Raw genomic sequence first — 72,089 nt, forward strand, 5'->3', positions numbered from 1 at the left:
TAGAGCCTCTAAAATATACAAATCTGACTGTCTGATACAAAACAAGTCTAAAATGCGGAAAACAAGGATAGAGGAAGAAAGCAGGGTTGCGGACGCCATGCAGCTACCTTGCAATCTCTGACAATTGTTGAGGACCTCACCCTGCCGCTCGGGCACCTGGATCTGCACACACAGTACAGGGAATAACGTGAGTACGCCAACTCAGTAAGTAACTAAAGTAAATAAGGTCTGAAAGCAGTGACGAGCAGTTAAAAATCATATAAAGGAGTAAACAACGGAATAACAGATCAAACTCCACAGTTTAAAACCAGTTTTATCATAAATCTTTAGTTTCAATGGGAGTACTTGAAATCATATACTTAGCAATTTTTTCAACAGAGGCATATTTTACAAGAAGAGCGAAATCAGTGAAAATATCATAAAAGGGCCCTTCAGGCTAGGTATCACTCAGAATATGGCCTCTTGGGTAGCCTCTCAGTCACTCGTGACTCAGCTCTCGTCACTCAGTACTCACTCTCAGCACTCAGACTCATTAGTATCTCATAATAGTAATAATCACAGTAATCGTTGCAGCGTGCAGCCTGATCCATAGTTTATAGTCGACTATGCTTACTGGGGTTGTACAGACTCCGGAAGGGATCCTACAGCCCAAACGTCATATCACTGCGGCATGCAGCCCGATCCGTTTAAGTATCGCTGCGGCGTGCAGCCCGATCCATAATAATATACGTATATAATCCTCACCATTAGGTCCTCAACCTCTCTTAGTCATTAACCTCATAGCCACTCAGGCATAACAGTAGAATTCAAGGAAACTCAGTCCGAATAGTTCTCACATTTAAGAATTAGAGTGATAAAACTAGTTTTAAACAATGGACAGGTAAAACATGACTGAGGATATGCTTTCAAACAAATAGAGTGAGGAAAACAGTAAAAATGTCGCTAAGGGTCTCAACAGGCCGGCACAAGGCCCCAAACATGGCATACAACCCATAATACAGTGTAAATGTATAAAATACAGACTATTATAAGATTTCAAATCAAATACGCGGTTTAATAATCGCTACAGGACGGACCAAGTCACGATCCCTACCGGTGCACTCCCACACGCTCGTCACCTAGCATGTGTGTCACCGCATTATCAAAACAATTCGAATACCAGGGTTTTGTACCCTCAGTTCCATATTTACAATGGTTACTTACCTCAAACCGGATAAAAATACTACTCTGCGACTTGTTTGCCTCTCGCCTCGGCCTCAACTTGCGCCAAATCTACCCAAAATCAAAATCATAACATTAGAATAGGCTAAAGGGACGAAGCCTATGTGAAATAAATCAAATTATACAAAGAATCCTGAAATTGGCCAAACCCGACCCCCGGGCCCACGTCTCAAAACTCGATAAAAATCACATCAATAGAATCCTTATCCTTCCACGAGTTCATACATACCAAGAACACTGAAATCGGAGTCCAAATGACCCCTAAAATTCCCATTTTAAGGTCACTTAATCTCAAGCCCTAATCCCCAATTTTCTTCCTTAATCTCCACTAATACCATGATTAAACAATGGAAAAATGATCATAAACCCAAATAATGAAGCTTAGGGAACTTACCCAACTGATTCCCTTCGATTTTCCCTTAAAATCACTGCCCTAGCTCGCTTCCCGTCTTTAAAAATGGAGAACTTAGCAAAATTTCGCGAAGGAAACAATATATACCTTCTAGCCCAGGGATTCCACACCTGCGGCCCAGATGCCGCTTCTGCGGTACCGCATTTGCGGTCAATGAGCCGTTTCTGCGGCTTTCACTTAAAAGTCCAAAATCGCACTTGCGACCAAGTAGCCGCACCTGCGCCATCGCAGGTGCGCTCAGCCGACCGCATCTGCGGCTCCTGCCCTTCCCCTCCTTGACCGCTTATGTGGTCATTTCCTCACATATGCGGCATCGCACCTGCGGTCCCCAATCCGCAGGTGCGGAAACAACAGAAGAAAAAAATTCTGCAGCTTCACCAAAAATTCCAACTCTCCGTCAACCATCCGAAAACACCCCGAGGCCCTCGGGACCTCAATCAAAAGCACAAATATATCCCATAACCTTATTCAAACTTATACCAATCTTCAAAACACCTCAAACACTATCGAATCAACCAAACACATCGGATTCAAGCCTAAGTTTCCAAAATCTTCTAGATTACGCTTTCGATCAAAAACCCAACCAAAACACGTCCTAATGACCTAAAATTTTGCACACATATCCCAAATGACACAACGGAACTACTGCAACTCTCAGGATTCCATTTCGACCCCTATATCAAAATCTCACCTATCAACCGAAAAACGCCAAAAATCCATTTTTGCCAATTCAAGCCTAAATCTACTCCGGACCTCCAAAACACATTCTGATCACGTTCCTAAGTCCCAAAGCACCTCCCAAAGCTATCTGAACCATCAAAACTCACATCCGAGCCCTCTAACTCATAAGTCAACATCTGGTTGACTTTTCCAACTTAAGCTTCCTCAAAAGAGACTAAGTGTCTCAAACCTTACCAAAACCTCTCCGAACCCGAGCCAACCAACCCGATCACATAAACTACAACTAAACAAACAAATGAGGAGCAAAAATGGGGGAAATAGAGTGGTAACTCATGAGACAACTGGTCGGGTCGTCACATGTTCGAACGGAAAAGCCATGGTTGATTATGATTTTATTGCGGAAAGAGGTAAGTGTCTTGGTTCACCTTGATTTGAGGGAAATAAGGTAGAATTGAGTCTATTTGCTATGTGAATTATGTGTTGGGAGCGACGAGTGTATATATGCGTGGGCCATGTGATAAGCATGCATGTAGAATTTGCCTTACTTGTACCATGTTAAATTGCGAGTTGTGTCTTTCATGCCTTAAATAGATTATAAATACTTAATTTCTCACTTTCAAGTTTCTTCTATATTGAGATTGTTGAGATATTGGGTGTTGAGAACATGAAAAATTGTTGATAAGCTATTGTCCCTAATTGCGAAAAGATTCTCATATTGGCGAGCAGATTTCGATAGTATTATTAAAGTTGAATTTTCTTCCCACCTTGCTTGGTATTGTATTGTTGTGGATGCTTGGTGAGGATGAGCGAAAAGAACGAAGGATGTTGTCGTACCTTGTTTTCTTATTGATATCTTTGCTAAAGTGAAAGTGAGGCAAAAGCATGAAGGGTAATGGGGTGCACTTTCTTGCTCTATTATCATTATCATGTGAGGATGAGAGTAAAAGCACGAAGGGTGATGTAATGCACATGCTTTATTTATAATACATGGTGAGGATGAGAGTAAAAGCATGAAGGATGATGTCGCGCACTTGCATTTAGAATATATGGTGAGGATGAGAGTAAAAGCATGAGGGGTGATGCCACGATTTGTTGACTTTGTTGCTTGACTTGATATTTGAGTTGTTAACTTGAGTTGATGGTTTCGGTGTTTATTTTGAAAGAGGTTTACTTAGTCATTCTTACCCGTTGTTTCCACTTGTTGCCCTTTTCTACATGTCCCTACCGTGTTGTTACTTTTGATGCTTTAATTATTACTCTATTGCTTTATATATAACTTCATAGGTTTTTAGTAGGTATATTGTCTTAGCCTTGTTGCTACCTCGTCGGGGTTAGGCTCGAAACATAGTGAGTACATTGGATCGGTCATACTCATACTACACTTCTGTACTTCTTGCACAGATTTTGATATTGGTACCATCGGAGTCCCCCAGGGTACAGAGGCTACCAGATAATGATTTGAGGTACAATTGCGTTCCGTTCAAAGGACCTAGAGTCACTTTCCTACGTTTACTATACTGATTCTATCTTATTTCGGACAGTGTTGCATTTCTTTCAGAACCTTGTATTTAGCTGGACTTAGACGCTTATGTACTTGTGACACCAAATCTTGGGGTGGTTTTACATTAGTTAATGGTATTGGAACTTGTTGTGTTCTTACAGAATTTTTTCACGTTGTGTTATTTGTTCAACTGTTGGTTATTTATTTCTTTTCTTTGCGTATTATCTGTTGTGTTGGCTTGCTTAGAAAGCAGTATTAGGCGCTATCACGACCCCTTATTGGATGGGATTATTGGTCGTGACAAGTTAGTATCATAACACTAGGTTGTCTAGGTCTCACGAGTCATGAGCAAGCTTAGTAGAGTCTGGAGGATCGACACAGAGACGTCTGTACTTAACTTCTAGAGGCTATAAGGCTTTAGGAAATTTCACTTCTTTATTTCTCTATCATGCGACTTTGCTTTATCGCTGAAGTTTGAATCATTCTACTTTTATTCTCTCACAGATGGAGAAAACACGAGCTTTATTTTCAAGTCGCAGCCACTACCAGGGGTAGTGGCGGGGGCCAAGGTTGAGGTAGAGCTCAGCCTAGAACACGTGCAGCAGCACCTATTACCGAGTCTCAGATCGAACACGTTGAGGAGATCCCTATTCAGACCATGCCATTTGGACCAGCTCAGGTCCTAGAGGAGTTCATTGCTACCCCAGTACTTCAGGACGCCCTAGTCCGCCTGATAGTTCTTATGGAGAGTGTGGCCCAGGCCGGCGTGTTTCCTATGGCACCAACCATCTCTTAGGCTGGAAGAGGAGCCCAGACTCCCGCTACTCACACTCCAAAGCAGATGGCTCCCATATATTAGACTCCGACAATTCCACCAGTTGGAGTAGTTCAGTCAGTTATTGCTATAGAGTTTGGGGAGGGACCCGCGATGTTGTCCGAGGGGCTGAATGTCACGACCCAAATCGATGGGCCGTGACGGGCACCCCGTGCCTTACTCAATCGAGTACCAACATAACGTATCTTTCTTATTACATCATCATGGGTAAGTGGGCCAAAAGGGCCGTATGATGCAACAAGAATAAAATATACCCAACCTGATATAGAAACCTAAACACGTGACATACGGGCCTATAAGGCCAACATGATCATTTGTAAACTCAAAACATAGGCTGAAAAGGCCACACCAGTATCCGTATACATGGCATCTGTCTACAAGACTCTAAGAGTAATACTTATCATAAAGGTTGAGATAGGGCCCCGCCATACCAAACAATAAATGTTTAAATCATACTAATCAAACAAGCAACTCTGGAGCAAATAGAGCGCACCAAAATCTTCCGCTGAGCTAATAGCCTACTTGGAGTACCTCAACCTGTCTGTCAGGACCTGCGGACATGAAACACAGCGTCGCCAGGCAAAAGGAACGTCAGTACAACTAATGTACCGAGTATGTAAGGAATGAAAATCAATAAATAATAGACATGAGAGAAACATGGAGTAAAAGACTCGGCATGTAAGTCTGAATAACTTTGTAAATATTGAAATACTCATAGTCATGCATATGCGTATGAATGTCATACGTATACCAACTGATCAAGTGGTGGTGCGTATATAAAGCCATAACCTTTTCCCATATCCCATATACATATAATATATATGCGTATATAACGCCATTTGGTCATGGGTTAATGTAAATATATAAATGAATGCAATGCATGAGAAGTACGTCAATAAAATCTCTCGGAATGTCATAAGACCATTATGCCTTTAAATAATATCATGAAGTAGACTTTATCAACTTACATATTTTCTGAGACTCATGAACATAAGATAATAGGACACATGAGGGATTAAGAACATAAGCATCTCTAGCATATCTATGAATAGAGTCATTTATGAAAGTTGTGCATTTACTCGTTTCGTTTGTATCGTACGGATCATGCCAAAAGGAAAGAAGGGATAACCTTAACATACTTGAGCCGATTCTCTTGACAATCCCTCTAACACACGTTGATTGCGACAAAACATGTAACGACAGATCGAAGTAGGGAAAAATCCATATGATATTCTTTGAGAAAGATTGCACCGTACTCCCTTAGAATCGCAAAATCCCGTTACTATAACATTACGTAGTCCCGCATGATTTTTGTAGCAAAATCACGTTGCTTAACATATAATTTTCCATGAATGAGTTGCTGAAGCATTCTTTAAACTTTTGTAGAGATTTCATAATGAATTAAAGAGTTCATTTTTAATATTTGGGTGTGGCCCCACTTGAATAATGACTAAGCCACAAAATCTTGTAATTGTGACACAAAGTTATATGACTTAAGAGTCATATTTAACTAAGGCTTCTTGGCTGCCATGTTTTGGGGTTCAAGCTTATCCAAACTATCCACTTAATTCCTTAATTAATTTGTTAATCCTTCATTAGCCAATAATTACCCAATTATCTACATAATTAGGAATTATCTTAAATTACTTAAAATATTACTCACTTTTAACATATTTTGTACACCTTACTATTATGGTCATGTAGTATCTTATATGACACTAGTCCATAAATACCGGGTATTATAGCTTGGACCGTATTTTATCTCAAATTGACAAACTTCGATGAAACTTATTTTTTTCGATTTGCTCGCCCTCTCACCTTCACGAATTTACTTATCCCTTATTTGAAATAGCATAATACTTATAATTCCAACATAATCTCATTCCCGAGCTTACATCGATTAGCTTACGACGAAATTTTAACGTACAAAATGCGGGATTTAACATCTTATTTCCGAGCTTTCATCAATTTATTTATGGTGTACTTTCACGTACGAAAATATAGGGTGCAACATTATCCCCCCCCCTTGGAATATTAGTCCTCGAATGTTGACTGATGCACTTATCATTCAACCCATAGCTCTTGCGAATAATTTAGTACTCCTCTTGCCATCTAGGCAACTGTTCTGTGAATGAATCCCAAAGGCCAGGGCATTCCCCCCCTTTAGGCCTTTTTCTCACACCACGACTCATGGTCGGAATCCTTCCAATCTTGTAACTGTTTCTACCTTTTATAATGCATCTTGTACGACTCTGACTTTGTAAGTGCACCTATGCGACTCTTCTCTTATTTTTCCTCTAGCTTTTAGCTAATCTCTAGGACTCACTTTGTAAACTTATACAGAGCTTAATAAGATGCCCCTGTGGGCATATATACTAAAGTTCTTCGCTCAGTACTTTGTCGAACTTACGAATATTGTTATATCTTATTTCATAGACCTAGTTATTCATCCGTATGACTTTACTGCATCTAGGTAGGTACTCTTACCTTGGTTTTATTATTATCGAGGTCTGCTACCCAATTCTAGGTTACTCTCTCGCTTCTTATCATAGATGTATAAATCCAAGTCCTTCAATGCTTCCTTATTATTGTTCATCTAAAGGATGGAATCCTTATCTCCTCTCATTCGTTGGAACTTTATCCATCTATTATCGATTCACCTTAACGTTGATCCATGATCTACCACTGATAACTTGATCTCTTATGTAACACTACCACTAGGGCCCACGTCTCATCGAGGACATCTGGAGTAATTAGACTGATCCACCTAGGGGCGATACTATACTTCCATAACCGTATTTCATAGCATCCCAATGCGATTCACTTACGTGGGTATTTTAATCCTGTACAATTCTTGAAATCCCTTTATTTTCTTCTTCTTCAAATCCTTACTCAATCAAAAGCCCAAACATCATCCTTTATACACCCTCATTCTATTACCAGAGCAGCATTTCATCTCTTCTAAATGCTACTAGTCTTAGACTCCTTTGAGTTCATTCGGCTATACTGAGCTTTCTATAGCTTAGAGAAATCATCAGTTCTCTTGTTTTCATGAGCTTAATCCTAAGGGCTTATCCATTCTCATCGCCTTCTCACTCGCCCTTTCTTATCCTTACCCCTGCCTTCCTAAAACCTTGTCGCTTTACCATACTTTAGCTTGCGATCTATACATATTTATTTATACTACTCACAACCTTCCTTCAACTTGATTGCACCACAGATTTCCTTGTGTTATTTTAGAACATCAAGCCAGACATCACATCGTCTCTAACTTTTCTTTACTCTCATAACTAGATCTCTCGGTACCTAGAAACCATAGGCTGGAAGACATGCCGCTATCATTCCTGGATACTGAATCCCAACGCTTTTAGCCTTCTATCAGAAGTATGGACTATCCACAACCTTTTGCATTTGAGTATCTCGTACATTGTTCACATTTACCTTACTTGCCTTAAAATCTCGCATCACATCTTCTATCTCTTTCATAACTTCCGTTCCACATAAGTATTATTCAGTCACGACCCAAATCTACCCGGCCGTGATGGCACCTAACGTGGAACTAGGAAAGCCGACTCTTCTATCAAACAACCCGACATTTCAAAAATAAAGATTTCTTAGATCTGTTAATTAATAAAACCTTATAGCATAAGTCTAAATAACACAGTGCGGAAAGGGACAAAAGCCCGACATCGGGGTGTCACAAGTCATGAGCATCTACTAAAAATTGTCTGAAAATGCTAAGACTAATACAGTCTGGGAGAAACTACTGATAAAAACTAAAGGAAGATAGGAGGGAGACGATTGCCATGAAACTACCTTGCCGACTCTAAAATATCCGCGACGGATGAAAGATCAGTGCTTGCTATCACGTCCAGCAACCCCTGGATATGCACACAAGGTGCATGGAGTAATGTGAGTACACCAACTCAGTAAGTAATAAAGGTAAATAAAGACTGAGCAGTAAGAAACACATAAAATCCACATTATGAAATCTCAGTAAGTACATCATGCTTCCAAATCAGTATATGAGTCAAGTCATCTCGTTTAAAAATCAAATTTCGGTAAAAACATTTAAAGATATTTTTCAATAGTTTCAACAGAGATTCAATACAATTTTGAGTAAAATTGATGAAAATCATAAACAGCCGCTCGGGCAAACATAAATCATAAACCGCCCTCGGGCATAACATCACTCAGAATCAGCCCCTCGGGCAAACCTTATAGTCACTCGTAAGGCATAACATGAATCAAGAACAGCCCCTCGGGCATAACATGAATCAAGAACAGCCCATCGGGCAAAATATCATATCACTCTCTCAGGGTACCCACGCTCACTGGGGATGTACAGACTCCAGAGGGGCTCCTACAGCCCAAGCTCTATATCAAGCCACCTCGTGGCATAGCACAATTAGGCCCTCGGCCTCTCATAATCATGAATTAATAACATTATGCTGCAGCCCCATCCCATAATATCCTCACAACACAAACCCTCGGCCTCAATCAGTTAGAAAACTTTCAAGCCACTTGGGCTATCAGTAAAATAGGGTGCTCAGCCTAAAACATCATTTTATGCATCAAAACGGAGTAATAAAGATTGAGTTATGAAATCAGTAAATACAACATGACTGAGCGCAAATCTTAAATCAAAAAAGGTGAGAGGATAATAAGAAAAAGACCTCTAAGGTCCAAAGAGCTTTGGCACAAGGCCCAAATATGGCATTCAACCCAATTTATAGTAGTTCTTTCTAAAACACATAAGTATCAAATCATTTTCAGTCAAATACAGAACTTTATAGTTGTAACGTGACGGACCAAGTCATAATCCCAATGGTGCACGCCCACATGCCCGTCACTCGACATGTGCGTCACCTTAAAGTAGTAAAACAATGTGAAATCCGGGGTTTCATACCCTGAGGACTAGATTTACAATCATTACTTACCTCAAACCGGACAAAACACTAACCCGCGATGCTCTTGCCGCTCGACTCGGCCTCTAAATGCTCCGAATCTAACCAAAATTAGTATATTATCATCAATATATGCTAAAGGAATGAATTCCACATGAAAATTATTAAAATTAGACTAAAAATTCCGAATTTGGCTCAAACCCGGCCCCCCGGGCCCATGTCTCGAAATCCGACAAAAAATACAAAACTAGAAAGCCCATTCACTCACGAGTCTACCCATATCAAATTCATCAAATTCCGACATCAAATGGCCATTAAAATTCCCAAAATTATCTCTCCAATTCTCTTCCACCCCCCCCCCCCAATTTTCACCCCAAATTTCCAATTTAGATGATAAAAATCAAGACACAATCATGGAATTTAACCAAAATCAAGTGAAGAACACTTAACCCAATCACTTCTCTGAAAATCTCCTCTAAAATCGCCTTCTCCCGAGCTCTCTATTGAATTTTGGAATTATGAACTCAACCCTCGTTTTGAACTTTAAACATTCTGCCCAGTTATTTCCTTCATCGCGATCGTGAAGCACAAAATGTACTGCCCCTCGACTTACCTTATGCAATAGCAGAAAAACACATGTGATTGCGGATAACAAACTCACAAAACAATGTGAACACGACCCTCTATGTGATCACGTAGAGTGATTCCTTCACCTCATGACCACTCCAACTCTTCCTACGCGAATGCGACCTCAGCAACGCGTTCGCGATAGCCAAACTCAACAAACCTTCACGATCGTAGGCCCCAATTGGTGATCGCATAGAACAATTTCCCAGCTGCCCTCAATAGACCTACGCGATCGCGGCCCCACTCTTGCGATCGCGTATAAGGAAACCAGCAGAAGAAAATACAGCAGCAACATCAGTCTCTTTAAAGCCAAACATACTCAGATAACCACCCGAAACTCACCCGAGGCCCTCGGGACCTCAACCAAATATACCAACACATCCCATAACATCATTCAAACTTAGTCGAGCCTTCCAGTCACTCAAAACAGCACCAAAGCACTGATTTACCCTCGGATTCAAGCCTAACAACTTCTAAACTCTCAAATTTCACAAACGATGCCAAAACCTATCAAATCACCTCCGAATGACCTGAAATTTTGCACACACGTCACAAATGACACTACTAACCTACTCCAACTTTTGGAATTCCATTCCGACCCTGATATCAAGATTTTCACTGCCGACCGGAAAATGCCAAATTTCCAAGTTAGCCAATTCAAGCTTAATTCTACTACGGATCTCCAAATTACATTTCGAACATGCTCCTAAGTCCAAAATCACCTAATGTCACGCCCCGAACCTGGGCCTGGACGTAACACAACACTCGGTGCCTGACTACATGTGACCGAGTGAACCAATTGGCTGGCTGAATCAACATGTGGTGTAACTATGAGCTAGAGGTAAATATAAAACCTGATAATCTACTTAAGAGTCTGACTGAAATATCATAGATGCGGAAAATACTGAAAGGTCTGCAAGTATAAACAAGTAGCCGACAAGGCTAACACATGAAATCCTGCTAAGATCTGACTGACTGGGTTATAGTCTACGAAGTCTCTAAAGAATACTGCAAATGCTAACTTTTTACTGGGACAAGGTCCCCGGTATACCTTATTAACTGAAATACTATAATGACTAAAGCAAAAGAGAGACAAGGCCCCGGAAGACTGGGGCTCACCAATAGCTGATACGAGATGTCCTGGCAAGTAGAATCGTCAACCTGAAAATTGTTACCTGCATCGCGAGATGCAGGCCCCGGGCAAAAGAGACGTCAGTACATTTGAATTGTACTAGTATGTAAAATAGCTGAACAAAAGAACTGTCAACACTGAAACTGAAATTGAACAGCTAGCTGATAAACTGATAACTGAACAAGGAAGTAAGGATGTGAATACTCCCTCTTCTGAATGATGAACAACCTGTTTATCTGAACATTAAACTGCGGTCTCAGGCCCAATAAGTATATATATATATATATATATATATATATATATATATATATATATATATATATATGTGCACAACTGCAGCCTCGGGCCCAAGTATACGTATACATAACTACGACCTCAGGTCCAAAATGCATAAAGCATAAACTGCGGCCTCAGGCCCAAATGCAGGTGTTCAACATTTAGGAATTTAAATCAGGAACTGAGAATCATACTGTAATATGTGATACTGAAATAATGAGCCATACCGACTTACATGATACTGGTATAGTGAATAGGATTAAACTGAGATGAGTATTCATAATAAGTTGATTTGTCATAACTGAAACTCATAGAATATCGAATGATTATGAAACTATGTCATCTAGAGAATATAAGTTCTACTTCTATTCATGGAACCAAGGCATAATTACTTTCTGAGGAAACTAGTAATGTTCATGATGAATGGGACGTAGGGAGAATCATAGATATTCCCAAACGTAAAGAGTTAGCCTTACATACCTCAATTTGCCCCTTAGTGATACTACAATGATCCACACTACTAAGAACCTTCAATCTACAACAACAACATCCAATGGAACCCAATATTAGTAATAAATTCCATAACTTATGCCATTTAGGCATATTATCAAACACCTTGTAGGCATAGATATTTACACCTCATAACTATAGTGTTGGTTCATCCAACTATCACCATTAACCAACAATTCATTCCACCATCATTCCTAACAAATTTATAACTTCCAACAACATATGTATGACCATCCATTCACACCCAACCAACAAATCCTATCAAATAATCACCTTTAAATCCCTACCATGGTCATGCATTTAAATTGGGAATTTATGACTTCCAATCACCATACCATAAGTTGTAATACTTGATTCATACTCATAATTCCATAATAACACCATATATGTAAGTCTAAGGGTATAGGATTACCTCTTGTAGACCAAATCTTGAAAGACAACTTTTAGGGTGTTCTTGAGATTTTGAAGAAATCCTATGAAACCCAATCAAAATCATGTTGTAACTAGTGATTGAGAAGTGAAATCACCATGATAACACACTTAAAAACTCACCTTAGGTGTGCAATTGGATGCCTTGGTCGAGTTGGGGATGTAGAGGAAGCCCTAAGCTTGAGAAATGACTCAATTTCTCTTATTTCCGGTCATTAAAATATTTAAAACCTTCCAGACGCGCGAGCTCGCGCGCTTGTTCGCACGCGGGAGGCAGAATACTCAGCAAAAACGCGCGACTTCGCGCTCCTGTTCGCGCTAGTGACACCTTCCTAGTAAAATGGTCATAACTTTATGTATACACCTCCAAATGATGAACCGTTTGTTGCGTTGGAAACTAGACGCAAAGGGATTTAATTTGATAGGTTGTGCATCACACAAAGCATTATATCCAGGTAGATATGCTCGCCCAAAGTGAGGTCTTGTGCATACTCATTTGCAAATTTTCAGCTATAATGAAAATTTTCAACTTGGCTTGGACTTAAGCCTCTCCTTAGACCCCAAATCACCTATAATATGCCTCGTACACTTATTATCATAACCACTCAATTACCATCATGCTAATACTCGTTTAATGCATCCACAACCGATTCAAATTACGGGGTGTTACATTATCTCCCCCTTGGGATCATTCGTCCTCGAATGATGGTCCTGGGTGCAACTACGGCTATCTATGGTCGTTAAATGGGTGTTATAGAGATATGAGAATACTAAAATATTAGGAATACATGTATATCGAACTGAACGAGCACGTGATCACTAAATACTAAGCTAAGTAAATATTGTAGGACATAGAGATTATAATATAAGACCTGAATGGAAAGGTTAATTACCTTCCACATTTTCCTTTTGCTCTTCAAAAATATGGGGATATCTGGACTTCATGTCTTCCTCGGCTTCCCATGTAGCCTCTTCAACCTTTTGATTTCTCCAAAGCACTTTTACTGAAACAATTTCCTTAGTTCTGAGCTTGCGGATTTGTCGATCAAGAATAGCCACTGGAATTTCCTCATAAGACAGGTTGTCCTTAACCCCTATAATCTCCGTAGGAACCACAAGTGACGGGTCTCCCATGACTTTCTTCAACATAGACACATGAAACACTGGGTGTACAACAACTAGTTCTTGTGGCAATTCTCACTCATAAGTCACCTGTCCGATCCTTCGCAGGATTCTATATGGACCAATATAGCGGGGGCTAAGTTTCCCCTTCTTCCCAAATCTCATAACGCCTTTCATGGGCGATACCTTTAGAAATACCCAATCATCAACTTGGAACTCTAAGTCTCTATGCCGTACGTCCGAATAGGACTTTTGGTGACTTTGAGCCGTCTTCAAATGCCTTTGTATCAAATTGACTTTCTCCATGGCCTGATAGACCAAATCGGGTCCTCACAACTCCGTTTCTCCGACTTCAAACCAACCAATTGGTGATCTACACCTTCGCCCATATAGAGTTTCGTACGTGCCATCTTGATACTAGAGTGATAACTGTTATTATAAGCAAATTCAATAAGAGGTAGATGATCGTCCCAATTACCTTTAAAATCAATAACACATGCCCTCAACATATCCTCAAGAGTCTGAATGGTGTGTTCCGCCTGGCCATCTGTCTGAGGATGAAAAACGGTGCTGAGGTTCACCCTTGTGCCCAATCCCTTCTGAAAGGATTTCCAAAAGTTTGCTGTGAACTGAGCACCACGATCTGAGATAATGGACAAAGGAGTCCCATGCAATCAGACAATTTCTTTGATATACAACTTGGCATAATCCTCGGCCGAATCTGTAGTCTTCACTGGGAAGAAGTGAGCTGACTTGGTAAGTCGGTCTACAATTACCCAAATCGAATCATGCTTCTGGAACGAGCGAGGTAGACCTGTTATGAAGTCCATGTTTATCATCTCCTATTTCCAAATGGGAATTTCTATATTCTGAGTTAAACCGCCAGGCCTCTGGTGTTCGACTTTCACCTGCTGGCAATTTGGACACTTAGCCACGAAATCTGCTATATTCTTTTTCATATCATTCCACCAATAAACCTCCTTAAGATCATGATACATCTTTGTGGAACCTGGGTGAATAGAATACCTGGAATTGTGGGCCTCTGACATAATCCGCTCTCTGAGCCCATTTACATCTAGAACGCATAGTCTGCCTCTGTATCTCAAAGTGCCATCATCTCCCCCTTGTTCAAAAGCCATAGTCTTGTGTTTGTGAATTCCTTCCTTCAACTGCAATAAGTAAGGATCACTGAACTATTTTTCTTTTACTTCGGCTACTAAGGAGGATTCAGCCCTGTTCTGGAGAACAACGCCACCATCTTCGGAGTCCAAAAGTCGAACTCCTAGATTTGCTAAGCGGTGGACTTCCTTCATCATAGTTCGCTTGTCTGCCTCAACATGAGCTAAGCTCCTCATAGAACACCGACTGAGAGCACCGGCTACAACATTTGCTTTCCCCGGATGATAGAGGATATCAACATCATAATCCTTAAGTAATTCGAGCCACCTTCTCTGACGTAGATTTAATTCTCTTTGCTTGAAGATGTACTGGAGACTCTTGTGATCTATAAAAATGTCAACATGTACCCCATACAAATAATGGTGCCAAATCTTAAGCGCGAACACCACAACTGCTAATTCAAGGTCATGAGTCGGATAATTCTTCTCGTGAGCCTTGAGCTGTCTCGACGCATAGGCTATGACTTTACCGTGCTGCATTAATACACACCCAAGACCAACCCCTGAAGCATCACAATAAACAACGAACCCTTCGATTCCTTCTGGTGGTGTCAGGACTGGAGCTGAAATCAATCTCTTCTTTAACTCAACAAAACTTTTCTCGCATGCGTCCGACCATTGAAACATGACTTTCTTCTGAGTTAATCTAGTCAGAGGGGACGAGATAGAAGAAAATCCCTCTATGAAATGCCTATAATAGCCTGCTAGACCCAAGAAAATTCTTATATCGGATACTGAGGTGGGTCTAGGCCAATTCTTCACTGCCTCTATTTTCTTAGAGTTCACCTTCACGCCTTCCCCTAAGATGACATGGCCCAAAAACGCTACTGATTTCAACCAGAATTCACACTTAAAATTTTTTGCATATAACTTGTGATCTTGCAGTGTGTGCAACACAATTCTGAGATGTTCGGCATGGTCAGTCTAGCTACGGGAATAAATCAAGATATCATCAATAAACACGATAACAAACAAATCAAGATAAGGCTTGAAGACCCTATTCATAAGGTCCATGAAAGCTGCTGGTGCATTCGTTAAACCGAATGACATTACCAAAAATTCAAAATGCCTATATCGAGTCCTAAAAGCTGTTTTTGGAATATCGACTTCCTTAACCTTCAACTAATGGTATCCCGATCTGAGGTCGATCTTGGAATAACACTGGGCACCCAAAAATTGATCAAATAAATCATCTATCCTGGGAAGATGGTACTTGTTCTTGAAGGTGACTTTATTCAACTGACGATAGTCAATGCACATACGCAATGACCCATCCTTCTTTCGGACAAACAAGACCGGTGTGCCCCAAGGTGAGACACTTGGCCTTATAAATCCCTTATCTAGAAGGTCTTTCAACTGGACTTTTAACTCTTTCAACTGTGCCGGAGCCATTCTATAAGGCGGAATAGATATTGGCTTAGTTCCTGGAAGTAGATCAATTCCAAAGTCAATCTCTCTATCAGGAGGAATTCCAGGGAGATCTTCGGGAAACACTCCTGGAAACTCATTTACAATTGGTACCGACTGGAGAGTGGGGATCTGAGCATCTGCATCCTTAACTCGAACTAGGTGATAGATATATCCCTTGGAGATCATCTTTCTGGCTTTAATATAGGAAATAAACCTACCCCTAGGCGCTACTACATCACCCTTCCATTCTAAGACTGGTTCATCGGGAAATTCAAAACTTACTATTTTGGTTCTACAACCCACTTTGGCATAACATGACTCTAACCAATCCATTCCCATGATCACATCAAAGTCTAACATCTCCAATTCTACTAAGTCTGCTACAGTAAGACGATGATGCACTTTAACTGGACATCCCTTATAGATACACCTTGCTATAACTGATTTTCCAACTAGAGTGGACACTTCAAAGGGTTCACACAACTTTTCTGGTTCTATCCCAAAGTTCTTCGCAATATATGGGGTTACATACGATAGGGTGGATCCCGGATCTATAAGAGCATAGACATCAAAAGTGAATATTGTTAGCATACCTATGACAACATCTCCACGAGCCTCTGTATCCTGACGGTCTGCCAGTGCATACAAGCGATTTCGACCACCGCCTGCATTATTAGACTTTGTTGCACTGCGCCCTTGTTGGGCCTGAGAGTTATGATGGGCTGCTGAATTAGTGGACTGAGCTGCATTGCCTCCATTGTTCTGTTTTGCCGATGGACAATCCCTCAAGAAGTGGCCCTGCTGACCGCACCCAAAGCAACCATTTGTGCCCAAACGACACAACCCTGAGTGCCTCTTACCACACGTGTTGCAAATAGGGTAACCAGGGACTCTGTAGCCCACACTAGCCTGTGACTGCGAGTCTGCTGTTCTGAAATTTTGTTTTTTCTTGTTAAACTTTGACCTCAGAACCGGTGCACTAGCTGAAGATGGAGTAGGTCCTAATTTTGATTTCTTGAAAAACTGGCGATTGCCTCCTGCTTGAGATCCCCCATGGTTGAAATTTCCTGTAGACTTAGCTCTCTTGATGAATTCCCTCTCCTTCTCTCTCCATAGTCGCTCTTCTTCCTTCAACCTGTCTTCGTTCCCTTGAACAAAGGCAACCATCTTAGTGATGGTCATGTCATTATTCTGAGCAGCTATATTAGCATCATCAAACAAATCATCTGAAAGCCCCAACACAAACCGCCTAACTCTGGCCCTCATTTCACGTACCATTTCCGGAGCATACTTGGCCAGAGTGACGAACTTGAGGTAGTACTCATTCACACTCATATCATTATGTCTGAGTCTCTCAAACTCCAAAGCCTTAGCTTCCAAGACCTCAATGGGTAGAAAGTGCTCAAGGAATGCATCTGCAAAATCTTTCCAAGTCGCAGGATCTGCATCCTCCCATCGGGACTCTTCCCATGTTTCATACCACATGTTGGCAACATCCTTCAGCTGGTACGCAACAAGCTCTGCTGCCTCAGTGTCTGTAGCATGCATCACTCGAAATATCTTCTGAACCTCATCAATGAAGTTTTGCGGATCCTTTTCCTTTTTAGACCCTATAAAGATGGGAGGTTTCATGTTGAGGAATTCCCTAGACCTGGAACTACCCGTCTTATGAACATCACTTGTTCCCTGCCTTTGAGCCTGATTAGCAACAATCTGGGTGAGCAACTGGATAGCTCCCCTGACATCCATGTCTGAAGCACTGGGCACTGAGCCCGATGCAACTCCCTGGGCTGGAGTGTCCTCATCCTAAGTAGCATTAGTTGTGGCCCCCTGGCTAGTAGCTGAGGCCCTCCTGGTGTACTTTCTTTTTGCAGGCATTTTTATGAAATACACAATTCGCACGGGTTAAAAAAATTCCTGAAATCATAGCTCTAATTGCCCGATCTAGAGTATGAAAGAAACGGAACAATCCTAGATGTCTTGGTGGTAAACTATTTACATGCGTGGCGCGCACACACACATAAAAGAGACCTCACTGGACACGGCTTCATAGACTACCTAGGACTCTTGAACCTAGGGCTCTGATACCAAGCTTTGTCACGCCCCGAACCTGGGTCTGGACGTAACACGACACTCGGTGTCTGACTACATGTGACCGAGCGAACCAACTGGCTGGCTGAATCAACATGTGGTGTAACTATGAGCTAGAGGTAAATATAAAACCTGATAATCTACTAAAGAGTCTGACTGAAATATCATAAATGCGGAAAATACTGAAAGGTCTGCAATAAACAAGTAGCCGACAAGGCTAACATATGAAATCCTGCTAAGATCTGACTGACTGGGTTATAGTCTACGAAGCCACTAAAGAATACTCCAAATGCTAACTGTTTACCGGGACAAGGTCCCCGGTATACTTTATTAACTGAAATACTATAATGACTAAAACAAAAGAGAGACAAGGCCCCGGAAGACTAGGGCTCACCAATAGCTGATACGAGATGTCCTAGCAAGCAGAATCGTCAACCTAAAAATCGTTACCTGCATCGCGAGATGCAAGCCCCGAGCAAAAGGGACGTCAGTACATTTGAATTGTACTGGTATGTAAAATAGCTGAACAAAAGAACTGTCAACACTGAAACTGAAATTGAACTGCTAGCTGATAAACTGATAACTGAACAAGGAAGTAAGGATGTGAATACTCCCTCTTCTGAATGATGAACAACCTGTTTATCTGAACATTAAACTGCGGCCTCAGACCCAATATATATATATATATATATATATATATATATATATATATATATGTGCACAACTGCGGCCTCGGGCCCAAGTATACGTATACATAACTGCGACCTCAGGTCCAAAATGCATAAAGCATAAACTGCGGCCTCAGGCCCAAATGCAGGTGTTCAACATTCAGGAATTTAAATCAGGAACTGAGAATCATACTGTAATATGTGATACTGAAATAATGAGCCATACCGACTTACATGATACTGGTATAGTGAATAGGATTAAACTGAGATGAGTATTCATAATAAGTTGATTTGTCATAACTGAAACTCATAGAATATCGAATAATTATGAAACTATGTCATCTAGAGAATATAAGTTCTACTTCTATTCATGGAACCAAGGCATAATTACTTTCTGAGGAAACTAGTAATGTTCATGATGAATGGGACGTAGGGAGAATCATAGATATTCCCAAACGTAAAGAGTTAGCCTTACATACCTCAATTTGCCCCTTAGTGATACTACAATGATCCACACTACTAAGAACCTTCAATCTACAACAACAACATCCAATGGAACCCAATATTAGTAATAAATTCCATAACTTATGCCATTTAGGCATATTATCAAACACCTTGTAGGCATAGATATTTACACCTCATAACTATAGTGTTGGTTCATCCAACTATCACCATTAACCAACAATTCATTCCACCATCATTCCTAACAAATTTATAACTTCCAACAACATATGTATGACCATCCATTCACACCCAACCAACAAATCCTATCAAATAATCACCTTTAAATCCCTACCATGGTCATGCATTTAAATTGGGAATTTATGACTTCCAATCACCATACCATAAGTTGTAATACTTGATTCATACTCATAATTCCATAATAACACCATATATGTAAGTCTAAGGGTGTAGGATTACCTCTTGTAGACCAAATCTTGAAAGACAACTTTTGGGGTGTTCTTGAGATTTTGAAGAAATCCTATGAAACCCAATCAAAATCATGTTGTAACTAGTGATTGAGAAGTGAAATCACCATGATAACACACTTAAAAACTCACCTTAGGTGTGCAATTGGATGCCTTGGTCGAGTTGGGGGTGTAGAGGAAGCTCTAAGCTTGAGAAATGACTCGATTTCTCTTATTTATGGTCTTTAAGATATTTTAAACCTTCCAGACGCACGAGCTCGCGCGCCTGTATGCACGCGGGAGGCAGAATACTCAGCAAAAACACGCGACTTCGCGCTCCTGTTCGCGCTAGTGACACCTGCCTAGTAAAATGGTCAGAACATTCTGTATACACCTCCAAATGACGAACGGTTTGTTGAGTTAGAAACTAGACTCAAAGGGATTTAATTTGATAGGTTGTACATCACACAACCCATTATATCCAGGTAGATATGCTCGCCCAAAGTGAGGTCTTGTGCATACTCATTTGCAAATTTTCAGCTATAATGAAAATTTTCAACTTGGCTTGGACTTAAGCCTCTCCTTAGACCCCAAATCACCTATAATATGCCTCGTACACTTATTATCATAACCACTCAATTACCATCACACTAATACTCATTTAATGCATCCACAACCGATTCAAATTACGGGGTGTTACACCTAACGGAGCTAACCGGACCATTAAAATTTCCATCCGAGATTGTTTGCACATATGTCAAGATCCGGTTGACTTTTCCAACTTAAAATTCTAAATCAGAGACTAAGTGTCTCATTCCACATCAAAGCCACTCTGAACCCAAACCAACCAACACGATACGATGTAATATAGCTGGAGAACACTTAAAGAGGCAAGAATGGGGGTAAATGGGGCTATAATTAACGAAACAACCGGCCGGGTCGTTATAAATGCACATCCACAACTTGGAAATCAAGGCAAAACCATTCATGTGCCCCGCAAGTCCTAACATGTATGTCTTCAAGTAGTTTAGAAGCTTCTTTTGCGTCGACACATCTTAGTTATCCCAAATCAGGGGTTCTTCTGTAGCTGTGGAAGAAGTGATTGGACAATCTCCGGAGTGTGCTTTTCTGAGTGTGATTTGCATGCTCCGAATGTTCTCCTTTCACCAAATACTCCTTGATGTCATGAAACCAAGGTCTTCCATCTGTTTCTTCTTCAACATGGGCACAATACGCCAGCTGATTATGAATTCTCACTGGGATAGGATCAATGAAATTCTTATCTGGATGTTGTATCATGGATGACAAAGTGGTCAATGCATCGACAAACTCATTCTGAATTCTGGAAACATGCCGAAACTCTATCTTCGTGAACCTCTTTCTCAATTCCTGTACATGGTACAGATATGGAAATATCTTTGAATTCTTGGTGGACCACTCTCCTTGTACCTGGTGCACAAGCAAATCTGAATCACTGATTACCAGCAACTCCTGAATATTCATGTCGATTGCCATGTTGAGTCCTAGTATGCAGGCTTCATATTCTTCCATGTTGTTGGTGTAGGGAAATCTAAGTTTAGCAGATATCGGATAATGTTGACCTGTTTTTGATACCAAAACTGCTCTAATGCCCACTCCTTTGAAATTTGCAGCTCCGTCATAGAACATCCTCCAACCGTCGTATGCTTCGGTAATGTCCTCTCCTACGAATGACACCTCTTCATCAGGAAAATACGTTTTCAAGGGTTCGTATTCTCCTCCCACCGGATTTTCAGCAAGATGATCTACCGATGCTTGCCTTTTGATCGCCTTTTGAGTTACGTAGACGATATCGAACTCACTCAACAGTATTTGCCACTTGGCTAGCTTCCCAGTTGGCATGGGTTTCTGAAATATGTACTTCAAAGGGTCCATTCTGGATATGAGGTATGTGGTATAGGCACAAAAGTAATGCCTCAACTTCTGGGCCGTCCAGGTCAAAGCACAGCAAGTGCATTCTAGCAGAGAGTACCGTGCTTCATAAGGCGTGAACTTCTTACTCAAGTAGTATATGGCTTGCTCCTTCCTCCCTGTATCATCATGTTGTCCTAGAACACATCCGAAGGCTCCATCCAATATAGATAGATAGAGTAGCAAAGGTCGTCCTGGTTCTGGCGGGACCAGAACTGGTGGTGTGGACATGTATTGCTTGATTTTGTCGAAAGCTTTCTGACAATCCTCTGTCCATCTTGTCTCGGCATCTTTCCTCAGCATCTTGAAGATAGGTTCACATATAATTGTGGACTGTGCTATGAAGCGACTGATATAGTTGAGACGTCCTAAGAAGCTCATCATGTCCTTTTTGCTCCTCGGTGGTGGTAATTCCTAAATAGCTTTGATGTTAGACGGATCCAGCTCGATCCCTCGATGACTGACAATGAACCCAATAACTTTCCTGCAAGAACCCCGAATGCACACTTTGCGGGGTTCAGTTTCAACTTGTACCTCCTTAACCTGTTAAAGAACTTTCTCAAGTCCGTTATGTGATTCGTGGCCTTCCTGGATTTGATAATGACATCGTCCACATACACCTCTATTTCTTTGTGTATCATATCATGGAAGATGGTTATCATGGCTATCATGTAGGTAGCCCCAACATTCTTTAGACAGAATAGCATCATCTTGTAGAAGTATACCCCCCATGGTGTAATAAAAGCGATTTTCTCTGCGTCTTCTTCATTCATCAAGATCTGGTGATAAACTGCGAAGCAATCTACAAAGGATTGGAGTTCATGCTTGGCGCAATTGTCGATCAGGATGTATATGTTTGGTAGTGGAAAGTCATCCTTGGGACTTGCTCTGTTTAAATCCCGATAGTCAACACATACTCTGACTTTCCCATCTTTCTTCGGAACTAGCACAATGTTGGCTAACCAGGTTGTGTACTCAACACCCCTGAAAACTTTGGCTTTGATCTGCTTAGTAACTTCTTCCTTAATCTTCAGGCTCATATCTGGTTTAAACTTTTTGAGTTTCTGCTTCACCGGAGGACACATGGGATTAGTAGGCAACTTGTGAGCCACTATGGACGTGCTCAAACTGGTCATGTCATCGTACGACCATGAAAAAATGTCCTCATACTCCTTTAAGAAATGAATGTACTCCTCTTTCTTTGTCAGTGATAAGTGAATGCTGATGCGAGTTTCCTTGACGGTCTCGGCGTTCCCCAAATTTACTGCTTCGGTTTCGTCCAGGTTGGACTTAGGCTTATTCTCAAAGTTTTCAACCTCCCTAACAACTTCCTCAGGTATCTCATCTTCTTCATTCGAATCACTATTCTCATGTTGCGTTGCCTCATTACATGTCACAGTCACCGGTTCATCAGGAAAAGTAACAATAATGCTGTAGAGAGAAAAATATGAAAGATTACTATAAATAATAAAGAGCGATGCATTTGATTAAGACTCAAAACATCCAAATAAGTATGATTAATGAATCGAGCATTTATTTTGAAATAAGCGAGTCTTTAAAAAAATAAAATTACTGAAAATCTTAAATGCCTAGAATGGCTATAGGAATAAAATCTGCCAAGCTACCTAGAGACTCGACGGGCCTGGGATGGTGTGGCGGTCCAGTTCCTGAGGACAACTCCCTTCTCTATAGTCTAAATAGTGAGGCCTTCTTCCTCCTCCTCCTCCTCAATTATTGCACTGTAGTCCATGTCTTCATCCTCCAAGAATAGAATCCTCAGCCCATCTAATGCTTCTTCTTCCGCAGTTCCCCATATTGTATCAGCTTGGTGAAAAGTCTGATCCAGATGTAGCACCAGTTGGTCGAGAGGTAATAAGGTCCTCGCCATGGAGGCGACCAATCATCATACTCATGCCATGTATACTAATATCCAAGCCTGAAGGTGGTACCATGATGCTTCAGCTGTATCAGTTTAGTAATACCCTAGAGATTCTTTCCAAGCCCTTTGCTGGGTTCATACCCAGACCATGCCAGTATGCTTTCTATTTTGCTACTCCACCATTTGTCTTTATCGATGGCATTGACACGTTCTATATGATGGTAGGTTTCCCCTCCTAGCCTTCTTCTGTTTCCAATAATCGGGATGGTTTGACTAGTGTAAATGGGGTTACTCCCATCTCCATGAATGATCACTTCCTGATGGTTCCATTCGAATTTCATGGCTTGATGTAGTATGGAAGCCATAGCTCCAGCGACATGTATCCATGGTCGGCCTAACAAAAGATTGTATGAGCTGATATGTCGAGCACTTGAAATTCAACGTCAAACCAAGTTGTCCCCATCTGCAGACAAAGATTAATTTCCCTAATCGTGGCCCTTTGAGACCCATCGAAGGCTTTCACGTTCATGCTCCCTTCCCGTATTTCATGGAAACCTTTGCCCAATCTTTTCAGAGTATCCAATGGACAAATGTTGAGGCTTGAATCCCCATCAATCAAGACCCTGGCAATGAATTTGTTTTCAAATTTTATTGTGATATGCAACACTCGGTTGTGATTCAACCCTTCAGGCGATAGCTCATCTTCATGGAAGATTATCTTATGACTTTCCAGCACCTGCCCTACCATATTGGCCATCTCTCTGCAAGATATTGTTGGGCACATAAGCTTCACTCAACACATTCATCAAAGCATTCTTGTGTACCTCTGAAATTTTGCAACAGTGATAGTATGGATATCTGAGCTGGGGTTTTGTTCAAATGATCAATGATGAAATATTCCTTTGCTTGTACTTTCCTCCAAAGGTCATCTTGTCTTGTCTCAATGATAGGCTGCTTGGTAGTGTTATCTATACTTGGTCCTCCAAGTGTTCAGGTGTATAGATTCTCCCAGTCCTAGTCATTCCTTGCGCAGCATCAGATTCCTCCATCTTTGCCTTTCCTTTTTGCCTAGCCTCGGTAGCATAATCCTAGGGTATTGCTTTTGAGTTGAAAGGAGGTGTGGTTGATACTGTCACTGTGAAAGGTGTGGCCAACTTCCACTTCAAATGGAACAGGGGTGGCCGCAAGTGGAGCTACCTTAACCTCAAAAGGAACTGATGCTGCTACCTCAACTTCGATCGATGACTGAGTCTGCACTATGATATGAGTAAGTGTGACTGTAGGCTTAAAGTTATCGCCTTCTCGAATGAGCCCGATTGACCCTTCAGGATCCCATTCTTCATCCATCTCTATTACATGTATCCTGCCACCCCTATGATCCAGGAGAGGGTTGTTGCGGACATTGGGTGCAGCTTCTTCTGCCTGTATGACCTTGCTGTCAGTTAGTGTCTGGATTTTGTCTTTCAATGTTCGACACTCGTCAATGGTGTGCCCTTTCATACCAGAATGATATGCATAGGTTTTGTTTGGGATGGATTCTCTAATTCCACAACAGGAATAGAGGTGACGTAACCAACGGCTTTCAACCTTCCATATAGCTGGTCGATGGGTTCAGCAATAGCAGTGTACTGTCTGGGTGGATTGCGGCCAAAGTTTGGTTGTGGTCTTGGATAGCTTTGACGAGTTGGAGGTGACTGGAAATGAGATGGTTAAGAATTATAGGTATGACAGATAGTGGCTGTTTGGGAATATTTGGGAGATGAAGGTTGATATGTGCGTGGTGGTGCTTGGTATGTGAGTGGAGGTGTTTGATATGCAAGTGGAGATTTCAGGCCTTGAGCCACCATTACTACCCCAACGTCTCTTTTCTTCGATATGCCGCATGATTGTAATGCCTTATTTGTGGCCTGTAATGTCTCAAAGTTTGTCACCATTCCGCTCTTGATTCCTTCTTCGATTCTTTCTCCGAGTTTGATGATATCAGAGAATTTATGATTTTCAATAACCATCAACCTTTCATAATATTGTGGATACTGTGCTTTGACGAAGAACTTGTTTATCTATTCCTTGTCCAAAGATGGCCTAACTTTGGCTACTTCCGACCTCCAACGAGTAGCGTACTCGCAGAAAGTTTCGGTGGGCTTCTTCTTAAGGTTCTGAATGTAGAAAACATTTGGTGCATTTTTTGTGTTGAACCTGAATCGGTCCATGAAATCAGACCCCATACTCACCAAGTTGGACCATTTCTTAGGATCCTGGTTGATGTACCCTACAAAGCATCTCCCGTAAGACTTCTCATAAAGAGCTTCATCCGGATCCTTTCATCCTTTCCGACCCGACAAGCTTGTCGCAATAAGTCCTCAAATGAACCTTGGGATCACCTGTACCATCAAACATCTCTAACTTGGGAGGTTTGTAACCCTCTAGTAGTTCTACATATGGCTGTATGCACAAGTTTTCATAGTTCAAACCTTTTATTCCTTTACCGCCTTCGACACCTTGAACCCGACTTGTCAACTTCTTGAGTTCTTCGGCCATGTTTTTAATGAGCAGGTCCTTCTTGGAGGATTCTGGTGTATAGGAGATTGGTTGGATAGAGTGAGGTACGATTTTCACGTATATGGGTTGTTTTAGTGAGTGCCAGGTGCCTGGGTATAATGGTGGTCATTGGTTGAGTTTTGAGGATCAGGAGTGGGTTGTGCTATGTTCTGGGGAGTGTGATAAGTGGAGTTGGTGGGTACTGAATTGGTTGATGGTGATGTTATGGCAGAGTAGGTGATAAGGGATTGAGATTTTGAGGTGGGGTTGCGTATTGATGCAGTGTAGGAGGGTTTTGTGGATGTTGGTTGGTGTGTTTTGGAGTGGTTATAGGTTCTTTGTGTTTTGTTGGTTGATGTCGGGGACATTCAGGGTGAGTGATAAGTTTTCCAAGTTGCGGACCTGCTCAAGCTCTCCCTGTAGCTCCAATATCTTTTGTTCCAACCTTAAGACTAGATCATTTGGTGACGGAGTACTCCCACCGTCTGAAGCTTCTAAGTTCTCAGCATTCTCCTTTTGAATACCACTTAAGTCGTCCATTTTTGCTTTTCATTTGCCTTTTGTATTACTTGGAGGAGGAGAAGGTGGATGGCCTAGATCTGGTGTGATATGCTGATAATGCCAGTAATAGTGAACCAACCTTAGGGGATGTGAATAAAGAATAAAGAAAATAAAAAGTAAACAAGTCAGTAAGGATTCTGAAATGTTTGCAATATGTAAACACATATTGCGGGAATGTAAATTCGTGTCCTAATTTTGGAACCTCGTTGTGCCCGAGGTAGGCCTAGCGACAAATAAATTTGGAGAAATTTAGTGCCAATAATTGCCTCATTTCATTAATGTAAAAGTAAATAAACCAAAACGAAACTAAATAAGATAATGTTGTTAATGGAACTTGGCCTTATTACATTTGAAAGGAAAGCAAGTAAATCTAATCTACTTGGTCCCAGAAGGACCCTTTCCAGATCGGATGCTGCTGTCGATCAAATCTCCCAACTCGCGCAGGTTCAGCAGTAGGAATGCCCTTGCCAGATGCCCTCCTTCATTTCCTTCAACGTTCTGGCAGTCGGTGACTCTTTTTCTCATCTCCCCCTCCAATTCCATCAAGTTATACTCTAGATATTTTAGCCTATCGCTGGATTTGACAACACTTTCTTTCTACTCGTTAATCATCTCCATGTCAGCCTTATGCTGCACCATATGCCCAGCTTCAGACTCTCAAACTCTTTTCCGTAGCTTGTTGTACTTCACCTCTACTTCAGCAACCTCGTCTATGACCCTTTTACCTGACCCAACCCTTGGATCAAAGTCCCCAGCTATGTTTCCATGAAGGGTAAAGGTATGAGTGTCCCACATGATATCGGTCTGGCTCGATAGTATCCTTCTCCACAATAATCTTCAAGGTCCACATATGTTGTGCTTCGTTCTTATACGGGATGACGTCAACTTGGAAATTGGTTCTAAAGTGACGCATCTTAGCGACCTGTGGTATGATTTGTCTCTTGCCCGCTTGTCTCATAACCCTAAGAGGAGCGTAAGGGTATATGCCCTTCAACCCAATCAACACCAAGTGTGGAAAATCTCTGGATCTGATGATGAAATCATGGGTAGGGAACCACTCGAACATCCACTGGACTTGATCCTCGGCCAAATTTTTGAAAAGCTGTACCCATCCCACAACATCCTCCAGTTGAGCAAATATGTCTGGAATGTAGTTCATGGAAGGATATGTGATCATTCCACGACTTTCACGGAAATTCTTGACGGTATTGTCCCTTTTGGAGATGTTCCAACAACCAGACCTGTAATAGCAAGTTGCAACCCTCGAAGAACCTAAACCCCTTCTGACATCGCTCCAAAGCCCGGTACATGTCTGCAACGATCATAGGGACGATAGTGTATGTCTCCCCCTCGATCACGTCCATTAGAGTTTTGGTCACCATGGCCAGCCTAGTATGGATTCTATCCCCTTGGATTGAGAATACCAGCATGCCCAAGAAACACATAATAAACACGAAGACCCTACGATGAATCCAACCTAAAGAAGTGATTGAGAACTCATCATCAAAAATACGGTAAGAGCTGCTGTGGCCGTATCTTTCATAAAGGAAATCAAAGGGTATGTAGGAGTCCTTCAGGCATTTCAAGTTATCATTTTTCTTCAGCCCTATCATCTTCAAAAATCCCCTAGTAGTGCGATTTTCAGGTGCTAACAGATTAGGGCTATCCCAAGGTAACCCAAAACATAGTTGCAGCCTCGATCAACATTTTGTTGGGCTGAGGATCCAACAGAGAATGCAAATTTCCTAAGACTCGTTTCATATGGTTTTGGTTACATGAAGGAAGATCCCTCCACCAATCTAGCAAGAGTGAGGATATGCTACCAACCATACCAAATCTGGGGACTTCGTGCTTCATTTTCTTCAAAACAAAAGAGAGTTAGGCCCTTTCCCCCTCCAGGTTCATCTATTTATACATTAATGATTAGCATATTGGCACTTTATTTCCCCAAATTAATGCACATAATCGTGATTGCGTCCATTGGGATTATGAAAAACCCGATGGACTTTTGGACAAGGCTTGTCTTAAAGGGTTATTATGCGGACAACATATTAACCCAACTAGGTTTGACCATGATGCATGTACAATTTAATCAGAGTAAGGCGGCTATAGAGGTCTAGACTAGGAGCCTCAAGCGGACAGCTTGAGGGGGAAGGCACGGAACCATCAAACGCACCGCTGATCGACTAGTTTTACCACAAATACGCCTTTCCGAATTTAAAGGGAGATATATAGGAAGAGCGCAAACACTCATCAAGCATTGCTATAGGATTAATTACGCATGAGTGGAATATGATGTTGATCATGATTTATGCAGCAAAAAATAGCATGTTGTCAAGTATTTGCACGTAAGAAAAATAACAAAGGCAGTATTTAAATAATTGAAAGATAGTTACAGAAAAGAAAGCAAAGAGACAAGTCAGTTTCAGGAAAATAAAGAAATCATAAATGCTTGAAAATAGAAAGTTGAATTCAAGTAAAGGAAAGGGTACGCGTGATAGAGCATGCTTGGACTAATTAACAAAATAAGTTCATTATTGTAAGAGCCTAAAATATCCCCAGCAGAGTTGCCATGCTGTCACGCCCCCTTTTTTCCCTTTTGACGGGGAAGTCCAGGTTTCGACATTCCTAGGGGAACAACTCGTTTCCTTTTGGGAATTGGGTATTTGGAGAGTCGCCACCTAACGGATTATGGTACGTTAGGTCACCTAGAGCAATTAACTCATGTAACTAGTTTACATCACCAGAGATTAGGGTAAGGGCTCGAAATAACCTTGAGGGAAAGGTGTTAGGCACCCCTCACGGTCCACAACGGTGGGTCCCGACTGAAATTAAACTATGTGAATTAGTCATTTTACAATTTCAACACATATTTGCAAATAAAGGCATGTTTTCACATTCTAAACACATGTATGATTCAGGTAATGGAAGCAAGGGAGAAGTTTGAACAATCTTGCATATATATATATGTAAAGAAAAGGAAGTTCATAAAATTTAAACACATAGATATATATATATATATCCTCAATCCTCAGGATCAACCCATGCAATGCCTGGTAATCAATCCTCAATGAGGGGCTACACGTGATATTAGCGTGCAGCCATCATATCCTTACTACCCAATTCCCTCCCCTTGGTCATAGCCTAAAGCGTTCTAGCAACCTTATAAGATATCCTATGCGTGCACTACCCGTCCCTTCCTTGTGGTCCTGAGGTGTTTAGGACCTCTAGTTTGGGTAGTTCTAGACTATTCTAAGGTACTTAAAGGAGAAAAATCTAGGCGACAACCAAAACAATTAGGACTAGACCAAAGATGGAATAATTAAAGGCTCAAGTTTTACCTCTACAAATAGAGCAAGCAAGTGCACTTCTTAAACACAATTTCAGGTATTTAAGAGAAGCCCTAGAATAGGATATCTAGGTGAGCAGAGAATATACAGTATTGAGTTAGGACCAAAGTGTCAGAGACCTATTCAGTTTTCCTACTGATTTTAGACCTGTTGAATATGAGCAGTCACAAATCACAAAGCTTAGCTTTGTAGGATTTTTAATTGCCCTATAGGCTTGCCTAGGTGTGTAATACTGATGTCCTATGAGCATGGTATCTAATCATTAATCGAGAATGCGGTAAACCAGTAAACAATTCCAAAGCGGGCAATTCGGATCCTATAGGCATGCTTTCTAGTGATATCAATTAACATAGCATTAAAGACAGTTAAAGAAATGAGGTTAGTCAATTAAACTAATTCAGAACCTACAAGCGTGAGTTCTAATTAAACTAATTTTAGATCCAACTAAAACTGATTTTAGATCCTATAGGCATAATTTGTATAATTAAGCTGATTTTAGACCTTATAGGCATGACTTCTAATTAAGTAAAGTAAAGCAAGCAGAATTTATTTGAACCAAAGAAAATCCTATAGGCACATTATCTAACAAACACATTTGAACCAAATGAACCCTATAGGCATGTCATCTAACAAAACACATTTGAATCGAAATGAATCCTATAGGCATGTTATCTACCCAACTTTACCCACAATATACAACTACCCTCCCTTTTCACTAGTCACCCCAATATTTGTTTACAATAATTATTACAGACCAAGGATTGAATAAATTACGTAAATATAAATATACATTAAGCTATAGGGAGCCTGAAATAGGCCCAAAGTAATTTCCAAGCCTTCGGTAGTCTCAAATACCCAAAGTTCCATAGCCAATTTCATGTCTAGGTGTGTCAGAGTTCCCTAAAGATCTCAATGATCCCGGGCAGTGCTCACACCCAGACCTTTCTTAAATAAGGACTGATTTATGTGCAGTGTAGAAGAGCCAGCCCTGATATGCCAGAGTTCAGAGAGATCTTAGGGACCTCTAAGTAGTACACATACCAGAGGGGAAGAACTTAATAACCTAAGAATAAGTGAAAGTGCTTGACATGATTTGAAAGAGTTTTGGTAAACAGTAGAAAGAGGGAAAAAGATTTTCTGAAACCAGTACTAGTTAGGGAGGTAAATGGTTTGAGAGAAGTATGAAAAACATTTTATTTTGAAATCAGAATGCAAGTCACAGAACAAACAGTTTCAGAAACATTTTGGGGCAAACTTATTCCACACATGGAGAGAGAGGGGTTTGGGGGACACATAGAATACACCCTAGTGTATAAGCAAATAGATACACAAATTTCTCAAGAAGTTGTAGAATTGACAAGTTAGTTACAAAGATTACAACAAAGACATGTTGAGAACACATAGGTCTTGGACATGACCAATACACATAACTAGAGTACTTTGAAGGGCTAGATGTCTTACATAATCTCATTAGTAATGTAGAGTAGGTAAGACTCAGATGAACAAACTAGACAGGCTCTTCATGAAGCATTCCAAGTTTAGAAATACTAATCACATATAGAACAAGCAGAATTTAAACATACTGGGTGAGATAGTAAACAAACAATGTAGCTTGGACATGCTAGTGAACAAACATGATTCATGCAATTATTTCAAAGCAGGATTGGGCATGCTAAACAGTAAACAGATTCTTGTGGGTAAATAGATTAGTCATAGCCTCTAACAGAACAGACTTCAATATGCTAAGTGAGAGAGTAGTTAGGCAGTGTGATCTAGGCATGCTGGTCACACATTGAATAACATCGTAAAATAATAAACAGGATTGGAAGTCACAACTGGAACAACAAAGAAACACATAGTTTTGGAATTTGAATCAGAATGTACCAGTTAAGGATAGAATATATTGTATAGAGCAGAGATGGTGCCAATAGCCAGCCTTGGCTTACAATCGGCTAGGTTAGTGAGAATTGCAAGTAACAGAAGAGAATAGAGAGCTTTTGATAGTGTGAGAGTGTTGATGAACTAAAAATGTTCGTCTAGAAGTGAGGAGTAAAAGAGAGTATATATAGCAGTTAAGAGCAAGGAGAATAAGGTAAAGGGAATCAATCATTCAGCAAATTAAGGAAGCCACATAATCAATTATATACAAATTAGCGTAATTTCCCTTAATTAAGGGTAATTACCCATCGGTAAAGGCTGAATATATTTAAGGAAAGAAGAATTGGGTGAAACTTAAGCATATAATGGGTAATTGGGGTAAATAACAGGGGGTTTAATTAAGGAAACAATTAGTAAGAATCAGCAAGTATCGCAGATAATTCAAATAAGGCAAGTAACTAAATAAGGTTGCAAATAAAGGAATAGTCAAGACTCAACATATAGGTTTTAACGAAACAAATTGGTAAATCAAGAATTCAAAACAACACTGATTTAAAGAGAAAATATGTGTTTACCATGAATAGACAGAATGAATATAAACACATAGAATCAGTAGAGGAGTCGAACCAAGAACCTTAATAGAGGCATATTAGGATAAAAAAATCACAAGACATCGAATTAAGCTAAAGAAAAATCACAGGAACCAAAGCATAGAAGGAAGTCAATGCACAAGTAACCCGGACAAACTCAGAATCCAAACAAAATTTCAAAAAAATGGGGGATTTAGCATAAGCTAGCTAGGGTTAAAACAAACTTTATGAAATCGATTGAAAACACATAAGAATAGAAGATTAAATACTCGAAATTAGCAAAACGTTTTGGAGAAAGAAATTTTCGGGAAACCCTAGTTTTAAAAAATAGAAAACCATTCGAAAATCAGAAGGTTCTTATAAATCTCATGTGAAATAGGTTCGATCCATCTCAGATTTTGCACAGATCTGGGAAGTTCAAAGGATGAAATTAGGGTTTCGAGAAAGACAACACATAGATGAAGAAGTAGGCTTGAAATCCATAGGTTTAAGGCGAAATAGGAAGATATTGTTCGAAATCGAACCGGAACAGCCTGAAACAGGCACGAAAGGGCCATAGGTGTAACCGGACTGACCCTGGTCCCTCGAGGACCTTAGAGATGGCGATACTAGCATAGGAGAGGCCATTAGAGGCCTGATGGTGGTTAGAAACCACCATGAACGGTAGCAGATGAGTGGCGATGAGGGTGAGTTAGGGTTAGGTTTTGAGAGCATTTGAGAGAGGGGAGGAACAAATGACAGTAGGGGAGGGCGGTAAAATGATTAGGGTTTGGGGGGTATAGGTTAGTTTAATTTAGGTAAGGGGAGATCTGGACCGTTGATCATTTTGATCAACGGCCAGGATTTAGCAAGAAATGGGTCGGGTTGATAAAGGGGTTTGGGCTGGGTAGATTTTGGGCCTGGTTTAATTTGAATTGGGTTGGGGGGTCCGAATTTAAACATAATTAAAGGGGGTATTTGTTAAATACCCAATTTATTAATAAAATAATTTGTAAAAATAGCTAATTAAATGGCAAAAAGTTATTTTTACTCATGAAGATGATTTAAAATAATTACTTAGCATTATAAAAATATAAAAAGTTATTTTCTATATAGATAATGTAATTATGCATATGTATGGGCTATTATTGCAAAATGTGCAATTGCAGTCTAAAAATGCAAATGCAATTAAAAAAATACAATTAAAATATTTGAACACTTATATGAGCATAAATGATGAATTTAGATGATTAAATCATCATAAAGTAATATGAGGGATAATTATTGAGTATTTATATAATTAAAAATGCATAAATGAATTGATTTAAGGCTTTTAAAAGTTATAGAAAAATTGTAAAAATACTTGTGCATGTATGTAAATGCATGTACAATATTTTGAATGTATGTGTGCATATTTAAAGCATATGAGGTAAAAATTGGGTATCAACACTGGTACTCTTTTAACTGGCTTTATCGTAGAGCCATTATAGAATATGACTATTGTACTATCTTTCTTGTACCTCTGATATTAAGAGTGATTCTGCAATGTTCTCAATCACAATTTCTTTAATTTTTCTGGGTACCATTTCTTCAAATTCATAGCTTACCTTAGTTCCCACACACATTGGAATTCCATACAATTCAGATAATCTTGAATATCACTTCTGATTTTACTTCCCGTTCATTAGCCACGATAGGTGCCACTTTCTTATGGAGTGCATGCAATGTTGTTGTGAGACTGTTATTATAAGACCATTCCCTCTTTGGGTCACTGAGCTTAGGTTGAAGCCTTCTTCCTTACTTCCTCAGCTAGTCTTTCATTGTAGTACTTAGGGAGGACCCTCTGACTCTTGTAAAGTTGTGAGCTTATTACGGACCTTTGATGTCCTTCCTTGCCTATAGTTATCCATAGTTACTTACCTCTATGCCCTTGTGCTTGTAGGGCTGCTTCTGAACTGATATTTTTGACTGTCTTCCCAGTGGCACTCTCTTTTATTCCTGTAATACTCATACGATACCTTTAACTACCCCAACTCCTATCTGAATATTTCTCAAGTATTACAATGTGATAACTGTAGGGCTAAATTCACTATATTGGGTTTTACTATATTTATCTTGCACGACCTACTGATTTGTTTGTATCCTCTTGACTAGTCATAACTAGGCTCTTCCTGAATCAACTACTAGCTACTCATTGGCCCATTCTCATATCTATATACCGCGTAATCTTTCTTGGGTTATTTCCTTTGTCTAACTTAACTCTCGCACTGGCTCCTTATTTATCAATAACATTCCGGGCAGGAACCTGATAACAACTAGGTCGGAAATCCAAATTAGAGTAAGAATTTGAGAAGTAAATGCGGAAGCAATAACAACAAGGAATTGAACAACTAGAATTAAATAGATGAAAATAAAAGATATGGGAATAATTCAAGGAAAGAATTCCAAGAACTTCCAAGAACGCAAGTTCTATAGCCTTGACAAGATCAAAGTAACAACGTCTTGATTTATGGAAGAAATCAAACGCCTTTACTTAAAAAGCAAATCAAAACAATAGATTCGGATCTTGACCACTTTACGAGTAACTTGAGACAACAATTAATAACTAGTATTAATCGCCTTCTAAGAATACCACAAAGGAATCAAAGATATCATAAAAGAGAAGTAATCTTACTACCTTGAACTAAGAACTAGTAAAGGTTGAAAGATAAATCTCAAAGCACAAGTAACAAAGGTTCAAAAGAACTCTCAAAGTATGATATACTTAATCAATAAATGTTGTGTCTTATGAATGAGAAGAACTCCTTATTTATAGGAGTTAAAAGCACTTAAAATAATGTAGGGGGTTGCTAAAAAGTCATCTAAATTAGGTAGGGGGCTGCTAGGGGTCACAATAGCCATCAAACTTAGGTAGGTGGCTCCTAAGGGGTAACAAAAGCCATCAAAATTAAGTGGGGGGCATCCAAATCCTTTTGGGGCAGATTTGGGCCTTAAAACTATTAGTTTGGGCCATTGGTTTGGACTCCAATTGGGCTCCTTTTGAAACACCCCCTTTTGAACCTCTTTTAAGGTCATTTTGAGCCCTATTGGTGGACTTCAAGGGATGATTTGGTAACCCAATCTTCCTCCTCTTGGACTTCAATTTGGACTACCAAATAATTGTAAAACTTGGACAATTCATCTCCTTTGGGCTTGAGCTCTTCCTCTACAATTAAAAGCTTCTTTATTTGCCATTGAAGTCTAGCAACCTTAGCTTGCAACTCTTTAGCTTGAGATCTTGTAAATGGCCTTGGAGCTTCCAAAACTCTATCATCTCTATCATTGTCCTTAACTATATCCTTGTTCTTGATGCTATCATTCCCCCCTTCTTGAAAAGAATTCGTCCTCGAATTCGATCCTACATCAAACAAAGATAAGTCAGCAACATTAAATGTGGCACTTACTTGGAACTCACCAGGAAGGTCCAACTTGTAAGCATTGTCTCCAATCCTTTCAAGGACTTGAAATGGGCCATCTCCTCTAGGATGCAACTTTGACTTCCTTTTGGAAGGAAATCTCTCCTTTCTAAAGTGAACCCAAACTAAATCTCCAGGTTTAAAAATAACTTGCTTTCGTCCCTTATTCTTTCTCAAGGCAGTTTGCTCATTTTTCTTCTCAATTGCAAGCCTTGTTTGTTCATGAATTTTTTTCATCATCTCAGCCTTTGTCCTACCATCAAGATTAGCAATATCATTAGTTTGTAATGGTAATAAATCAAGGGGAGTGAAGGGATTAAAACCATAAACAACCTCAAAAGGAGACATACCTGTAGAAGAATGGATTGTTCTATTGTAAGCAAATTCAATCATAGGTAAGTGATCTTCCCATGAAGTTAATTTACCTTTCAAAACAGCCCTCAACATGTTTCCTAAGGTTCTATTAACTACTTCAGTTTGTCCATCAGTTTGTGGGTGACAAGAAGTAGAAAACAACAATTTAGTACCTAACTTCCCCCAAAACACACGCCAAAAGTGGCTCAAAAACTTAGCATCCCTATCACTAACAATAGTTCTAGGTATACCATGAAATTTGACAACCTCTTTTACAAAAAGATCAGCAACACATGCTGACATACTGAAAGTCCGGATTTTTTAAATCAAAATGCGGAGATACTAATAACATTCTGAAACATATATGCAGCCAACATGGCTTAACATGAAAAGTCTGAGACTCTGTCTAACTGTTACTCTAGTCTATGAAGCCTCTAAAAAGTACTGAAAACACTGACTGTAACAAAAAAATACTAAAGATTGTAAGGTAATGATAATGCCCCGAAAGAAATGGGATCACCAAATAGCTGGTACGAGAATCCTAGCGCTCGGAATCATCAACCTATAAATCATTACCTGCATTGCGAAATGCAGGCCCCGGGCAAAAGGGACGTCAGTACATTTGAATTGTACTGGTATGTAAAGCAACTGAAAGAAAGAATTATAAATGCTGAAACTGAAATTAAGCTGATAACTGAGATTTGATAATTGATAACTGAAATGATAACTATTGAAACTGAAACTGAAATGATAACTGATAACTGAACTGATATCTGATAGCTGAACTGGTAACTGATAACTGATAGCTGAACTGATAACTGATAACTAAACTGATAACTGGCAACTAAAATGGTAACTGATAATCGAACTGAACAAAAGAAGTAAGGATATGAATACTCCCTCTCCTGAATGATGAACAACCTGTTTATCTGAATAATAAATTGCGGCTTCAGGCCCAATATATATATATGTGCACAAACTGTGACCTCGGGCCCAAGTATACGTATACATAACTGCGACCTCAGGTCCAAAATGCATAAAGCATAACCTGCGGCCTAAGGCCCAAAGATGCATAAATCATAAACTGCGGCCTCAGGCCCAAAGATGCATAAATCATAAACTACGGCCTCAGGCCCAAAGATGCATAAATCATAAACTACGGCCTCAGGACCAAAGATGCATAAAGCATTGACTGCGGCCTCAGGCCCAAATACAGGTGTTCTACATTCAGAGATTTAAAATCAGGAACTGGGAATCATACTGTAATACATGATAGTGAAATACTGAATCACGGTGAGTTACATGATACTGGAATACTAGACCATACTAAGTACATAATACTGGAATACTGGATCATACTGAGTTACATGATACTGGAATACTAGACCATACTGAGTACATAATACTAGAATACTGAATCATACTAAGTTACATGATACTGGAATGGGACATATATTCTTGAACATTGAAACTTCAACTGTCTATGACATACTGGGTAAGCTGTACTGAGACTTAGGGATATCAAACCCAAGTCTATATTGAGTATGAACTGAGCTCACGACGTTCAGAATGAAAGTCATGAACGAGTTATGAAGCTAGAGAATAGAAGTTCTACAACTATTCAAGGAACTAGACTTAACTATATTTCTGAGGCAATTGATACGTCGTAAAAGGAACGTAGTGTAGGGAGGATCATTAACATTCCCAAACATAGAGAGTTAGCCTCACATACCTCAATGTCGCCCCTTAGTGATACTACAATGATCCACAACACTAAGAACCTTCAATCTACAATAGCAATATCCAATGGAACCCAATATTAGTAATAAATTCCATAACTTATGCCATTTAGGCATATTATCAAACATCTTGTAGGCATAGATATTTACACCTCATAACTATAGTGTTGGTTCATCCAACTATCACCATTAACCAACAATTCATTCCACCATCATTCCTAACAAATTTATAACTTCCAACAACATATGTATGACCATCCATTCACGCCCAACCAACAAATCCTATCAAATAATCACCTTTAAATCCCTACCATGGTCATGCATTTAAATTGGGAATTTATGACTTCCAATCACCATACCATAAGTTGTAATACTTGATTCACACTCATAATTCCATAATAACATCATATATGTAAGTCTAAGGGTGTAGGATTACCTCTTGTAGACCAAATCTTGAAAGACAACTTTTGGGGTGTTCTTGAGATTTTGAAGAAATCCTATGAAACCCAATCAAAATCATGTTGTAACTAGTGATTGAGAAGTGAAATCACCATGAAAACACACTAAAAAACTCACCTTAGGTGTGCAATTGGATGCCTTGGTCGAGTTGGGGTGTAGAGGAAACCCTAAGCTTGAGAAGTGACTCAATTTCTATTATTTCCGGCCTTTAGAGTACTTAAAAACCTTCAGTCGCGTAGTTCGCGAGTTGTTCGTGCGTTTTGTTGAGCATTCTGCCTCAGACGCGCGAAATGCGAGACTTCGCGCGATACTTCGCGCGCTCTGACACCTGACCAGTGAAATGTTCATAACTTTCTGTATACACCTCCAAATGACGAACGGTTTGTTGCGTTGGAAACTAAACTCAAAGGGATTTAATTTGATAGGTTATGCATCACACAAATCGTTATAGAACCGGAGATATGATCGTTCAAAGTGAGGTCATGTGCGTATTCATTCACAACTTTAGTCCATTTTGAAATTTTCCAACTTGGCTTAGACTTAGGCCTCTCCTTAGACCCCAATTCACCTCTAACATAACTTATACACTTATTAACATAACCACTCAATTACCATCATGCTAATACTCATTTAATGCATCCACAACCGATTCAAATTACGGGGTATTACATAAATAGTCCTTGTCCGTACACAGCTGATTCATATTTACGGAGTATTACATTACCCATACTCATCTTGATAGGGATTCACATGTCTAAAAGATCACATTAATAGTCATCTAACACATCCACAACTAATCCAGATTTATGGGGTGTTACATTATCTCCCCCTTGGGATCATTCGTCCTCGAATGATTATTCTGGTTGTATCTTAGGATAACTCTGGACCATAAATGGGTCTAGTGGGAACATGAACTTTCCTTAACACGTGCATACTAAACTGAATGAATACACGATCACTGAACTGATGAGGTACTGAATTGAATAGGTACTAGACTGAATGGCTACTAAACTTACTAAACACTGAAAGACATGGAGATTTTAATATAAGGCCTGAATGACAAGGTTAGATAACTTCGACATTTCTCCAAAATACCTACCAGCTAACCAAGCATAACACTAGCTCCATAGGGCATAATAATATGCATAACATGAAACATATACATGAATACTGAACTGGCACGAATAATCGAGTGATGAACTAATGTGAATATCTACTCACTGAACTCACATCAATACCTGAGTATTAAGCTGTCATGAATATCTGAGTACTAGACTGACATGAGTATCTGAGTACTGAACTGACTTGAATGTTCTAACATGAGATCTGAATACTGAAAACATAAATGTCATGACATGAGATTTGAATACTTCAAAACTTGAATATTATAACATGACACGTGAAATACTGGTGTACAACCGCTAATTATGGTAGAAATTCTAACTCATAATCTACTTACCCGATCCTTCATAGGATCCTATATGGGTTGATGTATCTGGGATTGAGCTTTCCTTTCTTTCCAAATCTTATAACACCTTTCATAGGCGAAACTTTTAGAAACACCCCAATCATCAACTTGAAACTCTAGGTCTCTATGTTGCATATTCAAATAGGACCTTTGGCAACTCTGAACTGTCTACAAATGCTATTGAATCAACTTGACTTTCTTCATAGACAGATACACTGAATCTGGTCCCCGCAACTCTGCTTCGCCAACTTCGAACCAACTAATTGGCAATCTACACTTTCACCCATAAAAATCATACTCTCAAAATGAGCAAGATAATCCTATTATAAGGTCCATATTTACCATCTCCACTAACGGATGTGTGTGTACTAAACTTGGTTTTCTGTTGCTCGACTTTCACTTGTTGACAATTCAACCACTTGGCCACAAGGTCTGCACCCTCCTTTTTCATGTCGCTCCACCAATAAGTCTCTTTAAGATCATGATACATCTTTGGGAAACCTAGGTGGATAGAATATTTGAAATTATGGGCTTATAGCGTCTTCCTCCCTCGCTAAGTTCATCTATGGTTGGAACACACAATTTATCCTGGTACCTCAAAGTACCATCATCTCCCCTTGTTCAAAAGCCATCATTTTATGCATGTGAATCCTCTATTTCAGCTACAACAAGTAGGGATCATCAAACCGTTTCTACTTCACTTCGGCTACTAAGGAGGAACAGGTCCTGTTCTAGCAATAACTCCACTATCTTTGGTGTCCGAAAGTCGAACTCCTACCTTGGATAAGTAGTGAACTTCTTTCAACATAGTTATCTTGTCTACCTCATTCATGAGCTTTACTTCCCACACTTGATTATCATTCTAAGCACTTCCTGAAAACACTTATAGCATTGTTGTGAGCTAAGTCACTAACCATCACTCGGAATATGAGAGTCTCCTGCAATGGCACTACCCTCGTAATACATAACTGGGCATGATTTTATAACTTTGCTGTGATCACTTTATCATCAATAACTAAGCTCGGTGGTCATTCTACTCACTTTGTGTTTCTTATACATGCTATACATATTCCTTGTGGTAATTACAAAATTTTCCCTCAATACCGAAATGATTTTCTTTTTCATATCCCTGCTAACTATTCAGGTTTCAAATCTCTAACTGGACTTACTGAAAATTTTCGCCTCACCCCTTAGACCAAAGGTCTTATACTTGCGGACCATTCTATTTTTGTTGGGATCCAAATAACCTTCCTTATTTTCTGCAATTCTTTGCACTCTACATCAATGACGACTTATCTCCCAACTTACTTCTGAGCTAGGGAAACTAAATTATTCACACCTATCATACACAATCTTAATAATTTAACTCTGCTCACATTGTCAATCTTGGGAAGCCACATTTTGATAATTCCTAACGGCTATTCTTCTATAGCTTGCTCTCTCACTGCTAGCTGATTTTTTTTCACTATGCATATGGATCACACTTAGGGAGATTTCATATGTCTTTAACAAAATTGGAATATCTAACCCCAACTTTCTATACACTTCAAAATTACTTCAGACTATAAACCTCCGGCCTAAACACATAGTCACATCTTGTGAATGGGAACTGCCATATCGTTTATCTCACAATAATAGCCACTTCGTATACCAATTCACTAACATGGTACTTTCTAGTTCTGATTTGAATAAATCTAAACAACTTAAAATCATTCCCTAAAATTCAATGTCGCCTGCTCTTGGTTCTCATTTCGTACCACATATTATTCTTAGCTATATTTCCCTTAGGCTCCTTTAAGTCCAAAACTATAGTGATCAATTCCATGCCCGCTGCAGTTGAATTCTTAACCTGATACACCTTAGGGTCTGACATACGGATACACTATCATACACATCTAATAAATCACTTCATGTACCATCTAGTGAGCCTTGGGTCTTAATCCCTAAAACATGCGAAGATTTCGCTATAATCACTGTTACTTACATTATCTTTGAGAACCCATATGCATCACTGTATACTCACAAGTCACCAGAAATTTTGATACACTGAAAATTGGATATTTGGTAACATATAACTGAATACTGAATAACCATAAATTTGCTACCTGAAAGACTGTATAACTGGTAACTGAGGTAAACTAATAGCCATGAGACATGATAACTGCTTTGGTACTTTCTGATAAGGTTATGCTATAATCTGTACTTCTATCCATTGCATCCCACTTTCAACATCTCCTCAAATCTCATTTGTTACCTACATGTATTCCATAGTAATACCACAATAGGCAAATCATCCTTTCTAGAACCTTATACCTTTCTTGCGCATCGCTTGGGTATAATACATTTGGAATTCGATAGGAAAAGAAGGTTAACTATTGCTCTAAGCTTCATGGCATGATCTAGAGTAGAAAGAGATGAGACAATCCTGAATGTCTTGGTAGTTAACCGTTTATATGAGTGGCCGACACACACATATAAAGGAAACTCCACTGGACACGGCTTCATAGACTCCCTAGGACACTTGAACCTAGTGCTCTGATACCAAGCTTTGTCACGCCCCGAACCTGGGCCTGGACGTAACACGACACTCGGTGCCTAACTACATGTGACCGAGCGAACCAAATGGCTGGCTGAATCAACATGTGATATCATAACATACTAAATGCGGAAGATAAGCTAACACATGCTAACATACTGGAAGTCCGGATTTTTTAAATCAAAGTGCGGAGATACTAATACCATTCTGAAACATATATGCAGCCAACATGGCTTAACGTGAAAAGTCTGAGACTCTGTCTAACTATTACTCTAGTCTATGAAGCCTCTAAAAAGTACTGAAAACACTGACTGTAACAAAAAAATACTGAAGACTGTAAGGTAATGATAATGCCCCGAAAGAACTGGGATCACCAAATAGCTGGTACGAGAATCCTAGCGCTCGGAATCATCAACCTGTAAATCATTACCTGCATTGTGAAATGCAGGCCCCGGGCAAAAGGGACGTCAGTACATTTGAATTGTACTGGTATGTAAAGCAACTGAAAGAAAGAATTATAAATGCTGAAACTGAAATTAAGCTGATAACTGAGATTTGATAATTGATAACTGAAATGATAACTATTGAAACTGAAACTGAAATGATAACTGATAACTGAACTGATATCTGATAGCTGAACTGGTAACTGATAACTGATAGCTGAACTGATAACTGATAACTAAACTGATAACTGGCAACTAAAATGGTAACTAATAATCGAACTGAACAAAGGAAGTAAGGATATGAATACTCCCTCTCCTGAATGATGAACAACCTGTTTATCTGAATAATAAACTGCGGCCTCAGGCCCAATATATATATATATATATACTGCGGCCTCGGGCCCAAGTATACGTATACATAACTGCGACCTCAGGTCCAAAATGCATAAAGCATAAACTGCGGCCTCAGGCCCAAAGATGCATAAATCATAAACTGCGGCCTCAGGCCCAAAGATGCATAAATCATAAACTGCGGCCTCAAGCCCAAAGATGCATAAATCATAAACTGCGGCCTCAGGCCCAAAGACGCATAAAACATTGACTGCGGCCTCAGGCCCAAATACAGGTGTTCTACATTCAGGGATTTAAAATCAGGAACTGGGAATCATACTGTAATACATGATAGTGAAATACTGAATCATGGTGAGTTACATGATACTGGAATACTAGACCATACTAAGTACATAATACTGGAATACTGGATCATACTGAGTTACATGATACTGGAATACTAGACCATACTGAGTACATAATACTAGAATACTAAATCATACTGAGTTACATGATACTGGAATGGGTCATGTATTCTTGAACATTGAAACTTCAACTGTCTATGACATACTGGGTAAGCTGTACCGAGACTTAGGGATATCAAACCCAAGTCTATATTGAGTATGAATTGAGCTCAAGACGTTCAGAATGAAAGTCATGAACGAGTTGTGAAGCTAGAGAATAGAAGTTCTACAACTATTCAAGGAACTAGACTTAACTATATTTCTGAGGCAATTGATACGTCGTAAAAGGAACGTAGTGTAGGGAGGATCATTAACATTCCCAAACATAGAGAGTTAGCCTCACATACCTCAATGTCGCCCCTTAGTGATACTACAATGATCCACAACACTAAGAACCTTCAAATCTACAATAGCAATATCCAATGGAACCCAATATTAGTAATAAATTCCATAACTTATGCCATTTAGGCATATTATCAAACATCTTGTAGGCATAGATATTTACACCTCATAACTATAGTGTTGGTTCATCCAACTATCACCATTAACCAACAATTCATTCCACCATCATTCCTAACAAATTTATAACTTCCAACAACATATGTATGACCATCCATTCACGCCCAACCAACAAATCCTATCAAATAATCACCTTTAAATCCCTACCATGGTCATGCATTTAAATTGGGAATTTATGACTTCCAATCACCATACCATAAGTTGTAATACTTGATTCACACTCATAATTCCATAATAACATCATATATGTAAGTCTAAGGGTGTAGGATTACCTCTTGTAGACCAAATCTTGAAAGACAACTTTTGGGGTGTTCTTGAGATTTTGAAGAAATCCTATGAAACCCAATCAAAATCATGTTGTAACTAGTGATTGAGAAGTGAAATCACCATGAAAACACACTTAAAAACTCACCTTAGGTGTGCAATTGTATGCCTTGGTCGAGTTGGGCTGTAGAGGAAACCCTAAGCTTGAGAAGTGACTCAATTTCTATTATTTCCGGCCTTTAGAGTACTTAAAAACCTTCAGTCGCGTAGTTCGCACGTTGTTCGCGCGTTTGTTCGCGCGTTTTGCTGAGCATTCTGCCTCAGACGCGCGAAATGCGAGACTTCGCGTGATACTTCGCGCGCTCTGACACCTGACCAGTGAAATGGTTATAACTTTCTGTATACACCTCCAAATGACGAACGATTTGTTGCGTTGGAAACTAGACTCAAAGGGATTTAATTTTATAGGTTATGTATCACACAACCCTTATAGAACCGGAGATATGATCGTTCAAAGTGAGGTCATGTGCGTATTCATTCACAGCTTTAGTCCATTTTGAAATTTTCCAACTTGGCTTAGACTTAGGCCTCTCCTTAGACCCCAATTCACCTCTAACATAACTTATACACTTATTAACATAACCACTCAATTACCATCACGCTAATACTCATTTAATGCATCCACAACCGATTCAAATTACGGGGTATTACATAAATAGTCCTTGTCCGTACACATCTGATTCATATTTACGGAGTATTACATTACCCATACTCCTCTTGATAGGGCTTCACATGTCTAAAAGATCACATTAATAGTCATCTAACACATCCACAACTAATCCAAATTTATGGGGTGTTACACTAACTTTCCCCAAAACACACGCCAAAAGTGGCTCAAAAACTTAGCATCCCTATCACTAACAATAGTTCTAGGTATACCATGAAATTTGACAACCTCTTTTACAAAACACTGTGCGCACATTCTTTCAACATCTTTTCTCATTCCAGGCCAAAAGAAATTTTCGGCCAGTATGTCTAGTGTCTTTGGGACTCCAAAGTGTCCCATAAGCCCTCCACAATGTGCTTCCCTTACAAATACTTCACGTAAAGAGCAATTAGGAATACACAACTTATTTTCCTTAAAGAGAAAGCCATCTTGGAGGTTAAACCTCTCAAAAGGACTCAACTTACAATCTGCAAAAATTTTGCCAAAATCAACATCATTAGCATAAAGTCCCTTGATTTGATCAAAACCCATTAATTTAGAAGTCAGGGTAGAAACTAAGACATACCTCCTTGAAAGTGCATCAGCAACAACATTTTCTTTCCCTTGTTTGTAAGAAATTACATAAGGAAACGTTTCAATGAATTCAACCCACTTAGCATGCCTTCTACTAAGCTTACCTTGACTCTTCAAGTATTTCAAGGATTCATGATCAGTTTTAATGACAAACTCTCTTGGCCACAAGTAATGTTGCCATGTGGCTAAAGCCCTTACCAAAGCATATAGCTCTTTGTCATAAGTGGAATAGTTCAATGTGGCTCCACTTAACTTTTCACTAAAGTAGGCAATAGGTTTAGAATCTTGCATCAAAACAGCAACTATTCCTTTGCCCGAAGCATCACATTCAATTTCAAAAGATTTAGAAAAATCAGGCAATTGTAACAATGGAGCAGAACATAACTTTTCTTTCAACAAGTTAAAAGCATCATCTTGTTCTTTTCCCCATTTAAAAATCTTATCCTTTTTAATAACTTCAGTTAAAGGAGAAGCAATGGTACTAAAGTCTCTCACAAACCTCCTATAAAAACTAGCAAGTCCATGAAAACTCCTAACTTCAGTTACACTCTTAGGTTTAGGCCATTCTTTTATTGCTTTGATTTTCTCTTCATCAACCTCAACTCCTTTAGAACTAACTACAAAACCCAAGAAAATCACACGATCCACATAAAAAGTACACTTTTTAAGATTAGCAAATAAAAATTGCTTTCTAAGAACTTCAAAAACTTGTTTTAGGTGTTCTACATGCTCTTCTAAAGTGTTAGAAAAGACCAAGATATCATCGAAGTACACCACAACAAATTTTCCATGAAAATCCTTAAAAACATGATTCATTAATCTCATGAAAGTGCTAGGTGCATTAGTCAAGCCGAAAGGCATAACTAACCACTCATAAAGCCCATATTTGGTCTTAAAAGCAGTTTTCCATTCATCTCCAGGATTCATTCGAATCTGATGGTAACCACTTTTTAGATCAATTTTAGAAAAGATTTTGGATCCATGTAATTGATCCAACATGTCATCAAGACGAGGAATAGGGTGGCGATACTTTACCGTAATCTTGTTGATTGCTCTACAATCCACGCACATCCTCCAAGTTCCATCCTTTTTTGGTACCAATAGGACGGGAACCGAGCAAGGGCTCATGCTCTCTCTCACAAAACCTTTCTCAAGCAACTCCTCAACTTGCCTTTGAAGTTCTTTTGTCTCTTCTGGATTACTCCTATAGGCTGGCCTATTTGGGATTTGTGATCCAGGTACAAAATCAATTTGATGCTCAATGCCACGTAAAGGTGGCAATCCATTAGGAATATCTTCTGGAAAGACATCTTCAAAATCCTGCAAAAGAGAAGAAATACTACTTGGCAAAGAAGAAGTTAGCAACTCAGAATTAATCAAAGTCTCTTTGTAAGTAAGTAGTATTATGGGCAGCCCCTCTTTTCTTGCATTTAAACACTCTTTGGTTTTTATATAAAAACTCTCTTTTTTTCTTTCCTTAACCTCTTTCCTCTCACCAAGACTGTCTATTTTTTCATTCAAACCCTTTTTTATCTCTTCTCTCAAATTGCTGCCCTCTCTCTCTTTCTCTCGGCCATCTCTCTTTTTTTCTAATTCTTGGCCTTCTTTCTTTTCTTTTTCCTCAAGCTCACTTTTTATCTCTCCCCTTGGTTTTCCCATTGTTTCTCTTAATCTCTTTTGATCTTCAAACACTTGAGAAGGAGATAAAGGTGCAAGAGTAAATTTCCTGCCATTTAGTTCAAGAGAATATCTATTCTTTCTTCCATCATGAAAAACATTCTTGTCATACTGCCAAGGACGACCCAGTAAGATATGACAAGCTTGCATAGGTATTATGTCACAAAGAATATCATCCTTATATCTACCAACATTAAATGAAATCATGCACTGTTTGTTTACCTTTAGTTCACCACTATCATTTAACCATTGGAGTCTATATGGAGTAGGGTGTTTCATGCATGCAAGTCCCAATTTTTCCACAAAGTATGAACTCACCACATTAGCACAACTACCACTATCAATGATCATAGAGCAAGTTTTTCCCTTTATCCCACACCTAGTATGGAATATATTCTCCCTTTGTTCTTCACTATTGCTTGCCAAATTGATAGTCATAATCCTTCTAACTACCCCAATCATGCCCTCATTAGGTAGTTCTACATCATCTTCATCACTCACATCTCCCTCTTCTTCTCCCTCACCTTTTTCACTCTCATATCCTCCATCTTCTCTAAGAATGATGTTTCTTCTACTTGGACATTCATGCATCATATGTCCCCTTCCTTTACATTTATGACATTGAATAGAACTAGAAGGTGTAAAAGGTTTAGGGTTAAAGGTTTTACCTCCCTCTTTGTTCTCAAATTTACCTTTACCCTTGTCTTCTTGAGGTCTAGAAGAACTCTTCATCTCATGATATGGCCATGGCTTCTTGGAGATGGTGCTTGTCCGACCGTTCCACGAGCTAGTTTGCTTTCTTTTATTTTGATTTTCTATCTTTACACACAAATCAACTAACTCATCTATTGTTACATATTGTTGTAATTCTACTACATCAGCTATTTCCTTATTTAAACCATTTAAAAACCTAGCCATTGTAGCCTATTCTTTCTCTGTACAATTAGCTTGGATCATATCCATATCCATAGCCTTAAAGTACTCATCCATAGACATGGACCCTTGCTTCAATGTTTAAAGACGTTGTTGTAGCTCTTTTTGAAAGTGTGATGGCACGAATCTCTTCCTCATCACCCTCTTCATCTCAGCCCAAGTAGCAACTGGTGCTTGTCCTTCTTGCAATTTGTCCCTAGCAAGATTTTTCCACCAAATAGCAGCATAGTTAGAAAACTCAACAACAACAAGTTTAACTTTCTTACCCTCAGAGTAGTTGTGACAATCAAAGATGGCTTCAACCTTTCTCTCCCAATCAAGGTACAAGTCTGGGTCCCTTGCTCCCTTGAATGATGGCATCTTCATCTTTATACTACTTATATTGTCATCTTCTACTCTACCTCTTTGTCCCCTCCTATCTCTTCCCACCCTATCAAAATCAATATCATTAAAATCATCTATAGGGTTTTCTTGATTTACAATGGGAGCATGGGGTACATTTCTCCTAGCTTGGGGTCTAACATTATTTTCCCTCCTAAGTTCAGCTATTGTATCATTTTGATCAGCAATGGTATCCCTCATCTCTTGGAGTTGCAAATTCAACCTTTCAAATTGTTGATGCATAGCTTGCAAGGTAAAATCATTTCTTGCTTTGATTTCAGCTTCTTGGAGAACCCTTCGTTCATCATCACTACCTGTACGCGACATCTTTAAAAAAAAAGTGTAAACTGTATCACAAAAATTAGCTCTCTTTTTTTTTCTCGGAATAACCTTTGAACAAAATACTTTGTAGATTTATAATTAAACCCAACTCGTATGAAATTCTTAGTAGTAAAATTCAGATTTTTGGGGAACTAATGAAAGAAAAACCAAATCCTAGAACTATTAGGCTCGGTTGAAACATGACGCGAACAAAAAGGAAAGGATTATATGTTTAGATTAGAAAGAGTAAGAAAATCTAGGATCCCCTCTTCTTGTTTCCTTTGTTAATTTTTGGTAACAAATTAGATACAAAAGAAATATCCCAGAGAGCACACAATTCTATTTTTTGTTCTAAAAACTGATTTTCGTTTTTTTTTAAATTTTTTTTTCTTTTCTTTTCTTTGCTCTTAGTATTCAAGAAATCCCAAGACTTACCAAGAACAAAATCTTGATAAAACCGCTCTGATACCACTTGATAACAACTAGGTCGGGAATCCAAATTAGAGTAAGAATTTGAGAAGTAAATGCGGAAGCAATAACAACAAGGAATTGAACAACTAGAATTAAAGAGATGAAAATAAAGGATATGGGAAGAATTCAAGGAAAGAATTCCAAGAACTTCCAAGAACGCAAGTTCTATAGCCTTGACAAGATCAAAGTAACAACGTCTTGATTTATGGAAGAAATCAAACGCCTTTACTTAAAAAGCAAATCAAAACAATAGATTCGGATCTTGACCACTTTACGAGTAACTTGAGACAACAATTAATAACTAGTATTAATCGCCTTCTAAGAATACCACAAAGGAATCAAAGATATCATAAAAGAGAAGTAATCTTACTACCTTGAACTAAGAACTAGTAAAGGTTGAAAGATAAATCTCAAAGCACAAGTAACAAAGGTTCAAAAGAACTCTCAAAGTATGATATACTTAATCAATAAATGTTGTGTCTTATGAATGAGAAGAACTCCTTATTTATAGGAGTTAAAAGCACTTAAAATAATGTAGGGGGTTGCTAAAAAGTCATCTAAATTAGGTAGGGGGCTGCTAGGGGTCACAATAGCCATCAAACTTAGGTAGGTGGCTCCTAAGGGGTAACAAAAGCCATCAAAATTAAGTGGGGGCGGCCAAATCCTTTTGGGGCAGATTTGGGCCTTAAAACTATTAGTTTGGGCCATTGGTTTGGACTCCAATTGGGCTCCTTTTGAAACACCCCCTTTTGGACCTCTTTTAAGGTCATTTTGAGCCCTATTGGTGGACTTCAAGGGCTGATTTGGTAACCCAATCTTCCTCCTCTTGGACTTCAATTTGGACTACCAAATAATTGTAAAACTTGGACAATTCATCTCCTTTGGGCTTGAGCTCTTCCTCTACAATTAAAAGCTTCTTTATTTGCCATTGAAGTCTAGCAACCTTAGCTTGCAACTCTTTAGCTTGAGATCTTGTAAATGGCCTTGGAGCTTCCAAAACTCTATCATCTCTATCATTGTCCTTAACTATATCCTTGTTCTTGATGCTATCAGAACCCTTACTTCCTCTCCTTGACGTCGTGTTTGCATAATATTCTGGAATTGTAGTTGTAACGACCCGACTAGTTGTTTTGAGAATTTACGCCTCGATCTCATATTAACTAACTTTGCCTGTGTTTGTTTCTACTATTGTGAGTTGCCGGGAAGATTTGTTTTGAGTTTCGGAGTGTTTTGGGACACTTAGTCCCTAAATGAGAGCTTACGCTTTAGAATTTGGACCGTAGTCGGAGCAATGTGAAGACGACTTCAGAATGGAATTTCGTCGATTCCATTAGCTCTTTTGGGTGATTTCGGGCTTAGGGGCGTGCTCGGATTGTGCTTTGGAGGTCCGTAGCTTATTTAGGCTTGAAATGTCGAAAGTTAAATTTTTGAAGTTTCCGGATCGATAGTGAGATTTTGATATCGGGGTCGCAATCCGATTCTGAAATTTGGAATAGCTCCGAAGTGTTGAATGTGACTTGTGTACAAAATCTGGGGGCAATCCGACATGGTTTGGTTGGTTTCGACATCAGTTGTAGAATTCTTGAGATTTCAATATTCATTAGGCTTGGATTGGAGGTGATTCGTGGTCTTAGCATTGTTTGATGTGATTTGAGGGTTCGACTGAGTTTGTATGATGTTTAAGGATTGGTTGGTATGTTTGGTTGAGGTCCCGAGGGCCTCAGGTGAGTTTCTGATGCTTAATGGAAGTTGAATTTGGACTTAGGCTATTCTGAAGTTTGCTACTTCTGGTACTTTTGCACCTGTGGTAAGGAGCCCGCAGGTGCGGACTGCAGAATCGAGGAAAGAGGTCGTAGGTGCGGTTTTGGGCACAAAGGCCAATGACCATAAATGCGGCTCTAGGACTGCAGAAGCGGACCGCATCTACGGAGAAGGGAGTAGGTGCAGTGCGTAGAGAGTTAATTAAATTCTGCAAATGCGGAGCCCAAGACGCAGGTGCGGGACCGCAGGTGAGGCCCCATTAACCACAGATGCAGTAATCGCTGAGCAGATATAGAAAATTCGAGGGTTTGAAATTTCATAACATAAAAATCGAATTGGAGCTCATTGGGAGATGATTTTTCGAAGGGTTTTGAAGGAGGAACATTGGGTAACGAATTCTAACTCGATTTTGATCATAATACTATAATCTATTGTTGTTTTCCTCTTCTAATTAAGGAAATTGAGGGTAAAAGTTTGAAAATGGGAGAAAAGTTCCCCAATTTGAAAATCCGAGTTTTGAGTGAGATTTTGGCATCGGATTTTGGTGATTTCTGTTCGAGTGTGTTCGTGAGTGAATGGGTGTTAATAATCTATATTTTTTACCCGATTTCGAGATGTGGGCCAGGGGAGGATTTTTGGGCATTTTCCTATTTTCTTACTTTGCTTCGATTCCTTTAGCTGAATTCGTTATTTGTAGTTATATTTACATTATGAAATTTATTTGATTGGATTTGGGCCACTCGGAGTTGGATACTCATGGCAAGAGCATGATTTCAGATTGATTTTGAGCTGGTTCGAGGTAAGTGGCTTGCCTAACCTTGTGTGGGGGAACTCCCCTTAGGATTTTGGTACTGTTGTTATATGAGTGTCGTGTACGTGAGGTGACGAGTGTGTACCCGCGCTAATTGTTGGAAAACCCCATTTTCATTAAGTTAATATCTGTGTTTCCTTTTTGTTGAGCACTACTTGTATCTTAAAGCCTACTGTTTAGTTTAGGAAAGCATGCTTAAGTGACTTAACTGTTCTATCTGCTTAAACTGTTTACTTGAATTCTATACAACATGTTTAGAATAGTAATCTCTGTTTTCTTGGTACGAACTTGGATAGAACTGTAGATTTTTTTTCTTGAGTCTGTTGTGTGTTTACTTTGGGATTACGGGACGATATCCCGGGAGATCCCCCTACATGTTTACTTTGGTACTACGGATTGGTATTTTGGGAGATTCCCCTGCATATTTATGATTTGGACTACGGGACGATATCCCGAGAGATCCTCTACACATTTATAATTGGGACTATGGGACGAGATCCCTAGGAGATCCCCTGTACTGGATATTTACTTTGGGAATACAGATTGGTATTCCGAGAGATTCCCCTACATATTTATGATTCGGACTACGGGACGATATCCCAGGAGATCCTCTGCACATTTACGTTTGGGACTACAGGATGATATCCTGGGAGATCCCCAGTTGCTATCTTTGTGTACAGAGTTATATTCATTCTGTGACTTTATTCTTTTCGACTGTTAGTATTTTAATTATACTGTCAGATTATATATATATATATATATATATAACACCAGTAGGGCCCTGACCTTCCTCCTCATTACTCGACCGAGTTTAGGCTTGGCACTTACTGGGTACTGTTGTGGTGTACTCATGCCCTTTTCTGCACATGTTTTTCGTATGCAGATCCAGGTTCTTCTGCTCAACTATTCTATAAGTGAGGCAGGTGATATCAGAGACTTCGAGATATATCTGCCGCGTCCGCAGACCTTGAAGTCCCTCTCTATTCTCCCCTTTAGCCTTAGACTTTCCTGTATTTACTTTTGATCAGACATTCTGGAGTTAGAATACTATGTAGTTTTTCTATAGCTTGTGATTTCATGAGATTCCGGGTTTTGGGAGTTTTGATTCAATTTTGAGAGTGTGTATTGTATATGCCGAGCGACATTTTAAATTCTTTTATTATGTTTTACCCGCAACTTGCTAGTTTCGTATTTCATTTCCTTTTTTCGTAATTTGTTAGGCTTACTTAGTTGTAGAGACTAGGTGTCGTCGCGATAGTTCACGGAGGGAGAACTTGGGTCGTGACAAGTTGGTATCAGAGCCTTAGGTTCATAGGACTCATGAATCACAAGCCGGTTTATTAGAGTCTCGCAGATCGGTACAGAGACGTCTGTATAATGGTGTATTCTATGCCGGGCCCGAGCCTAAATGGGCCAAACGGGCCTGGGCTTGGCAGGCTTGGGCTCTGGCGGTCCCGGGCCTCACGGTCCCGGGCTTCGTGGGCTCAACGGGTGGAACCAGCCCGTGACGGGCCTAAGCCCATATGGTCCTGGGCTAAACGGGTCGGGCTCTTGGGCTTAGCGGGCCTAACGGGCTTTTTTATTTCCGGGCTTTTTTTTAAAATTTTTTTTGTTTAAGGCAATTTATTGTAAACCATATCATGTCTATATAAAAAATATATATGTAATATATATGTAGAAATCTAATTATTAAAGTGCTTGACGAAAAAGTAAAATAACAAAACAATAGTAAAACTAAATTACCATGCATAATAAATTAATAAGAAAGTACAACATATATATGTAGTATATATATATATATTTGTAGTATATAGTATCTTCTTGTAGTATATATATTTGTAGTATTTGTAGTATATATATTTGTAGTATATAGTATATATATAGTATATATATTTGTAGTATAAGAAAGTACAATAGTAAAACTAAATTGCCATGTATATATATTTGTGGTATATATATATAGATTTTCTTGTAGTATATATTGTATGTTATGTATATATATTACCTTATATATTTTCTTGTAGTATATATTGTATGTTATGTATATATATTACCTTATATATTTTCTTGTAGTATATATTGTATGTTATGTATATATATTCCCTTATATATTTTCTTGTAGTATATATTGTATGTTATGTATATATATTATAGCTTATAAATAATTGCAAGTTAAAGACAAAAAAATATTGCAAAAAGATATTCAAGGGCATGTATTATAATTTTTATTACCAAAAATGGCATATCTTTCTTAGTCTTCCTCCCCCCAATGGAATGAGCACAACAAGGTACTAATACCACCATTAAAAGGGAAAAAAACTAAAAGAAGATATGCCAAAGTACAAGTTACACCATAATCTACATTGTATCTCTAACAAATTTTATAAATCCTTCAAGGTTCGGAGGCGGTTGCGTTGGTGGTGGTGGAAAAGAAGCTTGTTCATCACCACTTCCGGGCGAAGCAGCATCCTCCTCAAGTTCCGCCATCATTTATTCATAAGCTTCATCTATCACCGGTTGTGATTTCGCAATTCCAAAGTTTCTTCTTTCCGAGCGGATCCAATCTCTGAACAGTACAGATTTTTCCAAGCTCTCCCTCATTGACGCTCTATGATCACCTATTTGAAGTTTTGCTTGACTGAAAGCGCTCTTTGATGCAACAGTTGAAGCTTGAATAGATAAAATATCCCGAGTCATCCTTGCAAGAACCGGAAAATGTTTTTCCCTTGCCTTCCACCATTCCAAAAGATCAAAAGTGCCGTCTGGATTTTCCTTTTCAAGTCCCTGCGACAAATAAACTTGAAGCTCATTTAGATGTGAAGTTTCATCATAATTATCACCTTGAGAACCCCTGAACTCCGTGCAAGATTTAAGTGTTTTTAAGCCCGCAATTCTTTTAGACGATTGTGAACTAGACGAAATAGGGGTTGGAATATTTGGCCTAGCATGCTCTAAGGCAAGTTGATAATCATTATAAATTGTTTGAGCATTAATTTTAATTGAGGCTTTTGCATCTGCAAGTGTAGCAAATTCCTCATTTGAAAGATCTAAAGCCTTATAAATATTTGAGTACCAAAAATGAGGACCTCCTAATTTCATTGTAGGATTTAACATTGCAGCAACACCATAAATAGGAGGGATAGGGAAAAAATATTTTTTAAACTTTTCTTTCATTGCATTTATAGCAAGTTGATAAATTTCCCCACCCTCCGAAAATTCAACAAACAAATCACATAGTGCTGCAATATAAACTAAACAGTTTGAAATAGTAGGATAATATTGCCCAGAAAATGCATTTGTAGCAATTTGAAAATGTTCTAAAAAATCTATAAGAATTTTAACATTCGTCCAATCTTGAGTAGTAAGCATTTCATCATCATCCTCACCACCTACCCGAGCATTAAACGTTGCATTAATTGGGTTTCTATATTCATATGCAACTACTAAACTTTCGTACATATAATTCCATCTAGTCGGGCAAGGTTTAGGAACCTTTCTTTCTCTAAGGCCATATTCATCACATTTTTTAAAATATTCTCTTAGTCTACTTCTACGGTTTGAATAAAAAAGCCAATTAAGAGCCATTCTTACCTTTTCAATTTCTAAATTTAAAATTCGCATACCATCACCGATAATTAAATGATAAATATGACAAATATATCTAACATGGAATATATTTCTAAATGCGGGATTTAGTGTTGTTGTAAGTATGCCTATAGCACTAGTGTTACTAGAAGCATTATCCATAGAAATTGACATTATTTTATCTCTAAAGCAAAAATATCTACAAATATCTGCAACAGTGTTAGCTATAAACTTACCTGTGTGACATGAATTAATTATTCTATACGCAATAATGCGTTTTTGCATTGTCCACTCCTCATCTATCCAATGACTTGTAACAGTTAGATAATCACAATCATTACCACTTCTACCAATATCAGTAGTAATAGAAATCCGATTACTTATATGAGTAAATAAATACCGCAAATATTGTTCATATTCATGTTTATATTTATAAATATCGCTCTTAACTGTTGCGCGAGGCCAACCTTTATAAGTAGGATTAAAAACTCTTCTAATATAATGCACCCAATTAGGATTAGAGGGAAAAGAATAGGGTAAGCACATAACGGTAACCATCTTTGCTAATTCTTCACGATCTCTATTTGGATCGTAATATAAAATACCTCCGGTCACAGTGTTAATTCCTGGTTGAACTAGATTTGAACCTGTACTAGGGTTAACATCAGAATCTACATGTGTTCCCTCTAGCTGCGCTTTCATTTGTAAATATCTAGCTTTATCTCTAGGGTGTGTTTTTATGTGCCTAGTCAAACTACCCGTGCCGCTACAGTCTCCAGTATATTTATGCGCCAGTAATTTCCCACATGTTTTATACTTAGCCTTATTTTATTCTCTTACTTGAGTAAAAAAATTCAAAACTAATGATGTTTCTAGGCATTTAGAAGGTTGTCTATTAAAACTAGGGGTTTCTACAGGTGGGTCGGACGGTACATCAGTTGGGTTATTAACAGGACTAGTAGGTGTATCATCTAAATCCGGTTGGGTTTCATCTTTATCCTCATTTTCCTCATCATTTTCAAAGATAGTTTCATTAGGATAAAGAGTATTCATAGTTACATCATCTAAATTTTGACCTGGTGCAACATTATGGCAAAATTGACTATCGGAAAATTGAAAACAGGGGTTATCACTATCAAGAATAATAGGAGCAGCAGGACGTCTACCAGGTCTGGGTCGGGGAGCCGGGGGAAGGGTAGTAGGTTGGCCACTACTTTCACCAATTTTAGCTTTACCCTTACCACCAAAAATATTTTTCAAAGAAAATGCCATATTAATTATAATTATACTAAATAAAACTAACAAAACTATAATATTAAAACTTAAGAGTTGGAACGCGTTTACCGAATTGCCGAACAACTTCTTGAAAATTGAAAATCGTTGAAGACTTGAATACTTCAATTCACCAACTTCACAATTTTTCACGAAATTTCAACAATAAAATAAGCAATTATAGTAGAGAGATTGATGAATTGGTGAGTAAAAATGATAGAATGAGGGGGTATTTATAGTTGAGAATTTGGAAAAAGTGAAATTATATAAAGTTTGGGGGCCAAATGGCTACTTTTAAATTTTGACCGTTGGATTTTTTTTTTATAATAAAAACTAGCCGTTAGGCCCGGCCCGGCCCAGGCCCGCCAGCCGGTCCCGGGCTCGTGTGCTTTCTAGGAAGAACCGGCCCGCCACGGGCTTTAAAGAACCGTTAAGACCAGCCCACCAGGCCCATTAGGCCCGTTAGGACTGCGGACCCGGTCCGGTTCAGGCCCGGCCCACAGTACACTCTTACATCTGTACTTATCTTCGAGAGGCTATGTAACTGTTAGGAAAATTCCACTTCATTTGATTCCTTTCGTGCGAGGTTATTGATTTCGAATTACTAAACCTCTATCTTCTATTCTCTTACGGATGGTGAGGACACGTGCTACCGAAGATGACCAGGCACCCGCACCCCCTGCTAGAGCCGCCAGAGGTCGGGGCCGGGATAGAGGCCGAGGACGCGCACATGGTGCAGCCAGAGCACCCGCGCGAGCTGCCACAGAGGAGCCACTAGTAGTGAACAGTACAATTTAAAGAATTAAAACCAACACAACCCGACATCAGGATGTCACCAGTCATGAGCATCTATCAATATACTACAAGTATGAAGAGTCTACACAAGTATTACAGAATCACTAACAAGAGAAAAGAAATGAGATGGGGGGAGAAGCACGGGGCTGCGAATGCCGAGCAACTCCTCGTGAACTCCGAAATCTGTCGGGAGCTCTCAACCCTCGGAAGCAGGACCTGCAGCGCTTGAATCTGCACACGGGGTGCAGAGAGTAAAATGAGTTCTCCAACTGAGCGAGTAATAATAATAAATGATAATTGAGAAATAAGAAATCACGTAAGGCACATCACAGGCTATAAGGAAGCAGTAAAAGAAAGTAAAAGTAATGAAACAGTGAAAATATGCAAAGTCACTTTAGTTCAGTTTAAGCTTCTTAAAATGCCTTTTTAAACAGTTAAGCAAGTAAAAGACAGGCAACTAGAAAAGGTAAACACATAAAGAAATGCCCCTCAGGCACAATACCAACAGAATCAGCCTCTCGGGCAACACATGGAACAATAACTAGCCCCTCGGGCTATATCTCATATCACAATGGGTACCCGCGTTCACTCGGGGTGTGCAGACTCCTGGAGGGGCCCCTTACGACCCAAGCGTAATATCAAGCCATCTCGTGGCATAATCACATAGGATCTCGGCCTCAGATCACAAGCCACCTCGTGGCGTACTAATCTCAGGCCCTCGGCCTCATAATCATAATTAGTATTCGCTCACAACATAGGCCCTCTGCCTTACTCAGTCAGAATCTCATAAGCCACTCGGGCAATAGTAAAACATGATGCTCAGCCCAAAATATCATTTAAAATATCATTTTAAGTGTTGAAGCAGAGTAAACATGGTTGAGTTATGAAAGCAGTAGAATATAGCATGACTGAGTACAAGTATAAAGTCAAAATAATGAGGATCTATCAGGAAAAGTCCCCTAAGGGTTCAAATAGTTGGCACAAGGCCCAAATATGGCATTTAGCCCAAAACATGATGATAGCAAATAGTCTTTCAATCAAATTCACGGTAAAACAGTCATACGAGATAGACTAAGTCACAATCCCCAACGGTGCACGACCCCACGCTCGTCATCTAGCGTGTGCGTCACCTCAATATAGCACAACGTTGTGCCATCCGGTGTTTCATACCATCGGGACAACATTTACAATCATTACTCACCTCAATCTAGTCTAAACTCTAGACCGCGACGCCTTTGCCCCTTGAATCAGCCTCAACTCGCGTCAAATCTATCCAAAATCAGAATCACGATGTCAAAATATGCTAAGGGAACGAAGCCCATGCAAAAATAATCAATTTACAACATAAATCCCGAAATTATCAAAACCTGACCCCTAGCCCACATCTCGGAATTTGATAAAATTCACATCAATAGATTCCTCATCTCCCCACGAGTTCATACATCCCAAAAGTCCCAAAATCTGACCATAAATGCCCCCTCAAATCCTCAAGTCTAGGTCTCCAATACCAAGCCCTAGTATCCCAAATTTTAACCCTTAAATTCCATTAATTACAGCTCTAATCCATGAAATAATACCATAGGATCGATTATTAGACTCAAAAATCTTACCTCCACACGATATCCCTTTATTCCCTCTTTAAAATCTCCCAAAAAGCTCCAAAACCGACTTCAAATGGTGAAGAACAACTCAAAAATAGCGAAGGAGTGCTTTTATACCTTCTGGCACAGGGATTTCGCATCTACGACCAAAAATATCGCTCCTGCGGTTCCGCTTTTGCGGTCAATGGACCACTTCTGCGGTCATCACTTAAATCCTTCACTTTCACATCTGCGATGCCCAATCCGCATCTGCGCCATTGCAGGTGCGGTTCTTCAACCACTTCTGTGGTTTCTGTCTTCCCAGGCCCTTTCCGCTTTTGCGAGACCGCACCTGCGGTCCCTAAGCCGTAGGTGCAGTTATGATAGCAATGGAATTTCAGCTGTCACAACCAACCCCAAATCTTTCCGCCAACCATCCGAAATCACCCCGAGGCCCCCGAGACCTCAACCAAAAGCACAAACACATCATATACCACCATCCAAACTTATACCAATCTTCAAAACATCTCAAACAACATCGAATCAACCAAAACACATTGGATTCAAGCCTAAGTTTCAAAAATCTTCCGAATTATGCTTTTGATCAAAAAGCATACCAAACCACGTCCGAATGACCTGAAAGTTTGCACACACATCCCAAACGACCTAACAGAACTACTGCAACTCTCAGAATTCCATTCCGACCCCTATATCAAAATCTCACCTATCAACCGGAAAACGCCAAAATTCCAATTTCGCCAATTCAAGCCTAAATCTACTCTAGACCTCCAAAACACATGCCGATCACGCTCCTAAGTCTCAAATCACCTCCTGAAGCTACCCAAACCCTCATAACTCACATTGGAGCCCTATAACACATAAGTCAACATACGGTTGACTTTTCCAACTTAAACTTCCTCAAAAGAGACTAAGTTTCTCAAACCTTACCAAAACCTTTCCGAACCCGAGCCAACAAACCCAATCACACCTAAAACCAATAGACAAAGTAATGAGAAGAAGAAATGGGGAAAACGGTGCGGTAACTCATGAGACAACTGGTTGGGTCATCACATGCAGCCACATCTCAAGCCGGGAGAGGAGCAAAGACCCTCGCCACCCATACTCAAGAGTAGCGAGTTCAGGTTGATCAGATCCTAGAGGTTATACTGGTACCTCCTATAGACCCAGTTCAGCCCGAGGATAGGGCATTAGCTTCAGAGGAGGAGCAACGTAAGCTTGAGAGGTTCAAGAATACAAGCCTCTTATATTCAGTGGTCTAGTACCAGAGGATGCTCAAGGATTTTTGGAGGAGTGCCATCGTATCCTCCGCACTATGGGTGTAGTAGTGTCGAGCGAGGTTTCTTTCACTGCCTTCCAGCTTCGAGGGGCAGCCTATCAACGGTGGCGTACTTTTGAGTTGGACAGTCCGGCTGAGGTAGCTTCCCTTTCATGGACCTAGTTTTCGAATATGTTTTGGAGGGCGTATGTCCCTCAGAGCCTCAAAGACGCATAGCACGTGAAGTTTGAGCATTTGCGCTAGGGTACTATGACTATTTCTAAGTATTCTGTCCATTTTAGTGACTTGGGTAGGCATGCACCGGCCTTGGTTTCTACAGTTCGTGAGAGAGTTTGCCGGTTTATTGAGGGGCTCATTCCCAGCATCAGGTCTATTATGGACCGGGAGTTAGAGATGGATATTGATTATCAGCAGGTGGTGAGCATTGCTAGGAGAGTAGAGGGCATGCTTGCTCTGGATAGGGAGGATAGAGAGGCCAAGAGGTCTCGAGAGTCGGGCCATTATTCTGATGCCCGTGCCCCAGCTGCAGTTCGCAATGGTAGGGGTTTTGTGAGTCACCATGTACATTCAGCTCTTCCAGCAGCCAATGGTATTCCAGCTTTGCCTAGGCCTCAAGAGCCTTATTATGCACCTTCAGTATCTAGTCTGCCTCTTGCACAGGGTGCTTTCGGTGGTCCGTCCAGTAGATCTGGCCCGAGCCAGTCACAACAGCCACGTCCTCCTAGAGCTTGTTTTGAGTTTGGTGACATACGCCATGTGGTGAGGGATTGCCCTAGACTTAGGAGGGGTGCACCTCCACAGACTTCTCAGCCACAACGTGCTCCGTAGAGTTCCCAGGCTATGGTTACAGCACTAGTTGCCACCCGACCTGCTCAGCTAGCTAGAGGTGGAGGTCAGGGAGGTAGAGGTCGCCCTATAGGGGGAGACCAGGCCAGATACTATGCCCTTCCTACCCGTACTGAGGCTGTTGCCTCCGATTTTGTCATCACAGGTATTGTTCCAGTCTGTTATAGAGATGCATCGGTTCTATTCGATCTAGGCTCCACTTATTCTTATATGTCCTCTTTTTTTCCCCTACATTTGGGCATATCTCGGGATTCTTTAAATTCCCCGATTTATGTTTCTACTCCTGTGGGAGATTCTCTTATTATGGACCGCGTTTATCGGTCGTGTTTGATTTCTCTTAGTGTTTTTGAGACCAAAGCCAATTTATTATTACTCATCATGGTAGATTTCGATGTTATCTTGGGCATGGACTGGTTGTCGCCCCATTATGCTGGATTGTCACACCAAAACCGTGACGCTGACTATGCCAGGTGTACCACAAGTAGAGTGAAGGGGTACTTTAGATTACACTCCCAGTAGATTTATTTCATTCCTTAAGGCTCAACGAATGGTTGAAAAGGGGTGTGACGCGTATCTAGCCTATGTAAGAGATGTCAGTATTGATACCCCTACAGTTGATTCAGTCCCAATAGTGAGGGATTTTCCTTATGTGTTTCCAGCTGATCTTCCGGGTATGCCACCCGATAGAGATATTGATTTTGGCATTGATCTGTTGCCGGGCACTCAACCCATTTCTATTCCTCCTTATCGTATGGCTCATCCTGAGTTAAATGAGTTGAAGGAGCAGTTGCAGGAATTGATTGACAAAGGTTTATTCGGCCCAATTTATCACCTTGGGGTGCTTCTGTCTTATTTGTGAAGAAAAAGGATGGTTCTATGCGTATACGCATTGATTTTTGCCAGTTGAACAAAGTTACAGTGAAGAACCAGTATCCTTTGCCTCGTATTGATGATCTGTTTGACTAGTTACATGGTGCATGAGTGTTTTCTAAGATTGGACTTGCATTTAGGTTATCATCAATTGAAGATTCGGGAGTTAGATATCCCGAAGACTGCATTCAGGACTCGGTATGGTCATTACGAGTTCCTTGTTATGTCATTTGGGCTAACCAATGGCCCGACAGCTTTTATGCATTTGATGCACAGCGTGTTCCGGCCATATCTTGACTCGTTCGTCATTATCTTTATTGATGATATTCTGGTATACTCCAGAGTCAAAAAGATCATGAGCAACACCTAAGGACAGTGCTTCAGACTTTGAGAGAAAAGAAATTATATGTAAAGTTCTCGAAATGTGAGTTTTGGTTGGATTCTGTGGCATTCTTGGGTCACGTGGTATTAAATGAAGGGATCATGGTGGATCCAAAGAAAGTGGAGGCAATGCAGAGTTGGCCCAGGCCATCCTTAGCTATAGAGATCCGTAATTTTCTTGGCTTGGCGGGTTATTACCATCGATTTGTTTAGGGATTTTCATATATTGCAACACCTATGACCAAGCTGACCCAGAAGGGTGTTCCATTCCAGTGGACGGAAGAGTGTGAGGAGAGCTTCTAGAAGCTCAAGACAGCTTTGACTACAGCCACAATATTGATATTACCTACAGGTTCGGGGTCTTATACTGTCTATTGTGATGCCTCGTGGATTGGCCTTGGAGCGGTATTGATGCAGGACGGTAGGGTGATTGTATACGCGTCCATATAGTTGAAGGTATATAAGAAGAATTATCTTGTCCACGATCTCGAGTTAGCTGCTATTGTTCATGCCTTGAAGATCTGGCATCATTATTTATACGGTGTGCCTTGTGAGATCTATACTGATCATCGGAGTTTGCAACATTTGTTCAAGAAGAAGGACCTTAATTTGCGCTAGAGGAGGTGGTTAGAGCTGTTGAAGGACTATGATATCACTATCTTGTATAACTCGGGCAAGGACAATGTGGTGGCCGATGCTTTTAGTCGTCGGGCGAAGAGTTTAGGGAGTTTGGCTTATCTAATAGCAACGGAGAGGCCCATGGCAATGGATGTTTAGGCCTTAGCCACCCAGTTTGTGCGATTGGATCTTTCGGAGCCCAGTCGGGTTCTGGCTTGTGTGATTTCTCGGTCTTCCTTGTTGGATCATATTAGAGAGAGTTAGTTTGATGAACCTCATTTGCTTGTCCTCAAAGACAAGGTTCTGCGTGGTGATGCTAGATATGTGACCCTTGGTGATGACAGGGTATTAAGGATGCATGGTCGGGTATGTGTACCCAATGTTGATGGGCTTCGGGAGTTGATTCTAGAGGAGGCCCACAGTTTGCAGTATTCCATCCATCTAGGTGCCGCGAAGATGTACTAGGATTTGAGACAACACTATTGGTGGAGGCGGATGAAGAAAGATATATTTGGATTTATAGCTCGGTGCCTCAACTGCCAGCAGGTAAAGTATGAGCACCAAAGACCGGGTGGTTTGCTTCAGCAGATAGAGATTCAGGAGTGGAAATGGGAGCAGATCACCATGGACTTTGTAGTTGGACTCCCATGGACTTTGAGGAAGTTCGATGCCATTTGGGTGATTGTGGATCGGCTGACCAAGTCCGTGTATTTCATTCCTGTGTGTACTATCTATTCTTCGGAGTGGTTGGCGAAGATTTATATTCGGGAGATTGTTTGTCTGCATTGTATTTCATTTTCTATCATTTCAGATAGAGGTACTCAGTTCACATCATGGTTCTGGAGGGTCGTACAACATGAGTTGGGTACTCGGGTTGAGTTAAGCATAACATTTCACCCCAAATGAACGGACAGTCCAAGCGCACTATTCAGATTCTTGAGGATATGCTCTGTACGTGTGTGATGGAGTTTGGAGGGTCTTGGGATCAATTCTTGCCACTGGCGGAGTTTGCCTACAACAACAGTTATCAATCTAGCATCCAGATGGCACCGTATGAGGCTTTGTATGGTAGGCAGTGTAGATCCCCGGTGGGTTGGTTCGAGCTGGGCGAGGCTAGATTATTGGGCATAGTTCAGGACGCCTTGGAGAAAGTTAAGGTGATTCAGGATAGACTCTGTATAGCCATGTCCAGACAGAAGAGTTATGCGGACCAGAAGGTTCGTGATGTTTCCTATATGGTTGGAGAGCGAGTCTTGCTTTGGGTTTCTCCTATGAAGGGCATTATGAGATTTGGGAAGAAGAGGAAATTGAGTTCGAGGTTTAATGGTCTTTTAGGTATTGCGATGTGTTGGGGAGGTTTCTTATGAGCTTTCCTTACCTCCCAGCTTGGCAGGGGTTCATCTGGATTTTCATGTTTCGATGCTCGGGAAGTATCACGGTGATCCATCACACGTGTTGGATTTCAGTTCAGTCCAATTGGACAAGGATCTATCTTATGTTGAGGAGTCAGTGGCGATATTGGACAGGCAGATTCGAAAGCTGAGGTCAAAGAATATTACATCAGTAAAGGTTTAGTGGCAAGGTCAGCCAGTGGAGGAGGCGACTTGGGAGACCGAGCAGGATATGTGCTGCCGTTACCCTCATATTTTCACCACTTCAGGCATGTCTCTATGCTCGTTCGAGGATGAACGGATGTTTTAAGAGGGGGAGGATGTAATGACCCGACTGGTCGTTTTGATAATTTACGCTTTGATCCCCTATTAACTACTTTCCTCGTGTTTGTTTCTGCTATTGTGAGTTGCAAGGAAGATTTGTTTTGAGTTTCGGAGTGTTTTGGGAGACTTAGTCGTTAAATGAGAGCTTAAGCTTTAGAATTTGGACTGGAGTTAGAGCAGCGTGAAGACGACTTCTGAATGGAATTCTGTCTATTCCGTTAGATCCGTTGGGGGATTTCGGGCTTCGGTGCATGTTCGGATTGTATTTTGGAGGTACGTAGCTTATTTAGGCTTGAAATGCCAAAAGTTGAATTTTTGAAATTTCCGGATCGATAGTGAGATTTTGATATCAGGGCCAGAATCCGATTCCAAAAGTTGGAATAGCTCTGTAGTGTTGAAAGTGAGTTGTGTGCAAAATTTGGGGGCAATTGGACATGGTTTGGTTGGTTTCGACATCTATTTTAAAATTCTTGAGATTTCAAGTGCAAAATTTGGGGGCAATTGTTCATAATACTATAATCTATTGTTGTTTTTCTCTTCTATTTAAGGAAATTGAGGGTAAAAGTTTGAAAATGGGAGAAAAGTTCCCCAATTTGAAAATCCAAGTTTTGAGTGAGATTTTGGCATCGAATTTTGGTGATTTCTGTTTGATTGTGTTTGTGAGTGAATGGGTGTTCATAATCCGTAATTTTTACCTGATTCCGAGACATGGGCTCAGGGAGGATTTTTGGGCATTTTTCTATTTTCTTACTTTAGCTTCAATTCCCTCAGCTAAATTTGATGTTTGTAGTTATATTCACATTATGAAATTTATTTGATTAGATTTGGGCCACTCGAAGTTGGATAATCGTGGCAAGAGGGTGATTTCGGATTGATTTTGAGCTAGTTCGAGGTAAGTGGCTTGCCTAACCTTGTGTGGGGGAACTCCCCTTAGGATTTTGGTACTATTGTTATATGAATGTCGTGTACATGTGCTGACGAGTGAGTACACATGTTAATTGTTGGAAAGCCTTGTTCATTAAGTTAATATATATGTTTCCATTTTGTTGAACACACTCCTAAATCCAAAATCACCTAACGGAGCTATCCGGCCCATCAGAATTCACATCCGAGACCTTCTACACATAAGTCAATGACTTTTCCAACTTAAACTCCTAAATTAGAGACTGTGTCTCATTCCACTCCAAAACAACTCCGAACTCGAACCAACCAACACGATACGATGAAATACAGCTGAACATGAACTATAGCTGAACAACACATAAGGAAGCAGAAATAGGGGAAATAGGGCTATAACTCATGAAACGACCGGCCGGGTCGTTACATCCTCCCCCTCTTAAAAAAACTTTCGTCCTCGAACGAGTTTAGAAACATACCTGAAGCCTTAAATAGATGTGGATATCTGCTCTGCATCTCCCGCTCGGTCTCCCAAGTAGCCTCCTCCATGGGCCGACCTCTCCACTGCACTTTCACTGAAGCTACATCCTTTGATCTCAACTTTGCATCTGCCACTCCAAAATAGCAACAGACTCCACATCATAAGTCAAATCACCGTCTAACTGAACCGTGCTGAAATCCAAAACATGAGACAGATCGCCGATATACTTCCGGAGCATAGAAACATGAAATACTGGATGCACCCCTGACAAGCTAGATGGCAAAGCGAGCTCATAAGCCACCTCCCCAATCCTCCGAAGCACCTCAAAAGGCCCGATGAATCGAGGGCTCAATTTGCCCTTCTTCCCAAATCTCATAACACCCTTCATGGGTGAAACCTTCAGTAGAACCTTCTCCCCAACCATATAAGACATATCTCGAACCTTCCTGTCAGCATAACTCTTTTGTCTTGAATGTGCCGTACAAAGCCGCTCCTGAATCACTTTCACATTGTCCAAAGCATCCTATACCAAGTCTGTATCCATAAGCCTAGCCTCGCCCAGCTCAAACCAACCTACTAGAGATCTACACTGTCTCCCATATAAAGCCTTATATGGAGCCATCTGAATACTCGATTGATAACTGTTGTTGTAAGCAAACTCCGCGAGCGGTAGAAACTGGTCGTATGAACCCCAAAAATCAATTACACAAGAGCGCAATATTTTCTCCAATATCTGAATAGTGCGCTCGTACTGCCCGTCCATCTGAGGGTGGAACGCTATTCTCAATTCAACCTGAGTACCCAACTCTCGCTGTACGACCCTCAAAAAATGCGATGTGAACTGAGTACCTCTATCTAAAATGATGGAAACTAGGACACCATGCAGGCGAACAATCTCTCGGATATAAATCTCAGCTAACCAGGTTTAAGAATAGGTAGTACACATAGGAATGAAGTGCGCGGACTTGGTCAGCCAATCCACAATTACCCAAATAGCATCGAACTTCCTCAAAGTCCGTGGGAGTCCAACTACGAAATCCATGGTGATCCGCTCCCACTTCCACTCTGGAATATCTATCTGCTGAAGCAAGCCATCTAGTCTTTGATGCTCATATTTCACCTGCTGACATTGAGACACCAAGCTACAAATCCCACTATATCTTTCTTCATTCTTCTCCACCAGTAGTGATGTCTCAAATCCTGATACATCTTCGCGACACCCGGATGGATGGAATACTGCGAGCTATAGGCCTTCTCTAGAATCAACTCCCAAAGCCCATCCACATTGGGCACACATATCCGGCCCTGCATCCTCAATACTCCGTCATCACCAATAGTCACATCTCTGGTATCGTTGTGCTGAACTCTGTCCTTGAGGACAAGCAAATGCGGATCATCATACTGGCGCTCTTTGATGCGATCAAACTAGGAAGACCGAGAAACAACACAAGCTAAGATCCGACTGGGCTCCGATATCCAACCTCACAAACCGATTGGCTAAGGCCTGAACATCAACTACAAGAGGTCTCTCCCCTATAGGAATATATGCCAAACTTCCCATACTTACCGCGTTCCTACTCAAGGCATCGTCCACTACATTGGCCTTTCCCAGATGGTACAAAATAGTAATATCATAATCCTTTAGAAGATCCAACCATCTCCACTGCCTCAAATTAAGATCCTTCTACTTGAACAAGTGATGGAGGCTACGATGATCAGTAAACACCTCACAAGACACACCATATAGATAATGCCTACAAATCTTCAACGCGTGAACAATGGCAGCCAACTCCAAATCATGAACAAGGTAGGTTTTCTCATGGGGCTTCAACTGCCGAGAAACATAAGCAATCACTCTACCCTCCTGCATCAACACACACCCAATGCTGATCCGAGAAGGATCACAATATACTGTATAAGAACTTGAAGCTGATGACAAAACTAACACTGGAGTTGTGGTCAAGGTAGTCTTGAGCTTCTGAAAGCTTGCCTTACACTTATCCGACCACATGAAAGGAGCACCCTTTTGAGTCAATTTGGTCAAGGATGATGCTATAGATGAAAATCCTTGAACGAACCGACGGTAATAACCCACCAGGGCAAGAAAGTTGCGAATCTCTATGGCTAAGGACGGTTTGGGCCAACTCTGAACTGCCTCTATCTTCTTCGGATCAACCTGAATACCCTCACTGGACACCACGTGTCCCAAGAACGCCACTGAACTGAGCCAAAACTCACACTTGGATAGCTTTGCATAAAGCTTCTCCTCCCTCAACCACTGCAATACAACTCTCAAATGCTCAGCGTGCTCTTCCTGACTACACGAGTATACCAAAATATCATCAATGAATACAATAACAAACGAGTCGAGATAAGGCCGAAGCACGCTGTTCATCAAATGCATGAACGTTGTTGGGGCATTGGTCAACCGAAAAGACATCACAAGGAACTTATAATGGCCATATCGGGTCCTGAAAGTTGTCTTAAGAATATCCGAGTCCCTGATCTTCAACTGGTGATACCCTGACCTGAGGTCAATCTTAGTGAACACTCTCGCTCCCTAAAGCTGGTCGAATAAATCATCAATACGAGGCAAAGAATACTTGTTCTTGATTGTGACTTTGTTCATCTGCCTGTAATCAATGCACATCCTCATAGTGTCATCCTTCTTCGTCAAGAATAGAACAGGCACACCCCACGGTGACATACTAGGCCGAATAAACCCCTTATCGAGGAGTTCCTGAAGCTGCTCCTTCAACTCTTTCAACTCTGCCGATGCCATACGATACAGTGGAATAAAAATGGGCTGAGTGCCCGGCACCAAATCAATACCAAAATCAATATCTCTGTCCAGTGGCATGCCCGGTAGGTTTGCAGGAAACACATCTGGAAAGTCCCTAACTATTGGAACTGAATTGATATTAGGAGTCTCTGCACTGACATCGCTCACAAAGTCCAAGTAAGAAAGACAACCCTTCCCAACCATCCGCTCGGCCTTCAAAAATGAAATCACCCTACTGAGAACATAATCCGTCGAACCTCGCCACTCAACCGTGGCACACCCGGCATGGACAATGTCATTGTCTTAGCATGACAGTCCAAAATAGCATGACACGGAGATAACCAATCCATGCCCAATATCACATCAAAATTCACCATATAAAGCAACAGAAGGTCCACTCAGGTATCCAAACCCTCAATAGTCACTATTGATACCCAATTTTTTTCTATATATTTTAAATATACATAAATACCTTGAAAATAGCATATACATGCATATATAAGCATGCACAAGGTTTTTACAAATTTTTCCATAATTTTAGGAATTTAAATTGATTTATTTTCTCCCCTTTTATTCATAAAATCCCCAATAATTATTCCCAAATTATTGTTATGATGGCTTAGTCATTTAATTCCTATATTTATGCCAAAATATGATTAATATATTTTTTATGTATTTTTATAATTGCATTTGGTATTTTTTAAGCTAAATTGCATATAATTGCAATATTAGCCCACGTAATGTATAATTACTTTTTATATGCGTAAAATTGGTCCCTATATTTTTAAAACAATAAAATATATATTTTAAAATTATTTTGGTACATAAAATTATTTTCCAAAAATTGTTTATTACTTATTATAAATTAAATAGGAAAAATTGGCTATTTAAATTATAACCAGATTTGGCTTTCAATTGTAGCCTTAATTGAACCCAACCCCTGCCCAATGTCCTACCAAATTACCCGACCCAAACCCTATATACACTTACCCAAACCCGGAACCCATCTACCCGATCCAACATAAATCATGATCGTTGATCTCCCAGATCAACGACCCATATGATTCCTTTCCTTTTTTAATTCCTAAGACCCTCTAACCCTACCTCATTTCCAAAAGGGCGCCGCCTCTATATCCTCTCGTCTACTCTCTTCTCTTAACCTAACCCTAACCCCCTTTCAACCGCCTCCCTTCTCCGGTCTTCTCCAGTGACCACCCTTCAACCCCAAGCCTCCAATGGCTCCTCCATTGCTTCGCTCATCTTCTCTGAGGCCTTCAAGGGCCATGGTCCATGGCGACTTATATATAGGGTTTGTTGTTTTGGCTGTTCATGGCTGCTCCGGTGTGATTTCGAGCAAAATCACACTGTATTTGTTACGATCCTTGAAGTTCTAAACAGGTTCTTCCGTTTCTATTTTGGTTTCTTCAGAAACCCTAATTTTTGTTTACACCTCCTAGATCTGTGCAATATTTAAATGATTCAAGTCTTTTCCTTTTATGTTTTACACTATTTTTGAACTTCTTTTGCAAAAATCATCGATTTTGAGTTGTTCTAAAGTTAGGGTTTTTTCAAAACTTCTTCTACACTTTGTTTAAATCGATTTTTATGTTCAAAACTTCTATCCTTTGCATATCTTGACTGATTCTATGTTTTTACTGCTTTTTCAACTCACCTATGTTAAAATCCCTAATTTTTTCTAGATCTTCTTTGTTTTGGTTCTGTGTGTTAGCATGACTACACAATTCTTGTTAAGTTTATGTGGTTACCTTGCTTCGAATAGGTTTTAATGAGTTTTTAGCCTAACTTATACCACCTCTATGTAATTATATTCATCTTGATTGTTCAAGACTTGCCTCTTTCTGTCGATATTACTGACCTTGCCTGTTTGCTACGTCTGTTTGTTCTTACTCTATTTATATATTGAGTATAGAATCATAACTTCCTCTTGATTGATTTTGATTTTCTTATTTTTATGGTTTGACTGAAAGATTTTCTTTAAAACCCTAAATTTCTACCTCGTCTATTTAAATTAACTGATTCTCCTACTTTATTTGATGTGGTACTTTATTCTTACTAAACCATTTCCTTAATTGAAGTTTTCTGAACTTAGTCCTAATTGTCTACCCTATGCTTACTGAACTTTGATTCTTTCCTTATTATTCATATACTGATTTCTTGTCTTATATGCTTCTGGTTCTTACTGTTTGAATTAATTCCCTTAACTTAAGGGAATACTTACCTTGATTTCCTAACTGATTGATTCTGAGTTCCTTAATTACTAATGGACTTTGATTTCTACCCTATTTTACTACCTGCTTTTAAACTATAAATACCCTAGTATTTCATTTGCACAAGACACGAACTCTTGGGTCAAAAACTATCTCTCATACTCAAACTTTTTGTTCTCTCTTTTGCACTACTTGCTACTGCTTTAAGTTAGCCGGCTGCAAGCCAAGGCTAACCATTGTGTTCTCTTGTTCTTTCATTCTGCTCACTATCCTCTTTACTGTAATGTTTATTTTCAATTCAAAGTTCCAACAACAATATGATTTTCTTATTGCTTCAGTTCATTTTGTTTCTAGTTTGTTTCTGTTTGTGGTTTTGTTGTGAAACTTGTAGTTTATGGTTACATTATTAGCACGTTATTATGT

General features: G+C 39.9%; 3 protein-coding genes across 3 annotated transcripts; all 3 read right to left on the bottom strand.

Annotated features, from left to right (window-relative positions):
• Nucleotides 1-13,416: 13,416 nt before the first annotated feature.
• LOC138875614 (uncharacterized) lies at nt 13,417-14,792 on the bottom strand. The gene is made up of 3 exons (XM_070154460.1): nt 14,534-14,792; nt 14,016-14,296; nt 13,417-13,671 (listed from the first exon to the last, which is right to left on the bottom strand). The coding sequence occupies exons 1-3, from the start codon at nt 14,790-14,792 to the stop codon at nt 13,417-13,419; spliced, it is 795 nt and encodes a 264-aa protein (XP_070010561.1).
• Nucleotides 14,793-14,846: 54 nt separating this feature from the next.
• Nucleotides 14,847-17,990, bottom strand: LOC138875615 (uncharacterized). The gene is made up of 2 exons (XM_070154461.1): nt 16,094-17,990; nt 14,847-15,631 (listed from the first exon to the last, which is right to left on the bottom strand). The coding sequence occupies exons 1-2, from the start codon at nt 17,988-17,990 to the stop codon at nt 14,847-14,849; spliced, it is 2,682 nt and encodes an 893-aa protein (XP_070010562.1).
• A 27,713-nt stretch (nt 17,991-45,703) lies between these two features.
• Nucleotides 45,704-48,573, bottom strand: LOC138876488 (uncharacterized; the record flags this gene model as incomplete). Its single annotated transcript, XM_070155521.1, has 3 exons — nt 46,761-48,573; nt 46,511-46,598; nt 45,704-46,075 (listed from the first exon to the last, which is right to left on the bottom strand). Coding segments are annotated over exons 1-3 (2,259 nt in total), but the record flags the coding sequence as incomplete, so codon positions are not given.
• Nucleotides 48,574-72,089: the final 23,516 nt, after the last annotated feature.

Source organism: Nicotiana sylvestris, chromosome 8 (genome assembly GCF_000393655.2).
Source record: "Nicotiana sylvestris chromosome 8, ASM39365v2, whole genome shotgun sequence".
Taxonomy (NCBI): Eukaryota; Viridiplantae; Streptophyta; class Magnoliopsida; order Solanales; family Solanaceae; genus Nicotiana; species Nicotiana sylvestris.

Bases quoted from the DNA above. Each gene is read 5' to 3' on its own strand.
- LOC138875614 (XM_070154460.1), bottom strand. From the start codon at position 14,792: ATGGCTTTTGAACAAGGGGGAGATGATGGCACTTTGAGATACAGAGGC. The intron at 14,297-14,533 runs GTTTAACTCAGA...CCATTATCTCAG, and splicing joins CGAACACCAGAGGCCTGGCG to ATCGTGGTGCTCAGTTCACA. The intron at 13,672-14,015 runs GTTGGTTTGAAG...TCTATGTTGAAG, and splicing joins AAGGTGTAGATCACCAATTG to AAAGTCATGGGAGACCCGTC.
- LOC138875615 (XM_070154461.1), bottom strand. From the start codon at position 17,990: ATGGATGTCAGGGGAGCTATCCAGTTGCTCACCCAGATTGTTGCTAAT. The intron at 15,632-16,093 runs GTATGTGCATTG...ATGTCATCTTAG, and splicing joins AAAGAAGGATGGGTCATTGC to GGGAAGGCGTGAAGGTGAAC.